Consider the following 56752-nt stretch of genomic DNA (forward strand, 5'->3'; position numbering starts at 1 on the left):
GAGTAACAATAGCTAACATTCATTGGGTGTGCGTTTTGTGTCAGGCTCTGTGCTAAGTGCTTACTTTATACATTGACTCTTCCCAGAAATCTTGTGAGGTGGGCAGTGATAATGTTATTATCCTCATTCATTTTGCATAAAGATAATAAGCAACAAAGAGTCTAAATTCAAACCCAGCCCTGGCTCCAAAACCCAGGCTCTTGGGTAGGATGAACTGGGAGATGGGAATTGACATATATACACTATTGATACTATGTATAAAATAGATAACTAATGAGAACCTACTGCCTAGCACAGGGAACTCTACTCAATGCTCTGTGGTGACCTACATGGGAAGGAAATCCAAAAGAGGGGATATATGTATACGTATAGCTGATTCACTTTGCTGTAACAGTAGAAACTAATACAACATTGTAAAGCAACTCTACTCCAATTTGAAAAAAAACAAAAACAAAAAAGAACAAGCTCTTGGCTTCCTGGTAGCCAAAATGAAATATCTCTCGATAGCAACATAAGAGATGTCCAATAAATTATTTCCCATTCTCATAACAGCTTATCATGAGAGGGAAACTCCTGATCTTGAGCTCCACAAGGAATTTGCCCTGTGACTTTGGTACAAGAAACATTGATACAACATAATGGATAATGTCCCCAAGATAAATGTTACCAAAAGTGCAGAAGCATTCCACATCATATGAAAAGGAAGGCCATAATGTTAGGTCTTGCTTTATTACATGTAATTCAGTAGGGATCTGGAGTATAGACCCAGCTATGTAACTTTTTCTCAAAGTGGATTGAAAAAGCTGGGACGAGCTCAGAATAACGTTTCTCTTGCCTGGAAATGGTCTATGACGACCTCTGCTGCCCTCTGGTGGCTCTGAGCATAAAAGCACCAACAAGGAATTCCACTCAAAACTCCCAGCCCCCAAAGCGCAGCTAAGCCTGGGGTCCCAGAGGAGGAGCATCTGAGCCCCACTACCACTCCAAATAGGTCTTGATCCCTCACTGAGCACCCTACACCTCATCTTCAGTGTCTGGATGAGACACCCTCACAAACTCCATTTCATTTCTTAACAGGAAGAGCTAAATCGGACTCCATGTTCTATCTGTTTCTTTGACTTTAACCTTTGCTTTGCGTTTTGTTACTATAATCAGACATAATGGCCTGCCGCAGGGAACCCTGTCCACCTGTGGATGGCTGCAAGAAAGAAGAAATTAACACATCCCCTCACCAAGGCTGTCCATTCCAGGGGATACTTGCAAAAGTTATGGCCTTTTTACTTTACTTCCTCATCTCCTCCCCCTCTCTGTGCTATAAAAGAAACTGTCATCCAAACTCTGATAAAATGATTTATTGGAGACACTAGTCTGCCATCTCCTTGGTCTGCCAGTAGGCTTTGCATTCCTTCCCTCAACACCTCGTCTCCAATTCACTGGCCTGTCGTGCAGCTAGCAGAGCGAGCTTGGACTCGGTAACAATTTCCCTGTCCTGAGTGCACTGATGTCCTGGTCCAGACTGGAGCTGGGGTCCAGGTTGTCGTTGGAAGAAAACAATTTAAGAGCTGTTACCTGATGGTCTGACACTCAGTATATAAGGACATGATGACAGAGTATAAATGAGGAAGTATGAAAGGGAGCGTATGATGCAGAGTTATCCTTGCCTGTCCCTCTTTTTCTTCTCAAACTATCGCAGTGGATCCCAAACCACTAGCCTACCACTACTTTATAGTTAGAGAAAGTAGAATATTAAAATTAGAAGAGGGACTTCCCTGGTGGTCCAGTGGGTAAGACTCCGTGCTCCCAAAGCAGGCGGCCCGGGGTTCGATCCCTGGTCCAGGAACTAGATCCCGCAAGCATGCCGCAACTGAGTCCACATGCTGCAACTAAGAAGCCCACATGCCGCAACGAAGATACCGCATGCCGCAACTAAGACCCCATGCAGCCAAATAAATAAATAAGTAAATATAAAAAAAAAAATTTAGAAGAATTTTGAGGTCAAACAGACCAAGGTTCAAACTAGCCCTCTGACTTACTCTGGGACCTCGGGCAAGTTACTTAAACTTTCTGACTCTCCAGAAAGAGAAAGACAAATACCATATGATATCACTTATATGTGGAATCTAAAGTATGACACAAACGAACAAATCTACGAAACAGAAATAGACTCACAGACATAGAGAACAGGCTTGTGGTTGCCAAGGGGGTGGAAGGTGAGGGAGGGTTGGATTGGGAGTTTGGGGTTAGCAGATGTAAACAATTATATAGAGAATGGATAAACAACAAGGTCCTACTGTATAGCACAGGGAACTATATTCAATATCCTGTGATAAACCATAATGGAAAAGAATATGAAAAAGAATTGTGTGTATATGTATACCTGAATCACTTTGCTGTACAGTAGAAATTAACACAACATTGTAAATCAACTATACTTCAATAAAATAAAAAAATTTTTAATAAAAAAATAAACTTCTGACTCAGTTTCTTCATCTGAAAAACATGGGACTTCTCAAGGCCACTATGAGGATTAAATGAGATTGTGCATGGAAAGTTCTTAGCTTGGCACCTGGGACATAGTGCTCAAAACGTGTTCCCTGTGAACTCCTTTGGGGGGTTTCTTCATTCTTTACTGATGCTTGTGAATCTAAATGAGGCTGCCCTTCTCTGCAGGGATCTCTTTGACAAGAGGGCCCCTTGCCTGGGGCATGGGTTGAGCTCCTGCCCCTCTCATCCCACGTGCACCACTCCCCAATTACACTGTGCCCCACCAGACAGCAGTGAGATCCAGGAGGACGACAGGGAGAGGATGCAGGGGTTCATGGTGCTGTCAGGGCTCAGCGCACCTGTGGAGCTAGGGACTTCTACCACCAGATGGTCAGGAAAGGGATGGAGAAGGGAAGACTTGCAAGACTTACCGTCTCTGGTCAAAGAACAGGTCTTGGTCAACCCATACTTGAAGACTGGCAAGTGTCAGAACCTCAGAAACTCCTGCCCAGGGCGAGGATTTATTAGAGGAGGTCATCGCGAGGACGTGACCGCTGGTTGCCCCGTGCATGGGACCCGGGCAATCGGAGGCTCCTCACCCCCTCCCCCGTGCTTGGAATGTACCTTCTGCCCACTGTTCCCACAGTGGGAGGTGTTCCAAGGATGCGGCCTTAAGACAGGGATGCTGTTGAATCCATCTGCACGGTGTACACGGCTGAACCAGGCTAAGGCCTCCCTGTAAACTTTTAAGCTTCTGGAGGCGGGTGCAGAGATTGGCTGGTCTTGAGCCCGCCCCCAAACAAACACGTAAGTTCCCTTGCTGGTTAAAACTGCCACCTACCGGGGCTTCCCTGGTGGCGCAGTGGTTGAGAGTCCGCCTGAGGATGCAAGGGACACAGGTTCGTACCCCGGTCTGGCCGCTGAGCCTGCGCATCCGGAGCCTGTGCTCCGCGACGGGAGAGGCCACAACAGTGAGAGGCCCGCATACCGCAAAAAAACCCAAAACAACAACAAAACCCTGCCACCTACCAATCCGGAGTGGTCTGCCTCTTTCTTCTCTCTCTCTCTGCCCTCTGTGTGCCCTCCAGAGTAAGGGCCTGGTTTCAAATTTCACCCAGGAAGTTCCCAAGGTGAACCAGCAGGAAGCTGAGAATTAGGGAGGGGGAGGTGTGTGGCTTTTCTACCAAGTCAGAAGCTAATTTCAGGGTGCAAGTTTAGGGAGTAGGACCAGGGTCCACAGAAGACTTACACTCGCAGGAAGGAAAGGTTCTGATGGCTTTTTTGGTTTAAGGTACAACAGTAGGAAAAGCTGCCCAGAAAGGTCTTGGAGGCGCGCAGCGGGGAGGGGTGGGGTGTTGCAGGGTGCGAGACGTGGAATTTGGCCTCCTCTCAGCCCTTGACCTCCAGCTCCAAGTTCAAATTCAGCCTGAACTTCAGCCCTTTCCTCCTCTCTCTCTCTCTCCCCTTTCTATCTTCCTCTCTCTCTCAAAAACTTGCTACCTATAGGCAGGTCAGCAGCTCCCATGCGGACAGGATGGGCTGCCCCAGATGAGAAGGAAAGTTCTGGAAGGGACCCCTCTCCCAGTGCTCAGCCTGAGCTGCACCTGGAGCTCACACCTCCCTCTCCAGTCCTGCTCCCCACCCGGCAGAAAATCATCCTACAGGGGCTTCCCTGGTGGCGCAGTGGTTGAGAGTCCGCCTGCCGATGCAGGGGACGCGGGTTCGTGCCCCGGTCCGGGAAGATCCCACATGCCGCGGAGCGGCTGGGCCCGTGACCCATGGCCGCTGAGCCTGCGCATCCGGAGCCTGTGCTCCGCAACGGGAGAGGCCGTAACAGTGAGAGGCCCGCGTACCACAAAAAAAAAAAAAAAAAAAAAAAAAATCCTACAGTATTTTAAGATCCCCAGATTATCTTTCATTGAAAACTCTTCCATATTGATTTTTCCAACTAGATGCATGTATAATATTATTTTGATTGTTTTAATCAAACAATATTGTTTAAAACAATTTAAACAATAATTAACAAATAAACATTCATTATCAAATAAATAATGATAAGCAAAACAATGGAAGAGGGATTGGCTAAAATGTTCATCAGCCCATCACAGACCCCGGTCCTTCCCAGCTCCCTGCACTGTGAGCCTGGAGGCGTGGGTGTCCCTAGGATGACCACCCTGAGGCTCACACCAGTAACTCTTTTCCAGCTCAGGCAACGCTGTCCTATGTCTCCTCTACTCCAAGAGATGAATGTTCTAAACCAGCAGAAACCAGAATACCACATGCCAGTATGAAAACAGAGGAGGAAAAGGGGGTACAAAAACCCAGCAGTGGTGAGAACTTTTTTTAAAATTTATACTTCACCTTTTTCCATTAAAGTTGGGAATTACAGGGCTTCCCTGGTGGCGCAGTGGTTGAGAGTCCGCCTGCCGATGCAGGGGACACAGGTTTCTGCCCCGGTCCGGGAAGATCACACATGCCGCGGAGCGGCTGGGCCCGTGAGCCATGGCTGCTGAGCCTGCGTGTCTGGAGCCTGTGCTCCGCGACGGGAGAGGCCACAACAGTGAGATGCCCACGTACCACAAAAAAAAAAAAAAAAAGTTGGGAATTACAAAAGCATTTCTGCAATATTCAACATGAGCAGTGATACCATTTTTTTTTCTTGTTACAAAAGCCCTGCCTACTTAGAAATTTCTGTCCGAATTTTAAATGCATATGTCCTTTGACCCAGTATGGTACACACAGTTTATTACCTACCTATCCCAAAAGCATTCCCTCCTTTCTTCTTGCTAATAGAAGCTCGATTTTCTTTTTAATTCTCAGCGCTTTTTTTTTAAGTTGTGTATTTTATTTTATTTTATTATTTTTTTGGCTGCATTGGGTCTTCTTTTCTGCAGGTGGGCTTTCTCTCGTTGTGGCGAGCGGGGGCTACTCTTCGTTGCAGTGCACAGGCCTCTCATTGCAGTGGCTTCTCTTGTTGCGGAGCACGGGCGCTAGGCACTCGGGCTTCAGTAGCTGCAGCACACAGGCTCAGTAGTTGCAGCATGCAGGCCCTAGAGCACGCGGGCTTCAGTAATTGGGGCACACGGGCCCAGTAGTTGTGGCTCGCGGGCTCTAGAGCACAGGCTTAGTAGTTGTGGCACACGGGCTTAGTTACTCCTCAGCATGTGGGATCTTCCCGGAACAGGGATCAAACCCACGTCCCCTGCATTGACAGGCAGATTCTTAACCACTGTGCCACCAGGGAAGTCCCATCAATTTTTTTTTTTTTGGAAGTATAGTTGATTTACAAGGTTGTGTTAATTTCTGCTGTACAGCAAAGTGATTCATTTATATATATATACATTCTTTTTTCATATTCTTTTCCATTATGATTTATCACAGGATATTGAATATAGCTCCCTGTGCTATACAGTAGAACCTTGTTGTTTATCCATTCTAGAACCTCGATTTTTATAGCCACGTGGTCACCTGCCTCAGCCTCAGGGATGAAGCAGGATTAATTTAAGATCTTAGGTCACTTTCCCATTAGCGTTTGCAGACATTTGCTTTCCAGGCCTTCCTTGCAGCTCCAGCCAATGAGATGACAAGGGAAGCCTGGGAAGGCCGTGGCTTCTGGGGAAGCCACTCTCCATCAAGAAAAAGAGAGCATGGTTTGCTGTAAAGGTCTTTTCACCACTGCCCTCTACACACAACTTCCTGTTGTGACATCTAGAGCTGCAGCAACCATCCCACACCCATGAGGTGATCGGCACAAGAACAAAAGACAACACACTGAGGATGGTGGAGACGGAAGAAATGACTCTGGCCGTCAGTGTTTCGGTCCAGCTGCTGAACCAGCCTCACTGCCTCTCTCCAGACTCTGACGTGAGAAAATTAAATGTCTTTATTGGCTAAGCCACTATTAGTTAGGTTTTCTATTAATTGCAGCCCAACAAACTCCTAATGGGATAGACTTGGGAATTACATTCATTCTTTCACTCATTCAGCAAATATTTACTGAGAGCTTGTTCTTTGCCAGGCTCTATTTAAGAAACTAGAATTCTACTACCAAGAATTTACCCAGATTTATCTGCAAAAGTAGGCCACGATTTTTATATGTGAAAAAATGTTAATGTCCAACAAGAGGTAACTGGTTAGTTATTTTCATGGAGCTGTATTAAAAGAATGTATGTGATGGCATAAAGGATCTCCAAGATATAGAATAAAAGATCTCCAAGATATAGAATATATTTTTTGTCTACATAAAAAATATATATATTTTAGGGCTTCCCTGGTGGCGCAGTGGTTGAGAGTCCGCCTGCCAATGCAGGGTACGTGGGTTCATGCCCCAGTCCGGGAAGATCCCACATGCCGCGGAGCGGCTGGGCCCATGGGCCATGGCTGCTGAGCCTGCGCGTCCAGAGCCTGTGCTCTGCACCGGGAGAGGCCACAACAGTGAGAGGCCTTCGTACCGCAAAAAAAAAAAAAATATATATATATATATATATATATATATATTTTAAAAATTATCTTGGTCCCAAGAACCTAAAGACATCCCTCCCTACAGCAAAGCTACCTGGAGGGGACAAAACACCTGTCTCGGAGCCAAGGGCTGGCCCCCAAGGAAAGTGAGCCAAGGTGGGACCATCCAAGTGACTCAAAGAACTAGCCACTCACCCCAGTTCCATTCCCCAACTCACATTCTCCAACAAAAGAAAGGTCAGCAAGTCCAAAAAGAGGCCTGACTGTCCCACTCCTGGACAAGCCTATGGCAAGTCACCCCGGGTTTGGCTTCCATCCTTCTCCCCCCTGGCCACGCCCAACCAGCATCCATTTCCAGTGTTCTCAGAAAGAAGGGATCCCCTATCCTTCCTAAATAAGTCAGTCCCATAATCCCACAGCCACGTTCAGACCCCCTTGCTCTCTTTCCTCATCTTAGCCCTCAAGGAGCACAGACAAGAGGGTCAGCATCAGCCTTTATTGGGGAAAAGAAGCACCACACACCCACTTTCCAAGCCCAGGGCTGGGTTTCCTACGCTCAGGGCAGCAGCAAGAACAGAAACAGAGCAGAGAGGGCAATGAAAGTCCCTGGGGATGTCACAAGCCCCAGGACATCATCCTCTCCTGGCTACCAGGACAAGCCCCCTGGAGTCACCAAAGAAACTCAGGACACATCAGGACAGCTAGGGCACCGGGCTCTCTGCAAGTAGAAGAAACATCAGGTCACAACTGTGCCCTCCTGGCTCCAGCTCCTCAACATGTTTTTTCCCTTCCACCCTGGAGAAGTTTGGCAAAGATTGCTCTCAAAGGCCTTACATAGCTCCCTGCTTCCCAGACAATCCAGTCTAAACTGGCATTGAAGACTCTTATCATTCATTGACCAACCTTACATTTCCTGTTCAAAAAACAGCCTGTCTGTTCCCTTACACACTCTCTCACCACCCCCATCCCAGCTCCCCAAACACGTGACATACATTACCCCCTCTGTGCCTTTGCTGACCGTCACCAGACCACGCATGCAGCATGTTCTCTGGGCTCTCCTCCCTTGGTCACATCCTGCCTAGGCTTTAGGGCCCAGATCAAACCCTACTTCTAGGAGAAGGACCTTCCCAAGGAGCCACACTTACTCTCATCACCTATACGCGCATACTGCCTATACAAGGGTTCTGATCTGTGACATAGAATCTTTCTCTCCAACTAGACTCTCCAGGGCAAATACTGTCTTGCCCTCCCGGAGTCCCCACCCAGCACCTAAGCCAGTGCTCTGTACATAGCAGTTAAGGCCATTGTTATTGATAACAATGGGCTGTACTCACCTAATTCAAAATTAGACCTGATGGTCCGGTTGGGGTTCAGGGCCAGCTGGGGTGGCAGGATTGGCGGGACACAGAAACGGCCACAGCCTGACTTGCAGCACTTTTCCCCAGCTGGGCAGTTCTCATCCGCCATGCAGCTGACAATGCACAGGCCCACCAAAATGTTTGGACAGTCGCCACCCCGCCCTGTGGGATAAACAGGCATAGGTGTAGAGACAGGAGGGTTGGCTGCAATGACTCCAAGTTCCCATCTGGGACTTAGAGGCTCCAGATGAATCCATCCCTGATTCTAACTAGGTCTTAACCAAAGATCTGGCTGGAAAACCTTGAAGTTCAAGGATCCGAGCCCCTGCAGGGCCCCAAGAGAGCATCTGGACTAATGACTTCCAAATGGTGTCCCACAGGAAGTTCTCTAGAGGTACCTTGGGACTTGATACCTCTGTGGGTTTGGGGCTGGGGCTGGGTGGGATGCAGAAGGAGCAAGGCTCCCAGAGCACCACCCTCTCCCCCTATGCTTGGGCTTCCTACTAACACCCACTGCCTTCCTCTAGTTCTTTCAATGCCAACATGGGGCCCTTGGTCCTTGGAGGAGGGTTGCTTTGGGTTGAAGGGCTAGGAGGACTGGAAAGATGAGAACTCTGACTCCTCCCACGAAGAGAAAGAGAAGAAGGCCACAGATGGCTCCCTCCCAAGCCAACCCTGGGACCCCAGGAGCACTCAAGTCTTCCCCAAAGAGCCAACATACCTCCCTTAATGTCTCCATGGCAGGCATGGCCACAGCCAGTGCTGCAGCACTTATGTCCCTGAGGACAGGATGCGTCCCCATCACACAGCTCTTCACACGGAAGGGGGTCTGCAGGACATTCACCGCCAAACTCTGCCATAAAATCAGAGCATTGGGGCCCAGAGGTGTTCAAGCCCAGTGTTTCCAGTTATTTTTATTGGGACTCTGAGTACAAAATACATTTTCCATTGAGTCCCGTGTGTACTTTATACCTATTTATGTGTAAAATGTACATATTTATGTGCATACATGTATATGCAATGCTGATACTTTATATTCTATTTCTTTTTTTTTTTTAATGCTGACCACAATATACTAAATAGCTATCCAGACTCACAGACTGAAAAGCACTGTTGAGGTCTAACACATTGTGGCAAACGCACTAGCTGCTACCCCCATATTCATCCTCCCTCCTTGCTTACTGTGGTCGACATCAACACTGCTGGCTGCTGGAATACGTGCTCTTGGGTAGCCCCCTCCCATACCGTCTCTGGGCTCGACTGGGTGACTTGCTTTGACCAACAGGACACCAGCCAAGTATGATGCAAGCAGAGGCTTGAGCAACACTTGCGTACTGGGGCTTGAACACTCCCTCTTGGAAACCAGCCACCGTGCTGCAAAGCAGCTTTGGGCTAGGCTGCGGGATAGTGAGACGCCTCCGGAGAGAGAACCTGGAGGAGGAGAGGCCATCCTGGACATTCCAGCCACAGTGGAACTTGCCAGGGAGCTCCCAGCTGCATGAAGGACCTCAGATGTGCCACAGGGTATAAGAACTGCCCGGCTAAGCCCAGCCAACCCACAAAGCCACACAACTGTGAGAAAGAATGCACTGTGTTAATGTTGATGACTTCAGGATTGGGGCTTTGGGGAAAAAAAAAAAAAAAGAATGCACTGCGTTACGTCGCTAAGTTTGGGGATCGTTTGTTAGGTGGCAATAAATAACTGAAGCATTTGTGAATAGAACCCCAGGCTTGTTCAGAGAGGCAGTGAGCCCAGTCAGCTAAAATGATTTGCTTCCCCCATATTCCCTTGTAACTAGGGGTGACCACAAACTAAGATATAAGCTGGGAAAACTATTGCATTGTTGGTTCAGGGAATACAGCTGTCAAACTGCCCTCTCATTTCTTTCTTCTTCCAGTCCAAAGACAGACAAGGAATCAGAGCAGCCTTCTTGCAACCAGGAGGCACCCAGTATGAAGACAAAGTCAAGAATTGCAAAGGAGAGACAGAGAAATTGCTTCATCATGGAGTCACCACACCAGCCCTGGCGCTGACTTCAGGACTTCTTGTTATGTGAGAAAGAAGAATCCCTGTTGGTTTCATTTTCTGCTTCATGTAGCCAAACACATTCTTGATGTGCCCTTTCACAGCCCCTAAGAAGATAATGAAACTCAGAGAAGAGAAGGGGTTGGCCCAGAACTGCAGAGTGAGTCAGCGGCAAAGCAGGACAAAACTCAGCTTCTCGGTTTGCAATGAAGCACTCTTTCTACTACACCATCCTTAAGACATGTGGGCAACAGGCCAGGTCCACGGGGGCAGGCACACCCAAGAAGTCACATCCAAACCAAACCCACTCACCATGACTCATTCCTCTCAGTGTTTATTTCAAGTTTTTTAAATGGAGGGGAAAATGACAGGCAATTCAAGCTTTGTAGAAAACCGAGACAGGACTGGCCCAGTGCTTCTGAGAACGAACATGTACATACGATTGGACACAGCTGGCTCTGGGAACTCTGACATGATGGAAGAAGCAAGTGTTGGACTCCAAGAGAATACATGCAGCTAAACAATCAGGATATAATAACCTGGCATCCTAGGAATTTTCGGAATAGCCCCTATTTCAAGTATTTTTTTGCCATTGTCCACTTGTGTCACAATTATGTGTCTTGATATATTTTATTCAGAAAATATGGTCACTGTAACCACCAGATGTATCTCCCCACACCTCCCCACCTGTCTGACAAACACTAAAATCCATTTAACAAGGAACAAAGCCTTTTACCCCACGGTTGAGAAGGCTGCGCATAAAAAAAATCCCCCTGGTTGGGAAAAACACAGCAACATAAACTCACCAAGTCACCGTGTGCCCTAGAGTGGAGGCCCAGAATACCACACTTTCCAGATATCACCATTTTTCCAGGCCCAACTCTGAAGTAACCAGTGCCAGGAGGACCCTGCTACCTCTGCCCTCACCCTCAGGACCAGGCATAGAGACCAAAGCCCTACCCTCTCCCAGGCCAGGCTTCCTTGAGGTCCCTGGGGTTTTGTCAAATATTAGAAGCAATGAAGGGACACTTAGGAAGATAGGCTGAAGCACTGAGGGTCACAGCACATCCCCTCAGACCAGTGCCCAGCAGAGCCACCCAGTCTAATACCCTATCTGATGCTTGAATCCCTGCCAAACAATCCCCTACTCTCAGCTGAACAGCGGGAATTAAGGGGGCTTCGATAGCTCCAAGCCAGACTACGCCATCCTTATACTTAAGCTAGACAGCCTTAGGTATAAGGAAGTCCTTCTTTATACTCAACCGAAATCTGTTTCTATCCATTGGTCCTTTTCCTATCCCCAGACACCTGGCAAAAACATGGCTCATGCCATCTCTTTAGCCATCCTCTGCCTTTCACTGTCTTAGCTTTGCCAGGCTAGGTAAGCTCAGTTCCTCATAACGCGTGGTTTCCAGTCACCTCACAGGTATCTTAGCAGGAATCAGGATGAGAAATAGGAATGAGAGCCAGAACGGGGATGGTCATCCCTAGCCTCCGGATATGCCCCTATCCCAAGATCCCAAGCTATCACCAGAAAAGCAGAATAAAAAGCTGAAGCCTAGGAAATACGCACACTTAGTCTTTACCGTTGCCCCAGCTCCAACCTTCCCCTAGGGAAGAATGCCAGCTGCTGGCAGAAAATAAATTTCAAAACTTCTTAAGCCAAGAAGGGCCCTCTGAGCCTTCAAACCTACTCCTCTTCTCTTGTAAATAGACAGACACCCAGAAGCGGGAAGGATTGGCCTGGGGTCAATGGTCCCAGAATTGGGTCCCAAACCCCCAGCTCTGACACTAGGTCCACTGCCCTTTAACCCACATCATGGTGATCCCCTGCACTCCGCAACGATCACCCAAAACCAAATCACCAAGCACTGGGACTCAGCTCAGTTCTGCCAAAAGACCCAGTGGTAGACAGTTTTAGGGGTTAGGAAAACTTATAAATAAACTAGTGTGTCTGGAACCCCCAAGACCACTCCTAGTTTTGGTGATTCTCTAGGACTCACAGGACTCAGCATACAGTTGTACCCATGGCCATGATTTACGACAGCACAAAAATACAAAGCAAAATCATCAAAGGGAAGAGGTGCACGAGGTGAAGTCCAGAGGAAGCCAGGCGCAAGCTTCCAAGAGTCCTCTCCCAGGGGAGTCACACAGGATGACTTCATTCCTCCAGTATGGAATTGTGATGGTACATGTGAAGTGGTATCTACCAGGGAAGCTCACTGGAGGCTTAGGGTTCTTCCTGCGGTCTGGTCACATGGGTGCTCTCTGCCTAGCTCATACCACTCTTATTAGTTACGGTGGCAGGAACCGTCTCAAAATCCAAATTCCCAGAAGCCCACCAAGGCCAATCTTGTGAGCAGGCCTTTCTGAGAATATCAGTCTTGGGCCTGCTGTGTCAACTCTTAGCTGTACAACCAGCAGTGAGGTTTTAGAAAAAGGGGACCCAAACACACAGGGAGCCCATGCCATCAATGCATACGAAGGATACAATGTACATGTCGTGGGACTTCCCTGGTGGCGCAGTGGTTATGACTCTGTGCTCCAGGGCTTCCCTGGTAGCTCAGTGGTTAAGAATCCGCCTGCCAATGAAGGGGATGCGAGTTTGAGCCCTGGTCCAGGAAGATCCCACATGCCACGGAGCAACTAAGTCCACACGCCACAACTACTGAGCCTGCGCTCTAGAGCCCGCACTGCGCAACAAGAGAAGCCACTACAATGAGAAGCCCGCGCACCACAAGGAAGAGTAGCCCCCGCTCGGCACAACTAGAGAAAGCCCGCATGCAGCAACGAAGACCCAATGCAGCCAAAAATAAATAAATAAATAATAAATAAATTTATTTAAAAAGACTCCACACTCTCAGTGCAGGGGGCCCCGGTTTGATCCCTGGTCTGGGAACTAGATCCCACATGCATGCCGCAACTAAGAGTTTGCATGCCACAACTAAGGATCCAGCAAGCCACAACTAAGCAGCCCGCCGGCCACAACTAAGACCCAACACAACGAAATAAGTAAATAAATAAATAAATGTTTTTTAAAAATAATAATGCACATGTCATAATAAGCAAAACAGAGGGTCATGGGGGATCAGGAGGGTTCAACTTTCATGCAGTGGAAGGCAGGCCATAAGGGAGCCAGAGGGGACAACTCTTAGGCCATAATCTGAATCTTCACTCCAAAACCTCCTCCTCCTCCTCCCAAAGTTGTCCCCTTCTCAGTAAAGACCACCACCATCACCCAACAGCTCCAGCCAGACACTCACCACCCTTTTTGACACTTCCTTTTCCTCAACACCCACATCTGCTAACTTCTTTCCCCGGGCCCGTCAGCTTCACCCTCAAAAGTACTTCAAGTCTGCCACTCTTCCAGGTCTGCACTGTCACCACCCTGGTCTGAGCCATGATCACCCCCAACCCAGCCTGGCATATTGGCCTCTCAACTGGCCTGCCATCTTCTACATTCGCCCCATCCATTCTTCAGACACCAGCAGAGTAGCCTTTTTAAAATGAAAAGCGGATCAGGCCTCTCCTGCTTTTATAGCCCCCTTTAAAGGCCTCCCATTGCACTTACAATAAAGCCTTAGACAGAGGCCCCGGAGACTCCCCCAAAGCCTGGACTCTGCCTCAACTGGAACCACCTTCCTTCACCATCTCTTTCCTCCAGCCACACTGACCTTTCCCCTCGTTAAAATAGTAAGCCCTGCCCTACTCCACTGCTTTTGCCCCGCAGCTCCCTCTTCATAGCACTCCACCCAACGGCCAGCTCCTTCTCGTTCTCCAACTTAAAATGACACCTCCTCTTTCCCTCTCTTTTCTTTCCCTTCATTGCACTCATCACGACTGGTGGTTATTATTGCTCATTTATGATTATTTACTGTGTCTCACATCAGAGGGTGAGCTCCATGAGAGCAAGGGCCGTGGCTACCATGCTTACCCCAGGATGCCCAAATGCCAGGTAGGGTAGACACTCAATATGTATTGAATCCATTTATAAGTGAGCAAGTGAATAGACAAGCCAGACCTCAGATAGTTGGGAGGGAACCTGAACAGCAAGGTGCTGGGCATAACTATATGAGCTGTCAGGTATTATTTGGCAGGTTTTGTACAAGTTTCTTATGTGCATTTCTTCTCAACTGCATGCTGTAGACTGAATATTTGTATTCTCCGAAAATTCATATGTTGAAACCTAATCTCCAAAGTGAGGGTATTTGGAAGTGGGGTCTTTGGGAGGTGATTAAGCCGGGAGACTGGAGCCCTCATGAATACTAGTGGCCCTTACTGCCCTTCTGCCACATGAGGTCACAGCAAAAAGACGGCAGGCTACAAACCAGGAAGCAGGCCCTCCCAGACACTGAACCTGCTGGACCTTGATCTTGGACTTCCCAGCCTCCAGAATTGTAAGAAATAAATTTTTGTTGTCTATAAGCCACCCAGTCTATGGTATTCTGTTATAGCAGCCCAATGGACACTGCATTATCACTCTATGAGATAAATACCCTTATCTCCATTTTAAGGATGATAAAAATGAGGTTCAAAGAGATGAAAGGACTTGTCCAAGGCCACAGAGCCAGCAAGCAGAGGAGCCCGGTTCAGACCCATGCTCAGACCCGAACTGCCTCAGGGGAGCAGGTCCCAGGGTCTGTCCTGTGCCCTCAGACACCCTGACATTCCTCCAAGTTACCAAACAGACAGGACAGGCTATGGTAAGCTTCTGGCAAATCAGAGCTTAATGAAAGTAGAGATTATTCATAGCCCAGGAAGGGGAATTCCCTGTGCAGTGGGCTGTAGCAACGAGTCCCGCTGGGTGAGTGGGCCAGCCCTCCTCCAGGAAAAAGTAGTTAGCTAATATCCCAGCAGAAATATTACTTCCCACCAGACGAGGAACCCCACTCAGCCAGTGGGCTCTGGGAGAGGTGCAGAGAGATCACTACTCTAACCGGCCAAGCTCCAAGGAAAGAGGAAGCCCCATCTGGGCTGGCCAGGGCCCAGGGCAGCTCACCAGGCTGCCTCGCCTGGCTGCCGGCCTCACCCTCAGCCCCCGCAATTCAGCCATCACCTTCAAACACTGCGAAGATTGTACCAGGCCTGACAAGTTGACAGTGAGTGACCCGCGTGAGACAGATTCCCAGGCTCTGGTTCCAGAGCTGGCCCTCCAGAGTCCTGGCAAATAGTACAACACTCTATTCTCCCTTACGGGCAGGCTGCCCAAGGGAGCTGCTGCAGCCAGGCGCAGACAATGCCACTGGGTACAGGGAAGGGGCCTGCTACCTGGGGAGGTTTGGCTGGAAGGAGGCCAGCCTTAACAGGAACCCTGAGTTCAAAGTATAAGATGCAGATAATCAATGGCCTGTTCTCTCCTGACAGAAGGCAAAGAACTGCGGACACGAGTGATTAAAGGAGAAGAGACCCCCCAAAAGGGGAAAAAAGAGGTGAGCTAAATTTCAAGAGCCAACCTAGGAGATAGGAAGCTCTCTGGCTCTATCTAGCCCAGAGGCAAGATCGGAAAGGAGACTCGGATTTCGCCTCTCAAGCCAACATACCCTTAGGGGTGCCTGCTCGACAGAGCCGACCACAGCCTGCGCTGCAGTGCTTCTGCCTAGCCAGACAGGATTCATCCTCCCGGTATGGCTCTTTGCATGGGGTCTAATTGCGAGGGCATTTTCCTTCTTTCACTGCAAAAGTTATCACTTGAGATTGGGGCAACTGGCGAGGCCTCAAGAAACAGGGAATGGAAGCCAAATGTACTTCGGGGACTTTTAGTCTCTCCAAAATTCCTGTCAAAAATATTTCTGGGGCTTCCCTGGTTGCACAGTGGTTAAGAATCCGCCTGCCAATGCAGGGGACACAGGTTCGATCCCTGGTCCGGGAAGATCCCACATGCCGCAGAGCAACTAAGCCCATGCGCCACAACTACTGAGCCGGCGCTCTAGAGCCCGCAAGCCACAACTACTGAGCCCGCGAGCCTAGAGCCCGTGCTCCGCAGCAAGAGAAGCCACTGCAGTGAGAAGCCCGTGCACTGCAAGGAAGAGTAGACCCTGCTTGCCGCAACTAGAGAAAGCCCACGCGCAGCAATGAAGATCCAACACAGCCAAAAATAAATAAATTAAATAAATAAATAAATTCAAAACAAAATATTTCTGCAACCACTTTCCCCTTCTCCCACACAGCTGCTAACATGCACCCAGCACCACACATGGACCAGCCACTATGCAGAGAGAGAGACAGAAAGCTTGGGGCGATCCTATTCTCACCCTAGGGTGAGAGCCCTCGGGAAAAGCTAGAACCTCTAGTAAGCCAGACTGGAAGTGCTATCTCCAGAGAGGACAGAGAAAGCCAGGAAGACCTATCCTGGCTGTCCCAAGAATCTATGCGTCCAGTTCTGTTCTACAGAGAAGACCATCTCCCCAGATGAGGACCCTCACTCTGGGAGGAGGCGGGGGATGACTTCTCTAGTCGTTTTCTATTGCTGTTAGCCAGGGATCCCAAATGATAGCTCACCATGCTCTCCTGCAGTCACCCAGGATGCCACAGACCCAAGAGCAAGAAGTGCCTTCAGGAGGAAGAGGCAGCTCGACATGATGATGATGCTGAGGGTAGAGATGAGAACTCAGTTCAGGCCAGACGTGTACACCTTGCCTTGTATCAATACATCAACCGAGGGAAGGGCAAGACTAGGGGATTGGTCTAAGGCCAGCCACAAAGTTTTCCCTTTTGCAATAATCCCCAACGATGTCTTCTCCTGACAAGAAGAAAAGTGACTGGTTGCTGGTGTGTGGGGAAATTCCTGGCACTACCAAAAGACACACGTGATGGGAATGATCAAACTCTGCAGTATACACAACATCCCTGGACAATGATGAGGAATCTAATGGGCAGCTGAGGAAATGGAGGGATGGCCACTGGATAAAGGATCAAAGAGAGTCTTAGAGGGTTTTGGAAGGACACAGCTACAGCTGTAATGAGAGAGGAAAGGACTAGAGACACAACTAAAGAAAAGAACCAAAGCTAATAAAATGCACTGTGGCTCCTGTCCATCCTAGCAACCTAGAAAACAGAGAATGGAACAGACTGCTTAGAAACTATCCAAAAACTACAGAAAAGCAGCATTTAGATTTGTTCAGAACTAATATAAATGCACCAAAAACCTAAATCTTGGTCCCTCTAGCCCATACAGGGTATTATTGGACTATATGAAGGTTAGTCAACAAAACCCAAAAGAACAGTTGCTATGACTCAAGTAGTAACCTAGGTCATATATACTCCCTTTCTTTATCTCTTCTTCCTATATTTCTTTTTATTTTTTTTTATCTATTCCTTTGGTCAACCATGATACCTAACAGCAATACCTATTGGCATTGCTTAGCCTAATAAGGTTAAAGGGTAAAAACCTCCTTAATAGGGACAAAGAGTTTGGTGCCAGAAAGTTGCCTTATTGTTTTAAGGCTGATATTGGAGCGTGGAGATAATTAACATTTATTGATGACCTAACATGTGTTTTATACACATTATTTATTTTATGCCTCACAATAATCTTGCAGAAGTAAGAAAACTAGTTCAGAGGGAAAATTAGCCAAGGTCATTAAGCTAGTAAGTGGTAGCTGCTGGAATTTAATAATAGTAATGACAGATAACATTGTTTGAGGGTTTACTACTGCCAAGGTTCTAAGTACTTTACATGAATTAACTCACTTAATTCTCATTGCAACCCTATGAGTTAGGTACTATTATCCCCATTCTACAGATGGGGAAACTGAGGCACAGAAAGAAATGTGGGTCACAGCTAATAAGTAGCGGAACAAAGGTAAGCAGTCCAATCCCATAGTCAGTGTTAACCACCATATCATAATGGATTTGAACTCAGATCTTTCTAACTGCAAAACTCATGCACCTTCTACTACCCCGTATTACGACCTGATAAAAGTAATTTTATCTACCACCCATAAGTAGATCCAATTCTATTCATGGACGTCTTACCTCTAATGCAGAGCTAAAGGGGCTCTGGGGAACTCCACAGCTGTTAAATCCCTGCATCCCCAGCCCATCCCAGTATCACGCATCTGGGGAGAGAAGCCCAGAATCTTCATTCAGATGCCTTCAGACGCCAAGAGGCAATCCCTGGGGTCAAGGCCTGGAGAGACCACTGGGTGAGTGGTCTATATTTTGCTGGGTTTCGGGGTCCTCGCATTGGGCCCATCCAATTCCGGGGGCTGAGTGCCAGGCATATTAAAATCTAGTTTTCCAGAGACAACTGCAGGCGCCTCGGTACCAAACGCTGCCCTCCGCTCCCCAACACCAGCCCGAGGAAACCTGCTCCCCTCCTCCTGACCCGCACTTCTCCACGGGTCTTGGTCCGGCCAGAGAAAGATCCTTGACTGAACACCCACAGTTTACACCCAAAGGGCGGCCGCTCCCGAGAGGGAGCCTGGTCAACCTACCACAGGGCCTCTAAGCGTCTGGGACCCGGCGAGACGCGGCGGCTCGGTTTCCCTGGTAACCCTGCCGCTCGCTGCGTCGCGCTTCCGGAGACTGCGGGCGGCGCGCTCCAATGACGTCACAGAGAGACTTTTCAGCCGGTGACAGAGTCGGGCTGAACTTGTGGAAACCGGGGGCGCCATGGGGGCCACTGGAGACGCTGAGCAGCCGCGGGGACCCGGCGGGGCAGAGCGGGGCGGACCCGAGCTGGGAGACGCGGGCGCAGCGGGGCAGCTGGTTCTCACGGTGAGGGCGTCCCCGGGGAAGCCGCGGCCAGGCCTGGGCTTGGGCCCGACAGGGCCTCGGGCTCCCGGGACCCTGGCCCGTGGGCGAGAGAACGAGGCGGCTGGTGCTGCCGAGGGGTTGTGGTTGTCGAAGTCCGACGACCCGGCTTCATATTCTGGTGCCGCCCCCCCAGCTAGGTGACGTAGGCCGGCCCTGCCAAGCCCCTGAGCGCCAGTTTTCTCTTCTCGAAAATGGAGATGATTAGGCCCTGCCTCGTAAAGTTGTTGTGGGAAAGGATATAAATGCGGGTAAAGCGCCCAGCGCCTCATCTGGCACAGAGTAGCCCCTCGGTGGACACTGATTCCTTTCCTCCACCCGTTCCTGAAAAAGTGGGGTTGGGATTTGGGGGCAGGAAGCTTTATCTCGGTTCCTCTTCCCTGGTAGGACCTTCCAACCACTGCCCTCCCCCCTACCCCAAGCGGGGAGAGACGGTGAAAGCACCTGAGAAGCAGGGATGTCTAGGTATAACTTAATACCCACCCTCCACCTCCACCCCAGCGTCACGGACCTCGGTGACATCTGCTCCCTTGGTCTCCACAGAACCCTTGGAACATAATGATAAAGCACCGGCAGGTACAGCGGAGGGGCCGCCGCTCACAGATGACAACAAGGTAAGGCTGGCCTTGGGTGGGACTTCCTCTCCCAGGCACTGGCTTGGGAGGCAGCTTTTGGGTCCCCACTGCACAGAGCTGAGAAAGAGATCATCGGCCAATAGAAAGAGGAGATTCAGATTCTGTAACTCTGTGTGACCTTGAGCAAGTCATTTCCCTTCTGAACTCAAAAGAGGGGGCATGTTGATTCAACAGTGCCCAAGGTCCCTAACATTCACAGGCTCTGCGTTTGAAGGCTCCAAAGAGGCAGGATAGCATGGAAGTTAAAAAAATGAGGGGCTAATAGTATCCATCTCAGGGAAGGGAGAGAGCACAAGATGGGGCTTTGGGATGCTGGTTATATATGTTTCTTGACCTGAGTAGCGATTAAAAGGATGTTCACTAAAACTGTTTGTTAACGTGTATAGACTTTTTCTGTGTTAAGTATTATACCTCTATAACACTTTTAAAATAATGCCATTCCATAGAGTTATGAGTATGAAATAAAGTCCTGCATCTATGTGGTTTGCAGAGCACCTGGGCACGTGGCTAGTTTTCTGTAAAAGCCATATGTTATTGTCATTAAAGTGTCCTATCTCAATAATTGGCTGGGCAGAGTAGGAAAGGATATGTTTGGGACATGCCTCCTGACTGTGTCTCCTTCCTGAATGCAGTTTCACAGATCCTGCCATCTCCATGGATCTCCTCCGAGCTGTCCTGCAGCCTAGCATCAATGAGGAGATCCAGACTGTCTTCAACAAGTACATGAAGGTGAGAAGGACACAAAGATAAAAAATTAACAGGAATAAAGACTCATGGGCAGTCCTTGCCTGCATCACAGTCTCTCTTTCTAGTACACACAGATAATCAAAAGTTTTCCAATTCTGAACCCCCGAAGAATGTTTTTCCTCTTTGGGGGTAATTTGAATTCCTCTTCTTGTTACCAAACCAAACTCGGGTCTTACTGCTTGCCCACGTGCAGTGAAGCCAATCTACTGTCCCTGGGTTGTGGTGAAGGAAAGTACAGCATTTATTGCAGGGCACCAAGCAAGGAGTCCAGGACAGCTAGTGCTCAAAACACCCAAAGTCCCCGATGGGTTTCAGCAAAGCTTTTTTTTTTTTTCTTTTGCGGTATGCGGGCCTCTCACTGCCGTGGCCTCTCCCGTTGCAGAGCACAGGCTCGGGACGCGCAGGCTCATGGGCCCAGCCGCTCCGCGGCATGCGGGATCCTCCCAGACCGGGGCACGAACCCGTGTCCCCTGCATCGGCAGGCAGACTCTCAACCACTGCGCCACCAGGGAAGCCCCCTCAGCAAAGCATTTTTAAAGGCAGAGTGAGGGAGGGGCATCCCAGGGTCTGTGATCAGCTCGTGCACAATTCTCTGATTGGTTGATGGTGAGGTAACGGTGGTGTCACAGGGGTTAACATTATTAATCCTTAGGCTCTGGGGGCTATGTGCTCATATTCATCAGGTAGTTCATTTCTTCCCTTTGGTGGTGGATTTAGCATCTATAAGACAATTCAGGAAATGTGCATCAGATACTGTTATCTAGGTACTTGAGGGAGGAGCTAAAGCAGAGGGTATGAGGGAGGGGTCTGCCCCCGGGAAGGCCCCATAGGGTCCTGCTCCGTTACATTTGGCCAAGCTGTTGTGAGGATGAAGTGACTTAAGTGTAATATGCTTAGCACTGTGCTTGGAATGCAGGTGTTTTTATTACTTGTTTAATAATATCATCATTATTACTATTTAAAATTCTTTTCAAGATCTATTAATAAACTTATACATGGCTCTACCTGGATGTCCCATGGATACTTCAATCCCAGCATGTTCAGGACTGAACTCTTTTTTTTTTTTTTTTTTTGCGGTACGTGGGCCTCTCACTGTTGTGGCCTCTCCCATTGCGGAGCACAGGCTCCAGACTCGCAGGCGCAGCGGCCATGGCTCACGGGCCCAGCCGCTCCGTGGCATGTGGGATCCTCCCAGACCGGGGCACGAACCCGTGTCCCCTGCATTGGCAGGCGGACTCTCAACCACTGCACCACCAGGGAAGCCCAGGACTGAACTCTTGTTTTTCTTCCTAAACCTTCTCCTCTTGTGTTTATTCATTCATTCAAAAAGTATTTACTGAGCACCTACCATAATGCAAGCACTATGCTAGGCACTTAGGGATGTAGCAGTGAATAAAATGGACAGTGTCCTTACCCTCTTTAAATAAATGTGTACTTTGTCAGGGAATGCCAGAGAGAACAGGAAGAGAGTGACCGATAGGGAACAGGGATGCTATTTCATAGCTTGTGGCTAGGAAAGCCCTCTGATAAGAGGACATTTGAGCAGAGACCCAAATAAAGTGAGGAAAGAACAAGTCGTGCAGATACCTGGAGGGAAAGCAACCCAGGCAGAGGGAACAAGGGCAAAGGACCTGAGGCAGAAGCATGCTTGGCACATTCAAAGCAACAGAGTGGCTGGAGCCAGCAGAGCCGGAAGGAGAGGAGAAGGAGAGGTGACCAGACAGGTAACAGACTCAGCTCAGGCAGAACTTTAAAGCCGTGGTGAGGACTGTGAATGAAATTTATTGCTTGCCACATCAGGAAATAAAGGATGTTGCAGCCATCAAGCCATCACATTACAGCCACCGTGATGTTGAGCCATGAGGGAACTCAGGATAGAAACAGGATGCCCGCCATCTAGCGGTCAACTGCTGCAGCCACCCCTGACCGTGCACCTTGAGGAGACTCAGGATGAGAAAGCACAGGATCCTGGTCCCAGATAGCTGAGGTGCATATCAAAGGAATAATTTCATTGAGCCCGGACTCTTGCATCTTCCCATGCATAGGAAAGTGCTAAATTCCTTAATTTGAGATGTCTGGTTTTCTTTATTTAAGAGTAATCTTTTGATGTTCCGACTCCGTGGTCTTTGTTGCGAAAACTCCTATATATCCTGGCTCCCCCACTTGCCTCTTTGGAGTAGTCCCCTCAGAGCTGTCTGAGATGCTGTGTCCCAGGCTTAAGTCCTCAGTTTTGTCCACTGAATAAAATATGACTCTCAACTTTCAGGTTGTGCATTTTCTTTCCAGTCGACAGGACTTTGGGTTTTATTGCAAGTAAAATAGAGGCTTTTGGAGAGTTTTGAGCGGAGTTCATGATCTGAACACTTTTAAAAAGTCGCTCTGACAGTTGTAAAGAGAATAGACTTCAGGAGGACCAGTTAGGAGGCTTGAGATGATAGTGGCTTGGGTGTTAGCAGTAAAGGTGTTGGGAAAGAATCAGATTCCGTATGTGTTTTCAAGGTAGCAACAGGATTTGCTAATGATTCAGATGTGCCAGGTAAAAGAAAAAGAAGTAAACAACTCCGGAGTTATTTGCCAGGGTCAACTGTAAAGATAGGATTGCCATTGACTTGATATGAGGAAGATGGAGACAAGCAGGGGAAATCAGGAGCTCAGTTTTGGACAAGTTTGAATGGGACCATCATTCACTTAGAAACCAGAGTCCAGTGGCTCTGCCCTCTGCTCCATCTTCCGTATCCAGTAGCGGGGTCCTGTACCTTCCACCCCACAGTATGACCAGCATACCCTTATTCCTTGCCTCTGCCTTGGTTCAGGCCTTCATTATTTCTCATTCAGGCTCCCACTGTAATCCCTAACCGCCTCTGTTCTTTCCCTCTTTCAATCCACCCTCCATACAGCTGCCAGCGATCTCTCAAATGTAAACCCAATGGTGTCACTCCCTTATTTAAAATCCCTCCACGACTTTCCATTTTTTTCTGGGTGAAATCCAAATTCCTTAACATGGCACATATGGTCCCCTGTGATCAGCCACACTCCCCTACATACCTAGTTATTCCTGCCCCTGACTTCTGCACATCCCAGAATGCACCAAGTATTCTAATACCTCTGCACCTCTACATGTGCAAAAATAAAGAGGTTAAGCCCCTAGGAAAAGGCTAGACCAGCATTCAATCCAGGACTGTCTACCTCCAAAGCACTTTCCTTGTTGCTTGTCCCAGTAGTGGATGCCATGATTCAGGAACTTTCTCCCCTGAACAAATGCTGGATAAACACAATTTGTGGCTTCACGTAGTCTGCAAAGATAAGTTCTTGCCACACTTGTTTTTATTTTATTTTACTTTTTTAAATTTTATTTTTGGCTGCGCTGGGTCTTCATTGCTGCATGCAGGCTTTTTCCAGTTGCAGTGAGCGGGGGCCACTCCTCTGTGGGATGTGCAGGCTTCTCACTGAGGTGGCCTCTTCTGTTGCGGTGCGCGGGCTCCAGTAGTTGTGGCACACGGGCCCAGCAGTTGTGGCGCACAGGCCTAGCCACTCCACGGCATGTGGGATCCTCCCGGACCAGGGATCGAACCCGTGTCCCCTGCATTGGCAGGCGGACTCCCAACCACTGCACCACCAGGGAAGCCCCACACTTGTTTTTAGACAAGGTACAAATGACTTGATTACATCACAGCTTCAGGTAAGTCCAGGCTCTTGATCGACCTCATCTGCTCACTTTGTTTAATGATGTTCCAAATCTCAGCTACCCATTTTCTTAAAAATGTTTAGAAAAATAACTTCTAGAAATAGCTGATTTTATCCAAGACATTGTGAATTTTATTCATTTATTCCTGTTATTACTAAATGCATGCCCCTTTAAAAAGAATATTCTAATAATATAGCTTAGGAAATGGATTTATGGGTGGATAAATGGGATGGGTAAATGAATACATGATAGCAAATATAGCAAAATTGTGGACTAGGTGGTACGTATTAGTATTCTTTGATTGAATAACAGTAAAAACCAAAGTCACTTAAACTCACCTCCCAGGATACCAAACTGTTAACAATGACATAGTCTCCTATATTTATTTGTGTGTGTGCGTGTGTGTGCGTGTGCACTCACTCATGTTTAAAAAATACATGGGATCAGGGAATTTCCTGGCGGTCCAGTGGTTAGGACTCGGCACTTTCACTGTTGTGGCCCAGGTTCAGTCCCTGGTTGGGGAGCTAAGATCCCACAAGCCGCACAGTGCGGCCAAAAAAATAAAGAATACGTAGGATCATTTTACACACACTGTTCTGCAATTCAGTTTTTTCATTTCACAATATATTTTGGTCATGTTTCTAGATCAATACATAATAGCTCACCCTGATTCTTTTATAATAGCTGCACAGTAATCTATTGTATGGATGTACCACAATTTAATGAGCTAGTCCCTAGAACATTCGGATTACTTATAGTTTTTGTCTATTACAAACAATGCTACATTGAGCACTTTGAATGTATATCTTTGTTAACCTGTGAGAGTATTTCTGGGGGATAAATTCCTAAAGATGGAATTGGTGGGTAAAAGAGGAAACATATTTTTCCCTCAAGAAAATTTGTCTCCAGAAAATGTTGTTGTGTTGCTTTTGTTTGGTTGGTTGGTTGGTTTTTTTTTTGGCCACACGCCACACAGCGGCATCTTAGTTCCCCAACCAGGGATCAAACCGGTGCCCCCTGCAGTGAAGGCATGAGTCTTAACCACTGGACCGCCCGGGAAGTCCCTCTCTCCAGAAAGTTTGTGCCATTTTACATTTCTACCACTAGTGTTTGAGAATTCCTTGTTCATGACTGAATTTCATTCTCACGTCTGGAGGTAGCTTACACTCACCCCTACATATTTGTTGCCCTGCCCACCTCACAGGCTGGTTCTACAGTATCCAGATTATTTTAACTAGCTTTCACATAGTCAGTAGTCGGAATTGAACCACCAGTATTAATCTCCAGTTTTTTATTTTGAAGTCAAACTCATCTGATCATTTCATTTAATTTTGCCTGTAGAATTTCCCTCCTAAACTCTTGAGGTCTCTAATCCAGTGCTTTCACACTCTTCTCCTTGGTTTCATGTTAACAACAAAGGCATATATATAAAATTCTGAACATAAAATGATAGTACTTCCCCATAGTTGTCTCCCACAGGAGGAGCATGCGTTATAGGTTCCAGAATTTTTCTGTTCACCAGAGAGAACCAACCCTTTCTTCTGGAGACATGGACTATTGTTACAAATGTGCTCCGGGTGTCTTGGTTTGGGGCCTCATGTCACCTTGTCCCTTGGTGTTTTCAGGCTCAAGCTGTCCCTCTTACCCAATGGAGGAAGCTTCTGCCTTTCCATTCCCCAGCCAGCTGGGACTGCTGACATCCTGGGGCCCTGGCCAAGTCTCACCCCTCCCAGTCTACAGATGTTTCTTTCAGACTGGGCGAAGTCAGAATTCAATTAGGCTTTTCCACTCTCTGGGTCTTTTCTGGCCTCCCTGACCTGTTCATCTCAGGTACTGGTGTGGTTGTTTTTTCTTCTGTGGAAGTAAGACACGTACATTATAGAAATTGAGAAGATAGATAAGCAAAAAAAAAAAAAAAAATCATATCACCACTTTTACTCTAATATATTCTTACAGTTCTTTTACTCTATATATTCTTACAGTTCTACAGTTTGCTTTTTTGCTGTTTTAGATAAATAGGCTCACACTATCCCAGACTATTTTATAACTTGCTTCCTTCACTTGACAAAATATCATGAATACCTTTTCGTGTCAAAAATATATTCTCCTGGGCTTCCCTGGTGGCGCAGTGGTTGAGAGTCCGCCTGCTGATGCAGGGGACACGGGTTTGTGCCCTGGTCCGGGAGGATCCTGCGTGCCGCGGTGTGGCTGGGCCCGTGAGCCATGGCCGCTGAGCCTGCGCGTCGGGAGCCTGTGCTCCACAACAGGAGAGGCCACAGCAGTGAGGCCTGCGTACCGCAAAAAAAAAAAAAAAAAAAAAAAAAAATATATATATATATATATATATATATATTCTTCTAGGGAATTCCCTGGCAGTCCAGTGGTTAGAACTCTGCACTTTCACTGCCAAGGGCATAGGTTCAATCCCTGATCAGGGATACCGCAAGCCATGTGGCACAGCCAAAAAAAAAAAGAATAGCTTTATTGCTTTGCCAGAGGAGTTTTACAGCGCCTCCATGATGGTTCTCCTCCTTAAGAGCGTAGAGTGGGGAAGCAGAGCCTGGGATGTGAATCTAAGTCTGGCTGATCTCAAAGCCGTTTTCATTATCACCTTTCCTTTCTTTCTGAGGGTAGGAGGAAAGCTTCTGTTTTATATTCTGTTCCCTTCAAATTGATGCAGATTAGCAGGACTTCTGACCTTGTCTTCTATTGTACCTCTCCCTAGTTCTTCCAGAAGGCCGCATTGAACGTACGCGACAACGTCGGGGAAGAAGTGGATGCAGAGCAGCTGATCCAGGAGGCCTGTCGGAGCTGCCTGGAGCAGGTGAGATCAAAGAGGAAAAGAGATGTAGGCACAAGGTTTAGCCCTCAGGGCTCAGCAAAGAAATGTGGTCCCATCATCAGTAGTATTTGGAGGGATACCCGGCGAGCTACTTACATCTAGATAGGGCTTAGAGCTTTGCTGACAGAAGGGAAGGGAGGTAGCTACTAGATGCCAGCTACCGTGGTAGATGCTTTCACCTGCGTTAGTACATCTCAGAAGAAACCTGTACAGAAGGCATGTTTCCATCCCTAGTTTACAGATGAAGAAATTGTGGCTTGGAACAAGCGAGAGATAGAATAGCTAAGGTCTGGCTCGCCTCTGCAAGTGCTTTTGCTGATTTGATCCTTCAAGTAATCGCAGCCCCTTTTGGTATCATGAGAACTGTCACCCTTTCTGCCTCCCTGCCTCTCAAAGTGGTCAGGAGTCATGACATCAGGTCTAGAAATGGCTGTGTCCTCAAGATAGTAGTGAACAGTTTGCATGTGTCAGCTGCTGTTATTAATAGGAATTGTCAGCATCACCCAGATTCTGTGCTTGACTGTGGAACCATTAGCTGTCAGAAATGGAAATTTCTTCATAACCATAGCCACAAGGGCAGGCTTGAGGTCAGTACCATGAGGGTAATTATCGTGAGATGAGAGAGTAACATCTTCCGGGAGGTTGGCTGACTAGCTACTCAGGCACAGCCTCAGAAATGAGCAAGACCAGGGCCTAGACCTCAGCTTTAAAAAAGCAAAACTCCATCCTGTGAGGGCAGTGAAAGCTGATCTGGTTCTCATAGACTATTAAATTTAAGCTAATCTAATTCATAGGAGGCCATTTCATTAACTCACTCTGGGACTGTAATATGTTATAATCAGTTGTGACATGTGCTGATAATAAAACAGGGCAGTTTGCTAACACTGATCTTATAAGTTTGAGCTGAATCAATATTAAATTGATAAAACCTTCACTCTCATTTGCATCCTGAAATGCTTTCTTGAATTTATCTCTTCACCTAATATGTGTTGAGGGCCTACTATTTGCCAGGCCCCAGCAGGGCTGTGCAATATGAACACAGTCATTGCCCCCAGAGCCCTTGACATTACTCCAGTGATCATACGATAGGTCTATAATCAGAAACTGCTATAAATGCTGTAAGCATAGGAGGTGATGAGAGAATACACTAGAGGGTGCCGAGCCCAGGGGCAGGGGAGAGCGGAGAAAGAAAGAAGCCAGTGTTGTTGGTTTTCAGAGATTGGAGAGGATGGCAGAGCACTGCAAACCAAGCTATAGGTGTGGAATTTTAAGCAGAAGAGCTACCTAATGAAATTTGTATTTTCAAGATCACTCTGGCTGCCATGAGGAGATTAGCTTGGGAATCTGCCATGGAGATTGAAAGGGAAATTTATGAGACCGTTCAGGAGTCCCAGTGAAAGGTGAAGATGGAGTTCAAGTGAATTGGGCATAACCTCCACTCGCTGAACGTTCATACCTTTCCAGGCTTCTGAGTCCTCACATTCCACCTTCCAGAGTTCCCTCCTTCCAGTACTGATGTAACTGTGTGGTCAGAACACGTGGAATCAGAGCATAGGAAGGTAGAAAGCCCAAAGTCTAACTTAAAACCAGATGAAGCAAGAAATTTGGGGGAATTCCCTGACAGTCCAGTGGTTAGGACTCCATGCTTTCACTGCCAAGGGCCTGGGTTCAGTCCCTGCTCGGGGAACTAAGGTCCCAAAAGCCCGAGGCACGGCCAAAAAAAAAAGAAAGAAATTTTGAAGAAGTCTTCTAACCTTTCTGACCCTCAGTTTACTCATGTCTAGATTTTGGACTAAGACCACTGTTTTGCTGTGAGGATTAAATGCGATGATACACATAAACCACCAACACCGAATGGCTACGTACAAAGCGTACTAGATGCTAAATACAGGGCAGTGACATTCACAGTGTGGTGCATATTGCTGCCTCACAACAGAGCCTCACTTTCAGGGGGCCAGGATACGTCGAAGCTCCGTGTCTAAACTGCTGCAGAACTTCTTCTTACAGTAAAAGATTCTTCAGACTGGACCTGATAGAATCAGACTAGACTATTTCTTGGTTTTAGTGGGATTAAGACTTGATTGGCTTGTTTTCACTTTTGAAACCCCATCTTGCCCATCTCAGTGGTATTTCCTAATCTTCTTCACTACCTCTTTACAGCTGCTTCTTAGGGAGAAATGGCTGATCTTATCTATGGCACGTGGCCTTGGGGTTTTTGATTGATTTTGTTTTGCAAGGTAGTTGTGGTTATTTCTTCGTTTTATTTATGCAAGTAGTACACATTCACTAAGAAAAATGTGTCATAGTAGCTAAGGATGCAAGTTTTCTCTTGATTCTGACTGCGCAGATTTGAGTCCTGGCTTCAGCACTGACTGGCTGTGTGACCTTAGGCAAGTTGCCTCACCTCACTAAACGTCAGGTTTCTCATCTGCAAAGTGGAGTTAGAGGCTCTACCTCATAGGATTATTGTGAGAATTAAATGTGGCAATACTCTTAAAGCATTTAGATCAGTAGCAAAGACTCAATAAATGTTACTTGCTGGTCGTGTTATATTAAAATTAGAAAATATAAATTACAAAGAAGAAAATTAAAATTTCTCATAATCTTACTGCCAACAATAACTTCTATTAACATTTTGATGTGTTTACCATTTTTTCCCCTACGTATGTTTATACACATGTGTGTTCATTCACTGGGACACTGAGAATACAATGGAGAACGAAACAGACCGGCCTTGAACCCACAGTCCCCTTCAGAGGCCACACTATTTCTCTGTTCCCTTTTATAGCCAGACTTTAGAAAAGGTTGCTATCCCTGACTCTACTTTGTCACCTCCCATTCATTCCATTAGTTCTTTCATTTGTTTTTTTTTTGTCATCCCCCCCAACCCCCACCTGCGTAAGCCGCGCGGCACAGCTGATTGAACAGGGCCCTTGGCAGTGAGAGCACGGGATCCTAACCACTGGACCACTGGGGAATTCCCTGTTTTGGGGGGGTTTGGTTTGGTTCTTTTCCTTTGATTTGTTTTTCTTTTGTTTATTCCATTCATTCTTTCACTCACTTTGTTTTGGCTTCAGTCCCCACCAGTTCACAGAAAGCTCTCTTATATCAGGGTCACCAGTAACCTCCATGTCGCTCAGCTTACTCAGCTTCTTGGTGGCATTCGTCGCAGTGGGTCACTTCATGTCTCTTGGAACACTCCTCTCCTGGCTCCAGTGCCTTGACTTTGCTCCAGCCTCATCGGTCACTCCTCCTCACTTTCCTCAGCTCTTCTTCTCTGCTACTAACTTGACGCATTCCCAAGTTCAGTCCTCAGACCTGTCGACTTACAGAAAAACACACAACAAACACACAATGTAAGAGTTGCAAGTTAAGTTTTATCCAGGGACTTACTGAGGACTGTACCTAGAGACAGCCTCTCAGTGGCTCTGAGGGAACTGCTCCGAAGAGGTGGTTTATATATGATTGGGGGGGGGGGGGGCAGGCGCTGCAGTCAAGCATACGTCTTGGTGAAAGATTACTGCTGATGACAAAGAACAGACATCTTAAGTTAATGATTTTGCTGCTTTTCTATGTATGGGAAGATGCAAGAATCTGGGGTCATTGAGATTCTCCCTGAGATATGCATCTAACTGTCTAAGGGCCTGTTTATCCAAAGCACAGAGTGCCTCATCCTGTTTTTCATCCTGAATTTCTCTCGGGGTGCACTGTCTACTTGCAGTGGGTTACGACTTAACTCTTGTAGTGCTGAGTGGTGAACAGCGCTCTTTGTTTTGCTTTGTTCACAAATCCCATCTCTTCTGTGGCTGCCTCTCGTTCTAGGTGATTTCATCTAGTCCTGTGGCTTTGAAGCCAGTTTAACTGGTGATGATTTCCAAATGTATATCTCAGCCCTGAGCTACTGCCCCTCTTGCCTTCCTCCACTCCATCCTTACAGCAGCCAGACCCATCTTTTTAAAGATGAATCAGATTGTGTCACTCTCCTCTTTAAAACCCTCCAGTGACTTCCCATTGCTGACAGAATAAACCCTAATGCCTTACCATGACCCACAGAGCCCTACCTAGACCTCTCCTGCATACTTCTTTAACTTATCTCATCCCACCTCCCCCTCACTGACTACATTCTAGCTGTATAGGAATCCTTTCTGCTTCTCCAGCACACGGGGCTTGGGGCCTTTGCACTTGCTTTTCTCAGTGAGAGGCACACTGTTCTCACTGCCTGGCATACGCTTAACTCTTTACAAAGCTGGTTCCTTCTTTTCTTTAGATTTACCTTAAATATCACCTCATCAGAGAGGCCTTCCTTGGCCACACCATCTAAAGTAGTGCCCCCACCCCACTGCCATCTTACTCCCATCCCACCTCCATTTAATCTCTATCACCTTACTTGTTTATTCCGCCATTTATTTCAATCTGAAATTATTAATAGTACACATGTTTATTTTCTACCTCCCTCCCATCCCCAACCTCTGCTAAAATCTTGAGCTTTACAGCAGTTGAGGCCTGATCTCATTCACCACTGTATTCCCAGACCTAGAATATGACTCTTAATATGTGTACATTGTTTATTGAATGATTGAATGGATTAACATGGCAAATGAGCAGGCAGGGTTCCTGCTCTCATAGAACCTACAGCCTAGGTAGGCAATACAGGTCTGAATTAAATTACCACACAGATGTGTGCAAAGTTACACACTGAGATTTGTGCACTCTTCACTGAAAAGGGACAAAGCTTGGAGGAGAAGATCATGAGTTCAGTTTTCGACTTCGCAAATTTGAGACATCTACGCGTAGACATGGGGCAGACTGTTACATAAATCTGGAACTCAAAGGAGAGGCTACCACTGAAGATAGAAAATTAGGGAGATAGGTGTTAACTGAAGCCATGAGCATAAATGAGAGCAGACAGAATATCTAATGAAAAGAACCAGATTGAGGAGGATGAGCCAGCAAAGAAGGCTAAGAAGGAGTGGCCAGAGGGCTTCCTTGGTGGTGCAGTGGTTAAGAATCCACCTGCCAATGCAAGGGACATGGGTTCGATCCCTGGTCTGGGAAGATCCCACATGCCGAAGAGCAACTAAGCCCATGTGCCACAACTACTGAGCCTGCGCTCTAGAGCCCGTGAGCCACAGCTGCTGAGCCTGCGTGCCACAACTGTTGAAGCCCATGCGCCTAGAGCCCGTGCTCGGCGACAAGAGAAGCCACCACAATGAAAAGCCCGCACACTGCAAGGAAGATTAGCCCCTCTCGCCGCAACTAGAGAAAGCCCACATGGAGCAACGGAGACCCAACACAGCCAAAAATGAAAATAAATAAATTTATAATTTTTTAAATTTTTTTAAAATTTATAATTTAAAAGAAAAAAAGGGTGGCCAGAGAAGCAGGAGGAAAACCAGGGCGTGTGGCCACAGGAGCCAGTAGAAGACTGTTTCCGGAAGGAGAGCACTCGCAGGGCTGTCAAATGCTGCTCCGAGAGGTCACGTGATCCTGACTCTGCACAGGCCTGCAAGGCCCTGCCAGCCTCCCCACGCTCCTCGCTCACCACTCTCTCCTTCTCCCATTACTTAGAGGCCATCCTCTTCTTCAAATGAGCCACGTCTGTTCCCAGTTTAGGGCTTTTGCACTCCTTCCTGCGGCAGAAACACGCTTCTGCTCGGCCTTTTCTATACGTGGCTCCTTCTTCACATCTCAGCTCAGAGGCTCCCTTCTCAGCAAGGCCTTCCCTGACCACCTACCCAAAGTAGCCCTCCCCTCTGGTGATTCTCCATCACATCTGCCTAGCTAGGGTTTTTCCTTCTCAGAGAAAAATTCGTGATTCGAAGTCACCTTGTTTATATGTTTGTTTATTTGCTTATCATCCGGATCACCCACAGAACATGAGCTCCACAGAGCAAGGCCCTTGTTTGTGCTATTTACTGCTGTGTCTCCAGCACTTACGCACTAGGCACTCAATATTTATTAAGCAAAAAACGGCAGCTTACTGAGGAATATGTTTAATATCAGTGCATTTAGTTAGAAAAAATACATAGCATGTGTTTACATGGAAAAGAGTGAGGAAGAATTTACATTGAAATGTTAATAGTATTCTGTGGGTACTGAGGTTTCAGATTTGATTTTTTTTAATTTTGCTTATTTACATTTTTCTAATTTTTCAACAATGGTCATGAATTATTCAAGTTTTTTAAAAAAGATATCTATTTGTATGCATATCTCATGGTCCCTTTGTACTGACCATGAAAGAGTTTTAACCCAGTTTGAAGTTGTGTCTATAAAAATGGGGGCAGAGAGGCTTACCACCAAAATAGTGACTGTTAACACTTGGTCTTGTCCCTTCAGGCTAAACTGCTGTTTTCAGATGGAGAAAGAGTAATACCCAGATTGACCCATGAGCTTCCAGGGATAAAGGTTAGAGTCACTGTGTCCTCAGGTCTTGGAGGGGGAGACCGATCAGAATGGGAGGCAGGTGAACTCTGTGGCCTAGGGGAGGCTCCACGGACCACCCATTTGTGGGACCAGGTCTAAATAGCATCATGCTGGGAGGGCTGCTGAGTCCCGGCTCAGGGAGGGGCTGGAGGGTGTGGTCCAGGGGCTCTGTCTTCTGCAGCCCCAGGGGACCCACAGTTCCCAGCCACTGGCCTCCCACTGACTCCTTTCCCTTCTCCTGCAGCGTGGCCGGCAGGCAGAAGAGGAGTGTGCCCACCGAGGAAGCCCCGTTCCCAAAAAGGTAAACCATCTCCTGGTTTTCTGGCTGGGGAAAGGGCGTCATTTGGTCTCGTTGGGAAACCATCTCCTTCAGGTGACCCTGGACCTGCCAGTGGGGTGGGGACTTCCACAGGGTCAGGCCACTGACACCTGTTCTTTATGGCAGAGGAAGGGACGACCTCCGGGACACATCCTGTCAAATGACCGTGCAGCCGCAGGCATGGTGTGAGTAGGGGCCAACAGAACCAAAGGGAGGAGCTGGGAGGCAGTGGGCCGGGAGGAAAAGAGACCAGAGTTCTCTGCCTGGCAAAATCAGATCCATCTGTGCCAGGTCCCCGTGGAGGGGAGCGCCCTCTAGTCTGAGGGGTGGGGAAAGAAGGCAGGGAGGAGGTTGTCGTATCCTGTTTTTACCCCAGAACAGTTCAGCACAGCTTCATTCAACACCAGAGGTCTTTTATTGGTAGTGTGTATTGAACGCTTGTGATGTGCCGTAACTGGTCTAAATACCTTATATATACTTGATCTTTTAATCCTTACAACCACACCCTAAGGATGGTATAATTCATTTTGCAGATAAGGAAACAGAATTACTTACCCAAAGTCAGACAGCTAATAAAGGGCAAAACTGTACTACATTGCCTCCAGGATGGTCATTTTCAAAGATTTTTAAAGCAACAGAATCTTTTTTTCAAACAGAGCTTTATGTGGGAGCCTAATCCTCATACCTTAGATTTTGTCCCCGGCCCGAAGCACGTTCATTCCTCACTAACACAAGATAGGGAGTTGCTGCTGTTATCGCCTCCTGACAGATGAGAAAACTACAGCCCAGAGAGGTTCTTGGACTTGCCCACATGGCTAGGTGATAGCAGAGCGAGTCCTCGAATGGCTTCTAGTCCCTGTGCTTTTTTCCCTTTGCACCTCCTCTAATGAGCACCAGGAAGCAGTCCACCCAGGGCTGGAGCGAGAGTGTATGCGGAGCTCCCACCAGCAGCAGCAAACCGTCTTCCAGTCCTAGGCCTGATCTTGGGGGATTCACCTTTCTTCGTTTCCCTCCAATCAGATGGAAACCAAAATCCTGTGAACCAATTCGTCGGGAAGGTCCTAAGGTATGATTATGTGAGCATGGCAGTGACTGCTGTCCCAAGGAGACCCAATCCAGGCTCTGGGCTCCACCTTGAGGGAAAGGGGCTGGGCGTGGTGAAGGACATGTGCATGCCATTCCAGAGCCATTTTCACCTCCCACCCCACCTCCCAACTCTGGCCTTCCAGAAGCATCCCAAGTAAGGACTGAAATTAGGGGCAAAACAGAGAGAGGTCTTGGTCTTTGCTGAAGGCTTCTCCCTGTAAAAGCTAGTTGTCACTAATATTTATCCAGTACTTAACATGTCGTAGGCACTGCCCTAAATCTTTTGTATGGATTCCCTCATTTAATCTTTATAACAGCCTTATGAGGTAGATTCTGTTACCCTTCTGTGGTTCAGGAGCTTTCTTTCCTACCTCCTGGGCAGAAATTATATTATTTTATCTGGTTCTCTTATACACTTGATACACCTGAAGACACTAAGGACCACACAGTTGCCCAAAGTCACGTACTGCGTAAGTGGCAGAGCCAAGTGTCAAACCCAGCCAAGGTCCGTGGACACCAGTCTGTGCTCTTAACTCTTGCCTCCAGAACAGTTGTTTGCAAGCTTTTTTAAGAGTAGAATCCTTTCTTCAACTAAAATCATACATGGAAGCACAGTAAGGTAGGTGAAAGCTCCACTGTCCGGGTTGCAGCTGTGTCCGGTAGAAACGGTCCGCCCCTTATTGTACTGGCCCTCTGCTTCCACCAGTGACCACACCTTTCTTCTTCAACTCTGCTCCCTTAGAGTCTCCTAGACCTTTCTTTTCCACTCCAGACACCCCTTCTCTCTCTCTGGTGAGTCCTTCCTCAGCAGTGACCCGTACAAGTAGGCATTCCCCAGAATTCTCTCCATTGCCCACTTGTCCACCTAAAGTTTCTCTCTGGATGATCTAAAGCATCCACTCGTGTGGTTTCGGGGACTAGTATGTGCTGAAGTTGCCTTACCTCTTTGTTTGTCCCACACCTCTCTCTCTAGTTTGAAGCTTGTATATCCTAGTGTCTGCTAGCGCTCTCGGCCTGGAATCTCCATAGAATTTCAAACTCAGCATATCCAAAGTTGAAATCAGCCTTTCCCCAGACCTGCTTCGACCTTTTCTACTCGAGTCATCTTTGCCTCTTCGTTTCCTTTTCCTCCAGACATCCAGTCAAGTCCCGGATGATTCTACCTCCTAAATACGTTTCTCACAGTTCCTATTCCCTCTTTTTTGTCCTACTGCCATCCTAGCTCCAGCCTTCATCTTTCAAAACTGCTCTAATTACAACTGCCTCTAAACTGCCCACCCAGCCTGTAGCCTCGACACTTCACGCCCGTTAACCACGTTGCAGAAGAGCGAGCTGTCTTGAGCACAAATCCGGCTCTCCCTGTCTAGAGGCCTTCAGTGACTCCCCATCACCGACAGAATGAGCAAAATGAAAAGCCGTCCACATAGTGTACAAGGGTCCCCAGCCCCTCTCTGCTTTCCTCTCCAGCCTCGTCAATTGCCACTCCCTAATTTGCTCTCTTTTAGCAACACAATCGCTGTGGTTTCTCCAACAAGCCAAACCAGCTCTCACATGCCTTTGTTCATGCTGCCCCTCCTTCCTCCCCCCTACTCTGTCCAGCTGTGCTCTCCCTGTCAGAACCAACTTGGGAATTAACCCCTTCAAGGAAGCCGTCCTGTTACCCTCCCTTTGGCTCCCATTAGGCTGTGCACTCATCTGTGTCACTGCCCATCTCATGATGGCATCATTATCTGTACCTACGTCTGTGGCCCCCTGGAGAACAGATACTATCTCCAATTCATTCCTTTACCCTCCACCCCTCCACTCCCCTACCCCCCGTATGGAGCAGAGGACCTAGCATATTAAAAGTACTCGGTTTCTTGAATCAGCTGTTTGATGAACAGTGGACAAGGGTGGTGGTAGGAGAGGGTCAGGGAGGAGTGTTTGTGTCCCGCCCACCAGATAAAGCTCAGCCTCACCAGCCTCTCTATTCTTTGCACAGTGGGACCCAGCTCGGCTGAATGAGTCTACCACCTTTGTGTTGGGATCTCGAGCCAACAAGTAAGTCTAAAGAGTTTTGGTGCTGAGGGAGAGGGGAGCTCGGGGGCCCACCACTAGGACCGCAACTGCTGGGATCCTTACCACTCCTCTGTTACTTTGCAGGGCCCTAGGGATGGGGGGCACCAGAGGGAGAATCTACATCAAGCATCCACATCTCTTTAAGGTAGGTGAGTGCTGGGAGTCAGGCAGACCAGTGCAGTGGAGCAGGTGGCACTGGGAGTAAACACTCATCAGGGAGTCAGAACATCTGGGTTCTTGTGCCCCTCTGCCCTTAACCTTTACATTTGGTAATTCACTCAGCACCTCTGTGCCTCAGTGGTAACAGTGACCTTCCTCGTATGTTTATTGTGTACCAGACACGGTTTTAAGTGCTACACTTACATTATCTCTTGGAACTGTCCTTTAAGATAGGTATTGTTATCCTTATTTTACAAATTAAAATAAAACAAAAAGAAAGATTGAGGAAGGCTAAGTGACTTGCCCAAAATTACTCAGCTAGTAAGTGGTGAGTTAGAATTCTGTCTTCTGCAAAGCTTGAGATCTTAACCACTGCTGTATTCAGTTGTCTATAAGATAAAGAAATTGGAGCAAGGCAGCAGTTCTAACCTTTTTCAAAGACAGGACTCCTCTCCTGAGCTATGCTTTGGTGTCCACTGTTTGAGAAAATCTTGGGGGTGGGAGGGGTATGAATTCACCCTCTTAAATGAATTTGTCTTTTATCAGTCACAAAAGCATCCAAATATATTAGAAAAAAAGTAATGCGCACGTGTTCAAGTTATATATATTTTTGCGCCTGTGTGCAAGGCTTAGTGCCCCTCGTCAGAACTACACAGCTCCTTGGGGTCCCAGAATCATGGGCTCTGTCTACTACATTCTGTGCAAGTTCAAGTTCTTCAAAGGACATACCTACTTCCTCTCTTTTTTCAGTCTTATGTTGTGGGATTCCCAACACCTGGGCAATTGGGTGTGCTTGCTGCTGCTTCATTTTCCTCTCTTAGTGTCTCCACTCCTGCTGCTCCCTTTGATGGCCTTCCTCCCCTACCCTTTTCTCTGCCTGACTGTTCTGTAAGATCTGCGTCTCCCAGGACCCTTGCTTGCATCATCTGCCAAATGGACATGCTCTTGGACCTACTTCAGATTCCTGTTGCACAGTGTTGAGAGTATCATTTCAGTCCTGGTTCCATTACTTACTAGCTGTGTGACCCTGGGCAAGTGGCTCCACATTTCTGAGACCGTTTTGTCATCTATAAAATCAGAATGATGCAAACCAGCCGTTTAGGGTTGGTGGAATTAAGAGAAAATGCAGTAAAATGTAGCCATTTTGGGTAATAACTTTAAATGATGGAATATAAGCTATAAAAATATTGAATCATATTGTACACTCGAAACTAATATAATACTGGAAATCAACTGTACTTTAAGAAAAACACAACTGACTTCCTCTGTAGAAAAAAAAAAAGGAGAGAGAAAGCACAGTAAAGCTCCCAGACAGTGCCTGGCCTAGCAAGGGCTCAATAAATGGTCATCATTACCAGCATACATTCCCAATTCTTAGACCCATCATTTTAAATAAACTCCCAGCCCACACTGTCATTACCAATGGATGCTATCTCTCATTGTAATCTTTCCAGGCTAATAAGTGGAGGGAAAATACTTTTGTTGTTTTTACTTTTAATTCTTTATTAGTGATAATCATCTTTTCATCCATTTAGAGTCTATTTGTGCTTCTTTTGTAAACTGCCTATTCTATCTTTTGCCCATTTTTCTGTCCTAAAGGCGTTATTCAAATTTTCTTTTCCTTTTTAACTTTTGTTAATAGAAATAATATGTAAACCCATTCTTGTTGTAAAAAGATTCAAACAATACACTGAAGCTAACAGGGAGCAAAACACAAAGCTCCTCTTAACCCTTGAATCTGACTCTTCTCCCGCAGGGGTCACCCCCAGCAACATGGTAGCATCCTTCAGTCTCCTGTCTATATGTGTGTGAGTGTGTGTGTGTCCTTGTCCTTTAGTGATATTTTGTTTGTGTTATTGGGCTCATACTATATACATTCTGATTTTTCTTTTCACCCCAAAGTTCATTAATTCACTGAAAAAATATCGAGTGCTGAGCATTCTCAAACTGCCAGAGATACAGTAGTGGACAAAACAGACACAGACAACGCCTTGCCCTCATAGAGCTTACATTCTAACGCAGGGCAAGCTATGGTCTGTGGGCCAAATCCAACCTGTAGCCTGTTTTTGTCCAACGCAGAGTGGTGACATTTTTAAAGGGTGATTTTTTTAAAAGAAAATGAAGATTATGTGACAAAGATGTATGTGGCCACCAAAGCCTAAAATATTGGGTTGGCCAAAAAGTTCGTTTGGGTTTTTCTGTAACATCTTACAGAAAAACCCAAATGAACTTTTTGGCCAACCCAATTTTTTTTTTTAAATATTTATTTATTTATTTTTGGCTGAGTCGGGTCTTAGTTGCGGCATGCGAGCTTCTCTCTAGTTGTGGCATGCGGGGTCCAGAGTGCATGGGCTCTGCAGTTGTGGCACGCGGGCTTAGTTGCCCCACAGCAAATGGGATCTTAGTTCCCTGACCAGGGATCGAACCCGCGACCCCTGCATTGGAAGGCAGATTCTTAACCGCTGGACCACCAGGAAAGTCCCTGGCCAACCCAATATTTACAGGAAAAGTGTGCTGGCCACTACAGATCTAGGGAATAATATCTTAGCAATTTGTCCATGTTATTAAGTCTCCCTCATTTTACTTCTAACAGCTGTGCAGAATTCACAGAATAGATTTTCTGTCATTCATTTCATTGCTCCCTTACTTATAGATGTTGAAGTGTTTTCCGACAGTTTTGCTGTTGTAAACAGTGCTGCACCAGACATCCCTGCGTGCACGGGTGGATGACTGTGAAGGATAAATCCCTGGAAATGGGGTTGCTGGGTCAGGAAGTACACACTTTCAAAGTTTTGATTAATATTTATATTACTTGGGAAGTGAACTAATTAAACTACAGATTTAAATAATTAAATCTGTAGTAACCATACAGATTTCCCAGCTTGGTCTCCATTTCAAATGATCTGCCTATTTTATAAAACCTAGTTTTATTGGGCACTTATGTGTCATATACTATATTTACCACCTTTTATGCACTATCTTCTTTATTCTTAACAACAACCCTATAAGATAAGTGTTACTTTTTGTTTTACAAATGAAGAAACTGAGTCTTGGGACTTCCCTGGTGGCGCAGTGATTAAGAATCCACCTGCCAATGCGGCCTGGGAAGATCCCGCATGCCGCGGAGCATCCCGTGAGCCCATGCGCCACAACTACTGAGCCCACATGCCACAACTATTGAAGCCCGCACGCCTAGAGCCCGTGCTCCACAGTGAGAAGCCTACGCACCACAACGAAGAGTAGCCCCCGCTTGCCACAACTAGAGAAAGCCCGTGTGCAGCAACAAAGACACAACACAGACAAAAATAAATAATTTTTTTAAAAACTTAAAAAAAAAAAGAAACTGAGTCTCAAGGAAATCATCACTTACATTTACACCACCTGATAATTAGCAGAAACCAGAATTTCTGAATCAAATTCTTTTCTTTCTTTTTCTTTCTTGTGTGTTTTTTTTTAAACTGCCGCCCCCTAAAAGCCCACCAGGCCAGATTGGCCACCTTCACATGCTCACCTGCAACCTTCCCTACCACGCGCATTCCCTGTGGGCTGAGCTCTGAACCCCACAGCTAAGTTCTTAACCACGATGCTATTCTGCCTCCTCCAGGTCATGAAGTGTCCTAATTTTTGTTTTAGAAAATTTGGTCACCATAATAGTCACATGTGTTGTAAGCCACCTCAGATCATTTCTTCAAAGAGGAGTACAGCTCTAAAATAATAGTCACGATCTGACCAGTTGCCGGAAGTGCTGTGTTTTCAGAAAGGAAAGGGGGGAGTTCCTTGCTGGTCTGGTGGTTAGGACTCAGCACTTTCACTGCAATGGCCTGGGTTCAATCCCTGGTTGGGGAACTGAGATCCTGCAAGGCGCGTGGCATGACCAAAATTTTAAAATTTTAAATTTTTTTCGGATTTCCGTGGCGGTCTAGTGGTTAAGACTCCGCACTTCCAATCAGAGGGTGCGGGTTCAATCCCCAGTCAGGGAACTAAGATCCTCCATGCCGCGTGGCACAGTCAAAAAAAAAAAGTTTAAATTTTGAAAAAAAGGAAAGGGGCAGGAATGAGAAGTGTACTAAACCTCGGGGAATTGGGTTCCCTACCCTGGCCTCCTCCTGGGCTCAGCCCTGCTTGCTCTGAAGAGGTTGGTAAACCCTCTACATCCACCAGGCTAGGACAAGGTCTTGTTGCTAAGAACTGCTCAAGGGCCAAGAGTATGCTCTGGACCAAAGAGAAAAGCCCATCACACCAGGCTAACCTCCCCGCCTCCCCGTGCCTTCATCCCTCACAGTATGCAGCTGACCCCCAGGACAAGCACTGGCTGGCCGAGCAGCATCACATGCGGGCAACAGGGGGGAAGATGGTAAGTATTGCCACACATGCCACTGCTGGAGACCCACCCTGCCCAGGGACCAGGGCTGTTGGTGGCAGCTTACCCACAAATCTGAGAGACTCCATGCCCAACAAGTGTGAGAAAGGAGACTTGTAAGTGTAGAGAGGGCCCATTCCTTCATGCTGAAGACCAGACTGTAATCCCTGGCTTCCCTCGCCTGACCCCAGGTCTCCCACACACCTCCCCCTTCCCTTCCACAGCACCCTCATATGTAGATCATACTAGCTGTATGTAAGAATGGCAGGTACAAGATGTCCTGAACACTGCTTTCCCATCATGTGCTGCCCATTGACGGATTTCACTCCTCCATCACAACTCTTCCACCAGAATCAGCTATGGAATCTCTTCTCAACACTGTGCTCCAGGCCGCACCCCTTGTCAGAAGGAATTAGCACATGCAGTGAAACTTGTTTGCCACACGTGGCAGCTCTTTCCAGAATCACTTCTACTTAAAGAGTTCTTAGCTCAAATCAAGCAACAACCTTAGGAAAATCATCGTTGCATGTGTTCTAAAACTATCATGGAGGGATTTGTCCATCACATGCCCTGTCCCCCACCTGAAGACTCACTTAGTCCCACCGCTGGGACTGCTCCTATTATAATTCAACGGCCTCGGGACTTCCCTGGTGGCTAGTGGTTAAGAATCCACCTGCCAATGCAGGGGACACAACTTCCAGCTCTGGTCTGGGAAGATCCCACATGCCGCAGAGCAGCTAAGCCCGTGTGCCACAACTACTGAGCCCACGCACCTAGAGCCTGTGCTCCGCAACAAGAGAAGCCACTGCAACGAGAAGCCCACGCACCACAATGAAGAGTAGCCCCTGCTTTCCACAACTAGAGAGAGCCCGGGAGCAGCAATGAAGATCCAAGGCAGCCAAAAATAAATAAATAATTAAATTTATTTTTTAAGAAAGAATTCAACGGCCTCACAAGTATGCCATCTCCTTTCTGGCAATGAAAGCTATCTTTTTTATTTTCTACTATATGCTACACTCTTTCAAAAAATATTTCAGGAAACTTACCATTGACACATACATAAATAAGAAATAGGATAAAAAGGCAAGGCAGGATCTAAAATTAAGCCACAAGAAAGACTAGTTTTTAAAAAGGGATTTTTTAAATTGCCAGCCCAGGAGACCAGTGCAAGTCCATAGGTTTTCGGCTGCAGGCCCCACTCAAGGACAACTGATCTGTCACATAGTTCACAGTGCCCCTAAGATGAAGACAGTCAAATGTCTCAGGGGACACACAGTTATTCCTGACCCTAAGACTGGAAAGAAATGTCTCCCACAGAAGACTGTCTCATGTGATGGACAGCATGCGCCACATGGTAGGCTCACAAGAGGGCTCTCTTGCTGCAGACCATGGCATTGTGCTACAGCAGTTCTGCAGGCCCCCGGACAACACAGCCCAGTTAATGGACAGCAGTGCGGTTTATCATGTTTCCCCTTTTGCCACGAAGTTCAAAACCAAATTATCTTAGTTCCAGAGTTCACATATGGCTTCCTCCTAATTTCCTATTTCCATGTGTATTTTTCTACCTCTGGCCCTTTCATTTTAAGCCACCACAGGGTCCCTTTGTAAAAGGGACGACGGCTATAAGTAAATTAATCATCATTCCCCACTCTCCCACCCATAAATTTTCTACTTGAGTGAAAGATTGTCTCAAGAAACTATTCCCCAGACAGCCTCTCCCTACTTACTCTCCTTTGCTAAATTATAAACTATGACTACACACCCCCACCTTCCAGCCCTTACATTAAGGAGTGTTTAATAAAGTATTAATCGAGTTGGACTGAAATGAATCAGAGGCAATGACGACTCTCCTTTGCTCCTGCCCCAGGCCTACCTCCTCATTGAGGAGGACATCCGGGACCTCGCTGCCAGCGATGACTACAGGTAAAACCTGCCCTCCCTCCCCTGGGATGAGCCTGGACCTACATCCTCCCTGGCTCCAACTCTCCTCCTCAATGTCTCTTCCAGAGGATGCCTGGACCTGAAGTTAGAGGAGCTGAAATCCTTTGTCCTGCCCTCCTGGATGGTTGAGAAGATGCGGAAGTACATGGAGACACTCCGGACAGAGAATGAGCATCGTGCTGTCGAAGCGCCTCTGCAGACCTGAAGCCAGGTCCCCTGGCTACAGTTGGCAGCCCTCCTCCAAGGCCCTCTTACCCACATGGCGGAGGCCACTGCTGGGACTGCTCCTAGATGGATCTCAGAGGCATTAAAGCTATGCCTGGGCTAGTTTGTAGTGACTCACTGCAGAACACCCCCAGACTGGCATGTGGTTCTATATTTGTAAAGTTATTGGGATAAGCAGCAATTAAATGGTTTGTAATAAACACAGATGGTGAGCCTGCTGTGAGGTCTGCCTGTGCACGCTGACAAAACATCAAGGGCTCTTGAGGAAGTGGGTGAAGGAAAAAAGGACCAGGCTCCCTTTCCCCACCCCACATTATTCCCAGGAAGCCCAGTGCCCCATGCGTATCTGCTTTGTGAGACGAAGCTGGGGGCTCCACGTACCTTGCCAGTCTTCCGTGTCCCTTTATTTCTATTTCGTCACCCAACTAAGGTATGGAAGTAGCAGAATGTGGTGATGGCTGGCACCATGGGAGGTTGATGACAAACCAGAAGAAAAATACAAGGTGGCTTTTATTACCCCCATTCTACAGGTTAAAACACTAAATTATGTGCCCAAGGGAACACAGCAAACCATTGGAGAGGCAGCCGATGAACCTGTTTTCCAATGAGGAGTCCCTGGCCCTGGCTGTCAGCCTCTAGCTTTTCCCCTCGCCTGAATGTGCAGGCTCTTAAAGCCCCAACCAAAGTGCCCAAGACATAATAACAGGTGGCGGAGCTGGGGTTTCCGGTTTGAGGGAAGAGTACCAAGGCCCCAAGACTGGAGACCCTCCCTTCCCCTGGGAGTAAGGGATCCTGGCCGGTCGTGCCGGGTGTCCCCGACAGTAGCCCGGCGTTTGACCTAAAAGGATTCACCCCACGTGGACTTTTTCTAAGCCCTTTAATGGTCGGCGTTTTCCAAAGGCGGCCAATCCGCTACAGCTTCGTTAATTAATGACAGCCACTCTCCTGCCAATCGCCCATCAGAAGCAGCATCCCGCCGCCCAATAGTGGTACTCTGGTGGGTGGTTCTAGCAGTTGCCCGGTGACAGAGTGCTCTGGCGCGCCCCATTGGCTGGATCAAACCCAAGCGAGCCGCTGATAGGCCAGCGCTGCCGGAGGGTTACAATTCAAACGCGGGCGGAAGGGCCCGGGAACCCGCAGTTGCAGCCACGGTCTCAGTGTAGTCTGAGTTCCTGTCTCCCTTCTCAGCGCCACCCGGATGGCTTCCCAGAATCGCGACCCAGCTGCCGCCAGCGTTGCTGCCGCCCGTAAAGGAGCCGAGCCCAGCGGGGGCGCCGCCCGGGGCCCCGTGGGCAAGAGGTGAGTGGTGTGGAGGTAACAATCGCCAGGCCTGGCACAGCCTGGGCCTTTGGGGCCGAGAGCGAAGACTTCCGGGACCCCCACCTCCTCCTGGAACGGGTGAGATATGGGAGGTAGAGGGACACGCCAGGAGCTCGACTGATCTTAGAGACCCTCCCGAAGGAGGACGGAAGGGGTATGGCCGCTGCCAGGATCCTCCGTCGGTGAACCAAGATGAGGATGCTCCGGGCACCTTCGGTGTCTTGGCTGGAGGACGGCGGGGGAGGGGGAAGGAAGGAGGGGAGAAATTGAGATCCGGCACGAGAGAGACGCCAGAGAAGCAGACGAGGTTAAGAATAAGCCAGAGCCATCCTGTGGGAGCCTGGAATTAGGGAGAGTGAGGAGGACTCACTACGACCCTCTTGTGGAACTGGGGGTGACTGTGCCCCCAGCTGAGTCCGACTTCAGGGTAGAGGGAGCCTCCGTGACAGCTGCTTCAGAGATTGGGGTGGGAGGAGATGCACCACCTGGAGCCCTGACCCATCCAGACTCCCAGGTGACCCCGAGTGCTCTTTTTGCAGGCTACAGCAGGAGCTGATGACGCTCATGGTGAGTGACTGATGCCCAGAGCCCCAACCAGTTGGTCCTCCCTCCCACCTCCCAGTCACTTATCAGTAGCCTCCTCTCCTACATCAGGCTCTGTGATAGACATGGGGGTAAAAAGATGAGTCCAGCTTGTTCTCTTCTGGGAAGAAGGTAATCCACCTCACCTACACACCTTTTCTCCAGAGAGTCTCTACTCCCAGTCCCGTCCTCCCACAATAAAGTTATCCCTGAAATACGGCTCTCATACGAGACCCTCCCCCTGCCCTACTTCCCTGCCCTAAGGTTTATCCACACCCAACTCTCCATCCCTCTTAATATTTCCAATCCTGTCGTACCTCAGAATGCTTCTTTCCTGGACGATCTCTTCTACGTTAACCCTGGATATTCAAGTCAAATCCTTCAATAACCATATTGTTTATGTTCCCAGTCCGTGAGTAGTCTCTGGGCTTCGTATGTAACCAGCACTCAGTAGCATGTTGAGTTGAATTCCCAGCAGCCAGCACTGTGGTTACAGAGCTGCCTTCTGCTTCCCTGCACAACCCCTCCCTTCTTAGCCTGGCGATGAACCTCCATCATCCCAGTACTCCCCGAAGAGGCATGCTGAGCCCCGAGGATATAGCCATTTCCTCAGGAAAGCCTATCTATTTGGCCTGGTTGCTTTATTTTGCATCAAAATGTGATGAGGTTAAGGAGAAAGGGTTCACCCACTGGCCCCCCAGGAGCGTACGCTTCAGCCCAGCACGTGTTGTGTTTCCTCCCCAGATGTCCGGTGATAAAGGAATTTCTGCCTTCCCTGAATCAGACAACCTTTTTAAATGGGTGGGGACCATCCATGGAGCAGCTGGCACAGTAAGTATAGGGTTGGGGTAGGTGAGTGTGACTTAGCTGAGTCTGGGGAGAGGTGGGACGTGAAATCCAAGTGCCGGGTCTGCTTCAAGTCTTTTGGCTGATGGGGCACTCCCCTGTGCCTGCTCTCGTGCCCTGAGCCTGTGGCCCTGATCTCCCTCTCTCTAGTAAGAGGCTGTGTTTAAGGCAGGGCTCTCCATCTTAGATGCTGACAGGGGGCCAGACAGCAAGGACAAGAATGGACAATTGAGGACTTAGGCCAGTGGGCCTTAGACCAAAGGATCACTGATGACCCCAGTGACCAGATATGGGAGAAAGTACCAGACCAGTTTAATGCTTTCTCTTCTGTCAAGTCCCAGACAAACTCGGGGGTCCTGGCAAGTCCCTTATGTGGGGCTTGGGGTGGGAACTGAGGCTCAGGGTGGAAGGGTTACTCCCCGAATCTCTTTCTCCAGGTATATGAAGACCTGAGGTATAAACTGTCCCTGGAGTTCCCCAGCGGCTACCCTTACAATGCACCCACGGTGAAGTTCCTCACGCCCTGCTACCACCCCAACGTGGACACCCAGGGTAACATCTGCCTGGACATCCTGAAAGACAAGTGGTCCGCCCTGTACGACGTCAGGACCATCCTGCTCTCCATCCAGAGCCTGCTCGGAGGTGATTGCCGAGACCGGCCCCTCCCCTGCAACCTGGGAACCTGTCAGAACTCCCCCGGGTGGCCTCTTCTACCCGCACCTGACCGTCCTCTTTCTCTCCGCCTGCAGAACCCAACATCGATAGCCCTTTGAACACACATGCCGCCGAGCTCTGGAAAAACCCCACAGGTGAGTCCTTTGTCCTTCTCAGGGCACCAGGCCATCCCTCCCCAACCTTCAAAGCCTCCCTCAAACAACAAAAGGATTCCAGTGACTTGGGAATATGTCGTTGGGGGGGCAGGTAACCCAGTTCCACCTCTGCCTTGGTGTTTCTGGTTTGCCTGTTTGCTATAAAATCAGGAAGAACCAACCCTTTCCACATTAATGTAGGTTGGGGAGGCTTTTTAAGTAGAAGCCAAAGCTTTGTGCAGATGACTTGCTTGCTAAGGGCCCCAGTCCCCTCCCCAGCCTCCCTGGAAACAGAGCCCGTCCAGGAGTCCTGGCTGGGTGGGCAGCAGAGGGTCAATCTGTTGTGCTGGGAAGCCCCTCCCCAAACTCCTCCCACATTTATATCCTTGCTGCCCTCTTATCCACCTTAACCCCTGTCCTCATCACTCACTGAGACCTGCCTGTTCTCTTCCAGCCTTTAAGAAGTACCTGCAAGAAACGTACTCAAAGCACGTCTCCAGCCAAGATCCCTGACCCAGGATGTGCAGCTCTCCTTCTGTTGTCTTTTTATTTTTTTTCCCTTAGATGGTCTGTCCTTTCCTCGATTTCTGTACAGGACCCTGTATCTTATCTGTGGTGTCATTTTTGTTTTGTTTCTGTTTTTTAAATTAAGTGTCTGGTTAAGCCCTTGTGATGAGTATATTAAATAAATACATTTTGGGGTTTTTTAACAAGTAGCTGTCTTGTAGTTCCCCTAGGGTTGGAAGTGCGCAGGATCAGCAGAGGTCAGGTGTAGGATCTGGGTTCCTGCCCTGCCCCTCCACCCAGGGAGTAGGAGAAGCGGATGGGCTGTAGGGCTGTGCAGTGGGGTGACAGGATTTGCTCCGTTGCACCCTTAGTTATTTTATGGCTCTGCATCTGTTTCCTCATCTATAGAATGGGTGTCACAAAATGCCGATTTCTGGGCGTTCCCTGGCGATCTAGTGGGTAGGATTCAGCGCTTTCACTTCCATGGCCCACGTTCAATCCCTGGTCGGGGAACTGAGATCCCATAAGCCATGCAGTGCAGCCAAAAATATAGATAGATGAAAATTAATTTAAAAAATAAAAAATAACAAAATGCCAATTTCTATGGTGTGGTGACATGCACCAAGAACGTTAGCAGATATAGGAGTTGCCCCAGGTGTGTTGCAGATGAGGCTGAACCAGACATTAGGCTGAAATAGCTAGAGCTGTAGAGAGTGTGTGTGTGTGTGCGTGTGTGTTGGAGGGGGTGGGAGGTGGGGATCAGCCACCTACTTTCTGACTGTAGATGTTTTAACCCTGAAAAAGGAGCAAGAGGACATTCAGGTGACCCTACAGCAGGCCCAGGGACTGCGGAGACAGCCAGGGGAAGCCTTCTGGACTGAGGTCACAACTCACCCCTTGCCCCAGGTCCCCCATAGATGGCTCCATGCTCCACAGGGACACGTTCACCTCCTGCTTCATCTCCACCAGCAGTTCCTCTGTCTGCTGCACCGCTGACCCAGCCAGCCCCGGCCCCTTGGGCCATCTTTCCACTGGCCTGCCACAGGCCTTTGGGCCCCTGGGAGGAAACCCCTGTGCCGACCAGCTGGGTCCAGGTAGGCTGAGGTGTTGGGCCCAGCCCAGGTCCTGCAGGAAGATCTAGGTGACACATCCAGGTGTGCTCCAACAAGGCCTGAGTGTCGGCTACTCGCCCAACCTGGTCAGCTCTGCCTGCAGCTGGTTGTGCAGGCCTGGGGGGAGGGGGAGAAGACAGCAAGGAGGTCATCAGGAAGGTTCTCACCCACACTTTCCTCCTACTCCAGCTAGCCTGGACCCCTGTGCCCCCAGCCAGCAGCCACATGTGGGATTGGATTGGAGTTGTCAGGTCTGGGACTAGAACTTGGATGTCCTCTAATCAGTGCCTTCATCTCTGGCTGTGCTGTTGGCTCCCTCCTTGGGGCTTGGACCAGTGTTGCTCAATCTACTGTGCATGTAAATCTGCCGGTGGGGGGACTTCCCTGGTGGCGCAGTGGTTAAGAAGCCGCCTACCAATGCAGGGGACACGGGTTGGATCCCTGGTCCAGGAAGATCCCACATGTCGCGGAGCAACTAAGCCCGTGTGCCATAACTACTGAGCCTGCGCTCTAGAGCCTGAGAGCCACAACTACTGAAGCCTGTGCGCCTAGAGCCCGTGCTCCGCATCAGGAGAAGCCACTGCAATGAGAAGCCCGCGCACCGCAACAGAGAGTAGCCCCCGCTCGCTGCAACTAGAGAAAGCCCGCGTGCAGCAAGGAAGACCCAAGGCAGCCAAACATAAATTAAAATAAATCTGCCTGGGATCTTATTCAAATACAAATTTTGATTCAGTTGGTCTGGGTGGGGCCTGAGGCTCTGCATTTCTAATCAGCTCCCAGGTGGTGTCATTGCTGGGCTCTAGTTAAAGGTACAGAGCAGCGTTCTTGAGGTGTGGTCCTTCCACTTTTCACCTGGAACTGGTTAGAAATGTAAATTCCTGGCCCCAATAAGCTCTTCAGGTGATTCTGATGCTCTCTCAAATTGAAAATCACGAGGCTGGGACTTCCCTGGCAGTCCAGTGGTTATGACTCCTCACTTCCACTGCAAGGGGTGAGTGTTCGATTCCTGGTCGGGGAACTAAGATCCCCCATGCTGTGCCACAAGGCCAAAAAAAAAAAAAAGAAGACAAACACCAGGCTGGAGGATGTCTGAGATGAGCAGAGCTCAGAACTTGACACTTGCTTCTTAATAAATGCTGGCCAAAGTGGATGTATCTTTGCCTTCCTTAGGAAGCCTCTCTATGTGGTTTCCTGGACCATGGTGTCTGACTCCCCCAGATGGTCACATGACCTACCTGTGTCGGTCACAGAGACCCAACTCTACACTCGTTCGGAACCAATCAGGGTGTTTCCTGGAATTAATCTCTGCAAGAAAGTAAAATGATTTTACTACTAGGATTGCTAAAAGAGGAGGGAGTCAGTCTGGGCTGCTGGCGGAGACGGCTGCAGATGAAAGAAGGCCAAGCAGAGACAAATAGCTGAGAGATGACATTGAAACTCTGGCCTCCAGTTGTGTGTTGGCATCCCGGTGTCATGAACCAACAAATCCCTTTTTGGTGTAAGTCAGTTTGACTTAGGTTTCTAACACTAGTGCAGTCAGTATTAGAAGGTGTGATGATCATTATTCCCATTCATTCAGTACAGTGGTTGAGTGCCCACAAGGTGAAGGCCCTATGTTGGGGGCTGGGGATGAGGCAGGAAGAGGACACAGTCCTGTCCTCAGGGAGGGTGAAGTTTAGGGAGTAAGTAGGCATGTCAGTGGTGTAGAATAAGTGGTGGTTAAGGTAGAAGAACTGTGTTAGAATTCCTGATCCACCCCTATGTTACTCGTATACACTTGGGCACTTATATTTAACCTCTCTGTAAAATGGAAATATTAGTAGCTACCTCATAGGATAGATGAAGAACTGTAGAACAGTGCCTGGCACATAGTAAGCACTCAATAAAAGCTGGGTGTGGGAATTCCCTGGCAATCTAGTGGTTAGGATTCTTGGCTTTCACTGCCCATGGCCCGGGTTCAATTCCTGGTCGGGGAACTGAGATCCCGCCAGCTGCGCGGCACGGGGTTGGGTGGGGTGGGAGCTGGGTGCTAGGCTCACATGTTGCTATGAAAGCTCAGAGGTGGGGCACCTAATGAAGATGAGGAGGGTCAAGGAGGGCTCTCTCTGGAGAAGGAGATTGGGCTGCGAGGGAGGTAACCAGCAGTTAATGAAGTCTTGAGCAGGGCAGTGACGTGGTCAGATTTGGTTTTGAAAAGATCCTGCTGGATGCCATCTGTCTAGAGAGTGAATGGCAATGATAATGGCCTGAGTTATGATGCTGAGTGGGCTTGGAGAGGAGGGATGTAGAGGTAAGGAGACAAAGTAGCAGGGCATAGTAAGTAAATTAGAGGTGGAAAATGAGCTTCAGAATTTGTGACTTGGGTCTCAACCCTGAGGTGGGCAACACAGGAGAACGAGATGGAGGAGGGAGATTTACTAGTTTAAGGCAGGGCCAGTTTGAAACACTCAGGACGCCCTGGTAGAATTGTCAACAGGTAGGTGGTCTTGCTCCTGTTTCCACCACACAGCCGTATCATCTAGGTTGTTACCTACTTGTCTGGGTAATTCACCCCACTCTGCCTGAGTTTCCTCAACCGTAAAATGGAAATAAGGGCATCTGCCCCTGGAGCTGTGTGGATAAATGAGACAACACCTGCACAGCACACAGTCGGCATCCATAGGGGTGATTACTAAATGCCAGCACTGCTCCTAGCTGGAAATAATCCAGGAAACATGAACGAGCCAGAAAGGGGAGAAGAGAACAGGGAGTTGGAGAGGGAGGGCTGCAACAATGAATAAGAGTTCAATGTTTCAAGATGATAATGATATTACTAATAGCATTTATTATATGCTGACTCCGTGCCAGGCTCTGTTCTAAGCACTTTGCACACATTAATTTATTCTCACAACCCTGTGAGGTAAATACTATCACTGTCCCCGTTTTACAGATTAGGAAAGGAAGCAGAGGGTGGTTTGTCACCAGCAGTGAGGATTCAAACTGAGCGTGAGGAAAGCCAAACTACCACTGCCCTTAATTAGCTTTGACCCAACGCCGGCTGTAATTGAGTTGTTTACAAAAGAGGTGTGGGCGCCAGAGTGCAGCCAGTCAGGGCAGGGATCAAGGGAGGACAAGATGGTATCTGAGCTGCGTCTTGGTATCTTGGAGATGGCATTTGAGCTGTGTTGAAGGATTTGCCAAGACTTTAAGAGGAAGAAGGGCATTCCAAGGAGAGAGAACAGCATGTGCAAAGGTTGGAGGGCTTAAAAGTGCACCCCACTTCCACAGCAAGAAGGATAGATTGCCCAGTGAGACTGGAACCTCTCGAGGAGGGAAGGGGTAACAGTGGGAAGGAGGGGAAAGAATTAGGATTTGATTCTAGAAGCAATGGGGACCCTGGAAGCGCCAGGAGCCACTCAGCCCCTCGGCCAAGTTGCCACGCCTAGCGCCAGCTGCAGATAGACCGTCGCTAAACTTCCGAGGGCATCGAGCGCCACCTCGGGCTCCCGCGACCCGGCGGCCTTCCGCGTCCCGCTGCGTTCGGACCCGAGGACGCTCGGGTGGCTCCAACTGGGGTGGCGCCCTGGACAGAGGCCCAACCAGGCGGCTCCCGACACCCGATCCATCCCGGTCCTCCCCTCACTCAGGCCACGCGCTTTGCAATGTTTCCTTTTATTCCTTCTAGACACATTCCCAGAAGGGGCCGCGCCTCCCTCCCGGGGCCGGGAGTGGGACCGGGCGGCGATGACGTCCCCACGCCCTAAGGACGCGCAGTCTCCGCGGAGGGGAGGGCCGACTTCTTACTGCACGCCCTCCATCATCTTCAGGAACTCTGCGGGGAAGGAGACGGAGAGGCGGTCAGGGGTCCCCTAGGGGCGAGGCAGGTCTGGCCAGGCTCCGGCCTCGCAGAGGGGGTGCCTTGTCATTTGTAGATAAATTGCACAAAACCTCCCGGAGGTCCCCCCTACCCGCCCGCAGGGGGTGGGGAGGAGCTTGGCCCCGCCCCGCCCCGCATTCAAGGCTAGGGACTCCCGCGTGGGCGCCACGCTCGGACTCTCCAGCCTGGTTCGGTCTTCCGCTCCTCGCGCTCCCCAGACCCTCACCGTCGAAGTCAATGCGGCCGTCGTTGTTCTTGTCCCCGTCCTTCATCAGGGATTCGAGCTCCTCGTCTGTCACGTGCTCCCCGGAGGCCCGGAAAATCTCAGCCAGTTCCTCAGCATCGATGTAGCCGTCTGCGTTCCTTCAGGCGGAGGGCCAGGGCGGAGCTCAGGACGGGCAGGGGCGACCTGCCCGGGCCACGCCGGACGCCCCCTCCTACATCCCCACCCTGAGAACCTTCGTGCCCTGCTGGCCAGACTCAGACGGCTCTGCGCCTCGCTCGGCTCCCAGGCCCCCAATGCACCTGTCAAAGATGCGGAAACACTCAGCCAGCTCCTCCTCACTCTTCCCCTTGGCGTCCTCTTTCATCTGGCGCACCATCATGACCAAGAACTCCTCGAAGTCGATGGTGCCGCTGCCTGAGGGAAGCAGATGGTGAGGGAGCCCGAGCCCTGGCTGCCAGCTCCTCTCCACCACCACCATCCCATCCCTCGGAGGGCCACCCGCTCACCGTCCTCATCCACCTCCTCGATGATGGCGTCCAGCTCCTCTTTGGTGGGTGTCTGGCCCAGCATCCTCATCACCGTGCCCAACTCCTTGACGCTGATGTCCCCGCCACCATCAGCGTCAAACATGTCAAAGGCGGCCTTGAACTCTGCCAGGGCAAGGAGAGCCAAGGGCTAAGGTGAGCCTGGCTGGACCGTCAGCCTCACGTCCACCCTCCCTGCCTGCCTAGACACCAAACATTGCCCAGCACACAGCCACCCAACGGACAGCCCGCCCACCCCCACTCACCGGCGATCATCTCCTCGCTGAGGTAGGACCGGGCCTCAGCCTGCTGGTCCGTCTGCAGGAAACACAGACCATCAAAGAGCAGAAGGGGAAGCCCTGGAGCGCATTCCTGACTTAACCCCATTCTTCTGCACCCCCGTTTCTGTAAGTGCCCCTTAGTCCTCCAGAGAAACAGCTCCAAACTTGCCCCCCCCCCCACCGCGTGCTCCCACAGCACCCAACCCTGCTTTGGAAGAACTAGGGAGGGGAATTCCCTGGCGGTCCAGTGGTTAGGACTCTGTGCTTTCACTGCCGAAGGCCTGGGTTCAGTCCCTGGTTGGGGAACTAAGATCCCACAAGCTGCGCAGCTCAGCCCAAAAGAAAGAAAGAACTAGGGATTATGCCCTTCTTGCTTGTCAATCAGAGGTCAATTCAGGAACCCCCCAGTAATCTTGGGCAAGTCACTAAATGTACCCTCATCCCCTCATCTCTTCTTAGCAGTTTTTCAGGGATGAGCTGAAATCAGGGGTGTGAGAAGGCTTTGTAAAGTACCAGAACGATTCCAACATCGTTTTCCAGTTTTCCCTGCCTCCTCGCAATGCCTGGTACTTTAACAGGTAAATGTTTGTTGTCAAATAAATGATAATGCAAGGCAAAGTTACTGAGCACCGACCAAGTGGCAGGCCATAGACCGGGCACTGGGACCCCCCAAGAAGTCAGGCACATCATCCCTCCCTCCAAGAACTTGCAGAGACAGAGATTGTAAGCTTCCTTGCGACGATTCAGTCATTGGAGTAAATGCCACTCCTGCTGGGCGGAGCATGATGCGGGCCTTGTGCAGGTGATGGTAAGATGGCTCTAAGGAGTTTCCATCACGTCCAAGCCCAGCCAGCTAGCGAGAGGACTTGAGACTCAGGCCGGCAACAAAGAAGGGCTGAGGCGTCCAAGGAGCCCTTCAGCTGGCTGGCTGCTGGCTGTCCTCCTTGTCTCCCTCCTCCTCCCCTCCCCCCTCCCCTCCTCCTTGCCTGTGCCAAAAGGGCAGGTTATTTTTAGTCAGGAATGGGCCACAGCAGCTGTCCTCCAGGGTCTAGTTACTCCTTGAAGTGAAGTGGGGAGGGCGATCTCAGAGGAAAAGGACAGCTTCAAATCATAACCCCTCTCTGGGAGGCTGACATCTCTCTAACTCTGCTCTGTCATCTTCGGCCCTTTCTCATCCCCTTGGAGTTCTTGGGGTCCTGCCCCTGGACTGGTCTGAGACCCTGCAGGCTTCCCATCTTCCAGAGGAGGTTTCCTTCTCTCACTGGCAGGAAGAGGGTGTGGCAAGGCTTCCAGCCCACCCCCACTGCTCACTGGCTTGCTGGGTGACTCCCTCTCCACCACGAGGGTCCCCATCTCCACCATCAGGGTGACAAGCTAAGACCCACTCACAGTTCTCTGACCGACATGGCTAGAAGCCTCAGAAGGTCTCAGGGAACCGGCAAGTCTGGAGGCTCAACCCCTGGAACGTCCCAACTCTCCCCTTTCAAGACAAGTCCGAGGCCTTCTTCCCAACCTTCCTCCCAGACACCAGGGTTCCAGGAGCTCTCATATTCCAGCTTCAAACATCCAAGTTACTGCCCCACAGAGCACCCAGATCTGGCCTGAAAGATGCCCAGAAGTGCTCCTGCAAGTAAAAGGATGAAGTCCCTTCTCATCCTTACCATGGTTGCGTGTCACCAGGACTCCTCTGCTGCAGGTCACCTCCTCTGCACTCCACCACCCAAAGATGCCCTGGCCCTCTGTAGCCCCTAGGATTTGTAGGGGCATCCTCTCCTCCCACTTCCCTGCTCCCCAGGACCAGATGCCCTGGCCAATCAGATCCTGGGGTCAGCGAGCACCCCCCTCCCAGAGTCCTAGCCCATTACCTAATTTAGCCAAGGGCTCTTGCAGAGAAATTTAAGCCTCCGAGCAGGTGGCAGGCCTTGACGTCCTAGATTCTTGTGAGGAGAACCTGCCCCGCTCCACCGCCTTAGCGAGCGCCCCCTCAAGAAGCATACTTGCTCCAAGATGGGTGAGGATGATTAGGATAGAGAAAAGAGAGGCAGCATGGTGGAATGCAAGAGCACAAGCCTTGACGTCCAAAGCCCAGGATCCGATTCCTGTCTCTACAAGCTGTGCACGCTTGGGCAGGTGGCGATGCCACTCTGAGCTTCAGTTTCCTTGACTGTGAGATGGGGAGAGTCAGAACCTCCCTCACAGAGAAACCATGGTAAACGGGAGTCCAGGTATATGTCACCAGGATTGTGCAAACTACACAGGGTCAGTGCTTGGCAAGTGGAATGTTTTGTCTTTGAATCAGGGTAAGGGGCGGGGGATAGGAGGAGGGGAAAGTGACAGCCACAGTTATTGAACCTCTGTGACTTGCCACACACTGTGCTAAGCATTTTAACGACATGATCTCATCCAGTACTCATCCTGTGAGGTAGCAACTATGATTATTCCCTTTTCACCGGGAGCTTTGTAAATCATAAAGGTCTATAGTCATGTTGGAGATTCTTATTCATACTGACTGAGGGGAAGTTGGGGCAGACTGTCCTCAGGGGACCCGTCTAGAAGGAGGAATGTATAGAGGGGTCCAGGAAACAGGGTGTGCACTTGGAGGAGAAAGAAACATTGAAAGAAGATTCTTCTCTCAAGCTTACCTTCTCCAGGGAAAGGGTTTGGGGGATTCACTTTTTTGGGGGGAAGGGGGGACCGGGGAAAGTTTCTCTAAGTAGGTGAAGGGGCAGCTGGCCCCTTGCTAGAGCTTGAGGAGGAAGTCTGGAGGAGCTCAGCTGGCCATCTGGAGAGGGAAGGAGTGGGCAGATCAAGTCAAGTCCGAGGCGAGCCCACCCTGAGAACGTACAGGGTCCACACGGGGTGTTGACAACCCACAATCCCACACGGGGATAGACAACATTCATGGACGGTAGCTAAGTCAACAAAAAGAGCACGGAGATGACTAAACACAGGGTCTGGGGCTAGTGAAAGGGGGCTGGACACCAAGGAAGTCAGATGGACAGTGGCAGCTGGGCTGCCCTCTTGCCCTATACACAGATATTCCCAAGGAAATCTCAGTGGAGCCAGGCCAGGCTAAATAAGGCCTCCCCCAGCCAGGCACAGGGCCAAGGGGCCGTGCTCCCCAGG

The 56752-nt window shown here is 48.9% G+C and overlaps 4 protein-coding genes across 6 annotated transcripts; 2 read left to right on the forward strand and 2 right to left on the reverse strand.

The window, feature by feature from the left end:
- Positions 1 to 7453: 7453 nt before the first annotated feature.
- On the reverse strand, positions 7454 to 18815 carry WFDC3 (WAP four-disulfide core domain 3). Its single transcript, XM_082857082.1, has 5 exons — positions 18765 to 18815; positions 16828 to 16916; positions 9025 to 9156; positions 8280 to 8465; positions 7454 to 7663 (listed from the first exon to the last, which is right to left on the reverse strand). Exons 2-5 carry the CDS (start codon positions 16904 to 16906, stop codon positions 7647 to 7649), a joined length of 414 nt encoding a protein of 137 aa, XP_082713208.1. The 5' UTR covers positions 16907 to 16916; positions 18765 to 18815; the 3' UTR covers positions 7454 to 7646.
- Positions 18816 to 18920: 105 nt separating this feature from the next.
- DNTTIP1 (deoxynucleotidyltransferase terminal interacting protein 1) lies at positions 18921 to 43744 on the forward strand. The gene is made up of 13 exons (XM_082857083.1): positions 18921 to 19047; positions 19627 to 19697; positions 20351 to 20447; positions 26876 to 26974; positions 33329 to 33397; positions 33660 to 33716; positions 33861 to 33919; positions 34755 to 34800; positions 36802 to 36860; positions 36963 to 37023; positions 41320 to 41391; positions 43265 to 43320; positions 43405 to 43744. Exons 1-13 carry the CDS (start codon positions 18943 to 18945, stop codon positions 43541 to 43543), a joined length of 990 nt encoding a protein of 329 aa, XP_082713209.1. The 5' UTR covers positions 18921 to 18942; the 3' UTR covers positions 43544 to 43744.
- A 983-nt stretch (positions 43745 to 44727) lies between these two features.
- Positions 44728 to 47677, forward strand: UBE2C (ubiquitin conjugating enzyme E2 C; the record flags this gene model as incomplete). Of its 3 annotated transcripts, none has more annotated exons than XM_082857164.1 (6): positions 44728 to 44862; positions 45423 to 45450; positions 46210 to 46296; positions 46749 to 46953; positions 47061 to 47120; positions 47575 to 47677. In XM_082857164.1, the coding sequence occupies 6 exons, from the start codon at positions 44762 to 44764 to the stop codon at positions 47631 to 47633; spliced, it is 540 nt and encodes a 179-aa protein (XP_082713290.1). In that variant the 3' UTR covers positions 47634 to 47677. The 3 variants fall into 3 exon arrangements, with proteins under 3 accessions (XP_082713290.1, XP_082713288.1, XP_082713289.1); XM_082857162.1 differs by having other exon boundaries at positions 44762 to 44862; positions 46722 to 46953; XM_082857163.1 differs by lacking the exon at positions 46210 to 46296 and having other exon boundaries at positions 44762 to 44862.
- A 4841-nt stretch (positions 47678 to 52518) lies between these two features.
- TNNC2 (troponin C2, fast skeletal type) lies at positions 52519 to 54979 on the reverse strand (the record flags this gene model as incomplete). The annotated part of the gene is made up of 6 exons (XM_082857849.1): positions 52519 to 52550; positions 52822 to 52958; positions 53121 to 53235; positions 53328 to 53471; positions 53612 to 53663; positions 54938 to 54979. The coding sequence occupies 6 exons, from the start codon at positions 54977 to 54979 to the stop codon at positions 52519 to 52521; spliced, it is 522 nt and encodes a 173-aa protein (XP_082713975.1).
- Positions 54980 to 56752: the final 1773 nt, after the last annotated feature.

The sequence above is a fragment of the Leucopleurus acutus genome (genome assembly GCF_964270905.1).
Source record: "Leucopleurus acutus genome assembly, chromosome: 16".
Taxonomy (NCBI): domain Eukaryota; kingdom Metazoa; phylum Chordata; class Mammalia; order Artiodactyla; family Delphinidae; genus Leucopleurus; species Leucopleurus acutus.

What these genes read in the sequence shown, in the direction of transcription:
- DNTTIP1 (XM_082857083.1), top strand. Translation starts at nt 18,943, where the DNA reads ATGGGGGCCACTGGAGACGCTGAGCAGCCGCGGGGACCCGGCGGGGCA. An exon ending in GAAGCCCCGTTCCCAAAAAG is followed by an intron (nt 33,717 to 33,860) that starts GTAAACCATCTC and finishes TCTTTATGGCAG; the next exon opens with AGGAAGGGACGACCTCCGGG. An exon ending in GGGCAACAGGGGGGAAGATG is followed by an intron (nt 41,392 to 43,264) that starts GTAAGTATTGCC and finishes CTCCTGCCCCAG; the next exon opens with GCCTACCTCCTCATTGAGGA.
- WFDC3 (XM_082857082.1), bottom strand. Translation starts at nt 16,906, where the DNA reads ATGTCGAGCTGCCTCTTCCTCCTGAAGGCACTTCTTGCTCTTGGGTCT. An exon ending in GGTGACTGCAGGAGAGCATG is followed by an intron (nt 9,157 to 16,827) that starts GTGAGCTATCAT and finishes ATTTTATGGCAG; the next exon opens with AGTTTGGCGGTGAATGTCCT. An exon ending in CCATGGAGACATTAAGGGAG is followed by an intron (nt 8,466 to 9,024) that starts GTATGTTGGCTC and finishes TTTATCCCACAG; the next exon opens with GGCGGGGTGGCGACTGTCCA.